The sequence below is a fragment of the Arvicola amphibius genome, chromosome 6, assembly GCF_903992535.2.
Source record: "Arvicola amphibius chromosome 6, mArvAmp1.2, whole genome shotgun sequence".
NCBI lineage: Eukaryota > Metazoa > Chordata > Mammalia > Rodentia > Cricetidae > Arvicola > Arvicola amphibius.
In genome coordinates, this window is record NC_052052.2 from 150,475,102 (window position 1) to 150,546,462 (window position 71,361).

At 49.5% G+C, this 71,361-nt stretch overlaps 1 protein-coding gene across 4 annotated transcripts; it reads left to right on the forward strand.

Annotated features, from left to right (window-relative positions):
• Positions 1 to 5,208: 5,208 nt before the first annotated feature.
• On the forward strand, positions 5,209 to 48,794 carry Hrh2 (histamine receptor H2). Of its 4 annotated transcripts, XR_005285951.1 has the most exons (4): positions 5,209 to 5,280; positions 27,978 to 29,495; positions 38,380 to 38,524; positions 45,832 to 45,962. XR_005285951.1 is itself a non-coding variant. In XM_038335271.1 (3 exons), exons 2-3 carry the CDS (start codon positions 28,423 to 28,425, stop codon positions 46,022 to 46,024), a joined length of 1,266 nt encoding a protein of 421 aa, XP_038191199.1. In that variant the 5' UTR covers positions 5,209 to 5,280; positions 27,978 to 28,422; the 3' UTR covers positions 46,025 to 48,794. The 4 variants fall into 4 exon arrangements, 3 of the variants coding, with proteins under 3 accessions (XP_038191199.1, XP_038191201.1, XP_038191200.1); XM_038335271.1 differs by lacking the exon at positions 38,380 to 38,524 and having other exon boundaries at positions 45,832 to 48,794; XM_038335272.1 differs by lacking the exon at positions 38,380 to 38,524 and having other exon boundaries at positions 5,216 to 5,285; positions 45,832 to 48,794.
• The last annotated feature ends 22,567 nt before the right edge of the window (positions 48,795 to 71,361 follow it).

Genomic DNA, 71,361 nt, shown 5'->3' on the forward strand with positions numbered 1-71,361 from the left:
TTCCTGGCAGGCTGTCAGCAGTCAGCATGCCACTTCCTTCCCTTGGTCTTGGGGCTTCAAGAGCCCCTTTCCTCAGCTTGCTTTGTCCTCGGAGCAGAATGGTTAAGAGACCAGAATTAAAATCATGTGGCTCTGACGCCCAAGCAGAGATGCCACGAGAGTGAAAATTCTGGAGGACCAGGGGCGAGCGGTCTTCTGAAGGAGGGGAGAAGACAGCTGGGCGATGCAGAAACGAGGTTCAGAAGTTGCCCAAAGATCACGATCCCATGATTCCCAAGATACTGGGCCCAGACAATCTCTTCTCTCACCCTCACTTCTCATGCTCGGCCCTGCATCCCTGGACCAGTTCAGGGCATTTTTGTTGCTTATGATCAGAAGATGCCTTAGGCTCTTCCTTCTCCCCTTTGGCATCTCTCAGTGGTGTCTTCTCTTTGGCCACCAGGACAAAGCACAGACTCTAGCATAATGTTCAAGTGCTGTTTTGGTCTTAGACCAATGAACCTTCTCAGCCTCGCTCAGAAATCCCACTGTTCCTGGATTCAACATCCATGTTCTAGCCAAACTCCTCCCTTCCCCTCCCTTCCCCCTTCCTTCCTCTCCCTTTCTCTCCTTCTCCTTCCCTTCTCCCTCCTTCCTCGCTCCCTCCTCCCTCTCCCTGTATGTGTATGTAGTTCTCTCTCTCTCTCTCTCTCTCTCTCTCTCTCTCTCTCTCTCTCTCTCTCTCTCTCTCTCTCTCTCTCATGCACTTGAATGCTAGGGTTTGAACTCTGGGGCTCTCTGCTCTCCCACAGGGCTGTTAGAGACAAGCGACTTAGCTCACAGTTCTCCATGTGCCTGGCTTTGGGGAAGACCTCAAGGCAGACTAAACAGGGGCATGCACCAGAGATAGAGACTGCATTACCAACAAGAAGCAGGGTGAGACTCAGATCCCAGAACCCCTTCAGAAGGCTGCTCCCAACTAGTCTAAGGACCTTGTACTATGTCTTAGTTAGCTCTTAAAGGTTCCAGCATCTCCCACATCACACAATGGGGATCAACACTTGGAGGACAAACAACACTGAAAGCAGAGTATCTGAAGCTGTTTCTTGGAATATCTCTCCCACCCAGTCCATGAGCTGCCCTACTCTAGAAATTCACCTCCTGGCTTCCTCTCCACTCCGTACCCTGAGTTTTCACAAACAGTCTGTTTCACCAAGGGAGCATATGACTAAAAAAAGGGGCGTGTTCGTATGAATCCCTAGTTGTAGAAATGAGAAGTGGGAAGTCCTCTGTGGCTTCCGTTTCCTCCTCTGCAGCCTGGAGGAAATAGCAATGCTTACCTTACAGGGCTCTGAGGAGAATCATTGAGATGCTGTAAGCAAAGAACTCAACACAATATGCAAACACTTGACACATAGCACGCCTTCCTGTCTCGCGAGACCGAACTGGGCGCTGGGCGCCTTCCTGTCTCGCGAGACCGAACTTAGCACTGTGAAAATTTAGAGATGCTGGGATTGGCTAGGTCTGGGCCCCGCAGCAGCTTTCAGGGTTAGGAACTGGCTCTACTCCTCAAGGACACCCAGAACTGAAACCCTCACCACATCTCAGGACTCTGGGTGCACAACGGCCAGCAAATCGTGCCCACTCCCAACCACACTCTTGGTCCTGCACAAACCCTAAGCCACCATAGGAAATAACCGGTGACAAAACCCAGCTGGTTCTCAGTGGAATTTTCCACAGGCTTCTCCTATTAAATGCTATCACCATACTGTGTCATTCATTATTTTAATTGTTGCATTTGTTTGTTTGTTTCCCCCCCTTTTCTCTCTCTTCCTTTCCCCTTTTCCCCACCCCCCAATTTCTAGCTGTCAGACTCGGCAGAGATTATGCATTCCAAAGGAAAAACCTTTTTTTTTTTTTCCCTTTCTATTTTTGTCAACAGCAGTTTGGGTTTCCTTAGCATGAGAGACTTCTTCCAGTGCCCTTTGCCGGAAGAAGATGGTGTTCACACACTCAGAGGAGGGAAACTTGGGGATGGCAGCCTCCATAGCCCCTGTAAGGTGGGACTGTGGTTTTGTTAGCACTGATGCCTCTGTCAGGGCTTAGCCACTTCCAACGGTCTCTCCATGGGATGGAGCTGGGAAGCTTCAGAACTGGAAAAGTTTGCAGTTGGGAGGCTAGTTGCAGCGTTTTTCCCAGCACAGGCAGTTTGACCATCCCACCATCTTGTGGTGGCTCTGCTCCCTTGGGGTATAACTCCTTTCACCCAGCTTATTAACCACATTTCTGATCAGCACCCTGTCCTCCATACCAGTCTTCTTCCCATCCTCTTAACAAGGCCATACCTCCTACCTCAAAGGAACTTGCTGCTCTTCCCATGTAGACGCTGCCCTGCCCTCTCTCATTGCGCCAGCTCAGTTCCAATGCCAATCACACTAGGCATGGTAAACACAGTTGTTCCAGGTATCCCCAGACCTATTACCTGCTTTAATTCCCTTTAGCAGAACGACCTGGTGTGTTTGTCTCTGTGTGGTGGTAGTAGGCCCTTGTCTATCTCGCCTAGCTCTGGATCCTTGCACAAAATTAGAGCCCAACAGTCTTCCATAGACTTTTGCTGAGTAAATAAGTGAGTTTAATACTTCCTTATTTAGTTTTTGTTTGTTTGTTTATTTGTTTTTGAGGCAGGGTTTTATGCCATTTAGGATACTCTGGAGCCAAGGACAACCTTGAATTCTCGATCTTCTGGTCTCCCAAGTATTGGGATTACAGGTCTGCAAACCACATCTGATTTTCTCTTCCCTTTCATCTCTTGATTTGGGCCGTGCCCAGCTCTTTGCATCAGGCATTGACTATGACACTGCCTTTACAGACTAGGAAAGGGCCTCCGAGTTGGGAACGGATCCGCTCTGGCTGCCTGTCCTTGCTGTGTGACAAAGCACAGCTCAGCACACTTGCCTAGAACAAGGAAATGTTCTTTCTGTGGGTCGGCGTGGTTCTTATGCTGCTCTTGCCTGAGCTCGTGCTGCACTCACCTGACAGTTCTAGGCCAGCTGAGCTCACTCTCCAGCCGCTCTGCCATCTGAAGCGTCTGCACAGTGCCATGACTGGAGCGCCACAGGGATCGTGGAGAGAGAGCTCAAGCTGCAAAGCTCCTTGATCCAGATCCCCAGAGCAGGGTATATGCTCCATCCCCCTTCGCACAGGAGCCTGGACCAAACTGTCAGGATGGATTTTGAAACATCCATCCTTCCAAGCCACCAAGGGTTCAAACCTGCCTGACCGTGCCGACGACTCAGAAAGAACTGAAGGGACCATGACCATCAACAAGATCAGATGACTTGGGTCTAAAGAGTGGACTCAGCAGTTAAGAGCACTGGCTGGTCTTCCTGAAGACCTGAGGTTGAGTCCTACCACCCACACAGTGGCCCACATTTGTAACTCCAGTTCCAGGCTGTCCAATGCTGTCTTCTGGTCTCCACGGACACAAGGCACACACATGATGTAAAGACATACATCCAGGTAGAACATTCGTACATATAAAAATGAGAACTAAAAACTTTTTTTAAAAAAAAAATCATATGACCTCAGAAATTATAAAGGCTTTCAGTAGGCTGAGCTCTTGTTAATAGGGCTTATTCCCTGGGGACTCAGGTAACGAAGCAGCATCTTCCAGAAGATTCCTCTAATGGCATCCTACAGAAGACAGAAAAGAGACACTGCAAGTTCCAGTCAAAGCCATTTCCATCAACACATTAGTATCTATACAAGTTACAGCCCATCATGGTCTAGCTGAGAAGAGCGCTATGTGGGTGTGGCCAGTGGCCTCACTCGTCTTGAGGAGGCCACTGGGGATGGGAGGAGCCTGGATTTGAATGTAACTCCAAGGAGAAGTGTGGGCTTGCACTTTTGTTTTTTGTTTTTTTTTTTTTGGTTTTTTTTTGCTGTTTTTTTTTTTTTTTTGTTTTTCGAAACAGGGTTTCTTTGTATGTAACAGCCCTGGCTGCCCTGGAACTCACTCTGTAGACCAGGTTGGCTCCGAACTAACAGAGATCTCCCTGCTTCTGCCGCCCGAATGCTGGAATTAAAGGCATACACCACCACACCCAGCTCACACTGATGACCTGGGCTGCTTGTCAATGGCGAGCAAACAAGAGAAGCATCCAGAATGTTACCTTGGACTGGTTTGGCACATATATCCCTAGTGAGCAGAGGATATATAAAGCTCCTATTTCCCTCCCACTGCCCTGGCCAAGGCTTTCTCCTTTGCTGTCCAAGCCTCTCTGAGGTGAGTAGGACCCCTTAGGGCTACAAATGGAGACACCTGTCTAGTGCTTACCACAGGGTTTCCATAGAGGGGCGGGATGGCCACTGTGCTGTGCCAGGCACTGGGGCAGCAGCCAGGCAGAGGGAGGCAGGTAGGTGAGTGGAGCGGCCCCTGGGTCTTTGGGGATCTGCTGTGTGAGGGAGTTCTCTGCAGAAGTTTGGCAAAGGGACATGAGAGGTTCAGATCCCCGTGGATTTCAGGCACATACTACTGCCAGGTGCCACCTCAGGCTGCCTTGGCTCCACATCTGGGGGACAGGACTTCCTGCCTGGACAGACTTTATTTGTCCTACCCTCAAAACCCCAGCCCCTCCCTATTATCACCAGAACCCCCATTCTGACTGAGCTCTACCTATTCTCAGTTCTCAGACCTCTGCCTTTTCCAGGTCCCCAAACTGGTTCTTCTCTCACATTTTGCAAGCTTGGAGTGGTCAGGTCCCGGGAATTTGGGTGAAGGATTCTGCCGATTTGGGGTTTAGAATTCTCAAGCCGGAGTGGGTCATAGCTAGGCATCCCCTCTCACGCCATCAGGGTGCACACAGGTGGGCAGGGTCTCAGGCCAGGGAGGTGCCCAGGGTAAGGGGGAAGCCATCGGGTGTGTGTGCGCAGAAGGGTTGATAAGTGACCCTGTGAAAAGAACAGAGACAAGGGAGAAAGTGTCCAGAGAAGGAAAGGAGGGAGAGAAAGAGAGGGAAAGAGAGAGGGAGGAGGAGGGAGAAGAGAGAGCAAAAGAGGGAGGGAAGGAGGAAAGAGAGGAGGAGGAGGGAGAGAGGAGGACAAATAGGGGAGAGGAGGGGATGAATATGTGAGAAAAATGCTAAGGGAAGGAGCGGCTTTCAGAATAAGGAGGAGCGAGCTGGGGGCGGGGACGAGGAAGTGGGTGTTAGGCGCACGCCACCAGCTCCATCCTTGCCCCAGCCAGTGCAGGCGCGCGGACCTAAGCGACCCGGTGCTGGCAGCACACAGCAGCAGCACCAGGTAAGGTAAGGTGGCCGCCGCCTCCCGGGAGACGTCTCCTCGGGAAGGGAACGCGGGTGGGTGACGCGATGACCAGGCTGTGGCGTGGACGCTTTGGCTGCCTGCTCCAGGATCCTCGGGGTGCATTGTGACCCCGTGTCCAGTTCGACCTCGGGCTGCGCTGCAAACAGCAGGCACCTGACCTTGAGCTAGCGCCTCTACCTCGGTTTCCTCCCTGTAACTCTCTAGGGTCATACCCACCACAAAGTGGGATTAAGAGCTAGGTTTGCAACCCCATCCCGCCAAGCGAGGGATTGTGGGGCAGCCTCAGACGCCCCCTACCCGCTAGGGTGGATTTGAAAGTCTACCTTCACCTTAAGGCTTGCTTTATCCCTCAGTCTGGGCGGTGGCGGTGGCGTTGCTCCCCTGATGTATGTGTGGGAGCTTGGAGAGACTTTTGGATTGCTGAGCACCAGTGAGGAGCCTGGGGCTGACGGGAAGGAGGCTCTCTAGTTTCTCAAGAACAGGTCGCCCTGCCTACATCCTCCTGAGATGCTGCCCCATAATGGGGAACCAAGGACCCCCCTGAGCTCAACTGGGAGGGAGGGACTCCTCCATCAGGGACTTGTGGTAGCTGTTGTCTGGTAGAGGAAGTGGCCTTGACTCCGGCTTTAGCCTCTGGAGCAACCCAGTGACCTTGAGCCTGGAAGCCTCGGTTTCCCCATCTGACACTCATTCTGACAACAGGTTGATGCTGCTGGTCCTATGCTGGCCCTGAACATGAAATATGACCGTGAAATGCATAGCTCAGGGCCCGGCACCCAGCATGTACCCCTGATCAGCTATGATTCCCTGCTTGTTCCCTGTGTAGGGGGCAGAGTAGCTCCACGCTAACTGGAGGTGGCTGATGACTGGAGGTGGCTGATGACTGTCAGATACCCTTACCAAGTATTGCCTCTAAGGGTCAGGAAGGAAGGTCACTTCTCAGTGTCCCACAGAAAGCTGATACCAGGCCGAGTTGCCTGTGCAGCTGACTCCTCTCCATGCTGTATCACCCTGTCTGGGTCAACCTCCTCCCATTTAATCTCAGCCTAGATGCTTTCCCCAGGTTCCGAAGCTGGCGCATTCCCTCTGTGCTGGACTAATTGCTAATTTTCACTAACTGCCTTGACTCAGATGTGTATTATCCAACTCTCATGAAATGAAGGATTCATCAGATTTGAAGGGACAAGGCAGAAGGCAAAAATCTGGTGACAGATTCCATCTGGCAAACACTCCTTTTAGAGACACTATCTCCCGAAGATCTGGAGACCCTCCCAGCTGTCATGTCCATGGGGAAAACAAACCCAGCTGTGGTCCCACTCCACCAACGCCCCAAAGAAGTAAAAGCAGGATTAAGCTGCAATCTGAAGGATTTAGCTCATCCCTGGGAGGGAAAACATCCCTGATACTGGGGTAAGGGTCTTGGCAGGCCAAAAATGTTCTTTGCCAAAAGTGTTTTAAGACAAGAGTACATTCACACAAAATGACTGGGAAGAGGAAAAAGACTCTATCAATCCTCAAGATAAGCACCCAAACCCAAGGGTGTCTCCATGTCCGATGAGAGGGGTTGGCATGTCTTTACTGGAAACAGAGAGCTGGGAATAGATGGGAACCCCCTAATCCATTGCAGATACAGATGTGGCCCCAGGCTTGAGACAAAAGCTTGGGGGGAGGGGGAGGGGAATCAAAAGGCGGTTAACAATGTTTGCCCAGGGTGACAGGGTTGTTCCTCAGGCTTTCCCCCATTTTATGCAAGGAGCACAGACTTCAGTCATCAGCACACAGGCTTCCGTGGCTTCCAGGGCTGTGGTCATGCGGAGAAAGGGAGAGAGTGAACAGAGAGGCATTTCCAGTGCGGTTCTGTGAATGGACACCCTGCCTCTGAGGTTTCCAGGTCCCCCGGAGCAGGTGTCCTTAGAAGCAGTTTGCCCGATTAAGTTTGTCACCATCTTTTTGTTCCCTATCTTTCATCTGACCCCCACCCGTTCCCAGTTCTCATATTTATCTCATTATGAGTTGCATAATACAGATCTGAGAATTCATTCCCCTGCTCAAAAATAGGTCCAAAGTCCTTAGACTGGAATGCATGGCTCTTCTGTGCTTCATTCTTACGGGTACGCACCTCCCCAGGGACTCCTGAAGGTAGAGGTTCTAGAACCTTTTCTCACCAGTCCCTGCACAAAGCTAGCATGAGTGTTCTTGTCAGTGGCAGAAGGACACAGGCACACCTGTGTGGAAACCTGTCAATGTCACAGGCGGAGAAGGAATCATAATCACTAATGTCAACAGCACCTGACACTTTGTGTGCTCCCCAACACGTGAGTAACCATCCCACAGCCCTGCGAGAAGCGATGCCCTGGCCCATGTAGGTTATAAAATGGCTCCCGAGTGACCACAAAGTGATAAGCTCTGCGCTGGAGTCCAGGGACCCAACACAAGGCACCTTCTCTACAGGGAATGCAGAGGGAGGATGGAAACAGGTACCCAAAATTGGAGAGCGTAGGAAACTGGAGACCTCAGGGGGAGATGCTCAAAAGATTCTGCAATAGTTGCCAGCAAGGAAGGCGGTACTGGCCAACAACCATGCTGCACTTTGGGGGACCTTGTTGACAACTGCAAGGTTTTGAATGTCATGATGCCAGGGGCGATGCTCTGGCATCTAGCTGTAGAGACTAGGGACACTCTTGAGCAGTCCACAGCCCTGTATACTGCTGTATACTCCCAGCCCTGCCGCAAAGAATGACATTGCCCTAAATGTGGGTGGTGCTGGGGTTCACAAACCCTAGGGTGGAAGAGATCCCTCCTAAACGAGATCAGCATGTCCAAGATGTCTGCAGGTAGACACTACGTGTTCTTGTGTGCTGGCCACTGCCATCCAGAATCTGCTCTGCTGGCTGCCAGGCTCCCAGGCTCCCCCTTCATGCCTCCAGAAACCAGGGTGGCCTTTTATTTAACTATAAAATTTTATACTAGAAAATCCACCCATTTAAACTGTACCAGTCAAGGGTTTAATAGAGCCGCTGGCTTTCGAAAGCACTCTAAACCTGACCCACACCCATCGTATAGGTTACTCGTAGTGGTGGGTCCACAGTCACCAAATTTTAAAAGCACTTTCACCATCACTGAAACAGACCTGTGCACCTTAGCCGCTCACCCTCCCCTCCACCCTCCAGCAGGGCTCACCTCAACCCAGCTGCTCATCTACTTTCTATCTCTGTAGACCTTTCTGTTCTGGACATCTCAGATAAATACTCTCACAGCGTGGGACCTTTCATGACTGGCTTCTTCTACCTTGGGAAATGTTTTCATGGTCCATCCTGTTGGAGCATGTTGATACAAGCCTGCATGCCTTTTTAGAGTTGACTAATATTCCATTGTATGGGAGCCACCTTCTGTTTACCAGTTGATGGAAAGTTGGGTTGCTTCCACTCTAAGGCTGTTTTGATCGGTGTTTCTGTGAGCTCTTGGGTACAGGCCTTTTGGAAAGACACATACTTTTCGTGGGGTGTGTATGTGGGAGCAGATGTACCCATTGACTTGAGTTCCCCCCAATCCGTTTGTGCCTTTTGTTCAGGATCTGTCCAAACACTCAGGTAAAGCTTCTCACCTCACTTCCTTACTTGGACCACACTGCGAACTCCACAAATGTCTGTCTGCCCAGCAGCCCGTGACCTTGGCTGTTTCTCCTCTCTCTGCTGGCCTCAAAACAAGCTCTCTCCTTCTCCAACCTTGGCATGTTTCCTCTGTCCATGTTGCCCCTTGTCCATGTTCCTGTACCCATGCTGCCCCAGGCTTAGCCCCATAGAGACCCTCCCTGGCGCCTCCACCTCCAGGCCCAGACTCCCTAGAACATCTCAAATTTTTCTTTAATCATTCTTTCCTACCTGATAAAATCTTGACAAACTCAAAAACTCAGGTGTGACTCCACATTTCCTCCCTCTCTGGGATCCTGGGCAAGCAGATCGTCCTCTCTGGACCTCCGGTGATCAATCTGAAGAAACCACAGGGGCCTATCATTGACTGATCTCAGAGGGGTTTTCCCAACTCAACCCTAATTTGACAGTGTGGTGAGAAGGGTGTGGGCCTGGCCACAAGGAGAGAAGGCTAGCTAGGCCCACGATGATCTTGGTCTTGGATCGGAGCAAGCAGAATGGCAAACTCATGAGACCTTTCTCCTGGAGTATATGGGAACTTTGCCTGGTTTCTGGACTCAAAAAAACAGCAGAGGTGATCTAGCTCCAGAAAAAAAAAAAAGAATACCATGGTCACTGCCAACTCTAAAATCACTCCTGATAGAATGTCCTCCAAATATCCAACCAGCACCTCTGAGCATCAGGGCTATCCATTCTTTCACTGAGATATTCAGGAAACACTCGTTAAGCCTGCCATGTGTCCAACCCTGAGCCGTCCACAGAAGACAGAGGTGGGTGAATGTGGCACCTACCCAAGGATGCCTATTCAGCAGGGAAGACAGTGCTGAGGAGGCCAAGGGACAGCATAGCCCTTCAACCATGTGCAGCACCCACACTTGGAGAATCCAGCGCTCACTCTTTAGAGGAAGTTGCCTCCAAAAATTTCCAAGACTGCCTTGGAGGTGATGGGAGTGCAAGGAGTGGCTGGGTCTTCCAGGTAGAGACAGAGACTGTCCAGAGGCATGGGGCTGTAGCGCTTCTGGGTGTTCTTAGGGCAGTTAGAACAGCTAGGCTCTATTTGATGTCCACAAGGGGGTGGGGTGGGAAGGGGTCATACAGAAGTCCACAGGACGCAGATCCTTTGCTGCCGAGTGGGTTGTGGGAGCCACGTGGGAGTCTAGGCTTCCGGTGATCAGGTTTGCTATCCCTTCAGGAAGCGTAGAGGAACGTGGGCTAGAGGAGGGTATAGACCTGGAGCCCACTGAGGATGCTCTGGCCCTCGACCTCTACAGCCAGAGAAGGGAATGGATTCAGAAGGAATGGGAGGTCAAATCACCACGGCACCTCACACCAGGTGTGAGGGAAAGGGAAGGGAGGGATGCAAGGGTAGAGAAACGGCAGCGGGAATGGGCCAGGCTCCTGGGGTCTCGGCTGCCACGAAGGAGGCCCAGGCTGATGGGAGCTGGCATCTGAACCCAGAGTTCCCAGTGTCTGGAGATGGAGGATGAGGGAAGCCAAACAGGGTAGTTCCGACCCAGGCATCTGGGTGGCAGAGAAACAGGAATGAGAATGCAGAGAACAAAAGATGAATGAAGCCTTCTGGGAACCTGAAGAACAGACAGTATGCTGGGAAGGTGGGCGGGGAAGGGGGGGGTACACAGACAGACAGACAGATGGATGGACGACTGAGGCCTCATCACAGCCAAGAGCAGGAGGCCCAGCTGCAGGGCTACTATGTGTTATTTCCAGAAGCAAAAATACTCATTACTCAGGAGAAAGCCTACGGTTAGAGTCGGGCATCTCTCGCCTCAGCTCCCACGCCCAGAGTGGAGCATATGCTATCTCGCTACTCTAGCAGAGGAGGATGTTAGTCCTCCCCAAACTACTGCCAATGAATCTGTCCAGATCGGGAGCAAAACTCTCAAGCAATAATGACCTCTGAAAAGGCATTTAGAAAAGGGAGGTGTAAGACAGGGAGCCTTCTAGACTCTACAGGACACAGGAGGACATGCAGTGACCACATGTCCAGGGGACTTCCACAGAGTACACAAGATGTTTGTTTGTTTAAATGAGCCAAATGTTTCATGTTTTCCCAGCAGATATTAATTATGCAGAGCGATGGGTTTTGTTAGAACTTTTCCATGCATGTACATATGTATTTCAGTTATAGTCACACACCCATTACCCTCTCTCTGGTCCCTTCCTACTCTCACTAATCCCCTTGCTCTTTCCAACCAGGCTTTCTTCTGCTGTCACACGCGCGCACGAGCGTGTGTGCAGGCGCATGTACACACATGCATGTGCATTTGCACACGTGTGTATCAGTTGTTTTCACTGGAGTTTTTTAGAGGAGCATGGGCAAAGGTTTGTTTATGTGGGGAGTTTGCCAGTGGCTATACCACTGAAGAAACTTTTCCTTCCTACCAAGCAACATTCACTGTGTGTAAGTTCTAGGAGATGTGGAGCCTCGAGACCCTTCCGTGATTGACTGTCAGTTAGGCTCAGTCCTGCATCCATAAGTATCTTGGCTGTGAGTTCAAGAGTGCAGTGGCCATATCATGCCTGGCTCAGTGCTCCACACCTCCCCCGCTCTTTCCACCCCCTTCCTTGGGCTCTTGCGTTCTTTCTGCCCTTTCTTCCAAGATGCGCCCTGAGCGTTGGGGTGCTGTAAACGTCTCCTTTGTGGTTAGGTATTTATCAGTTTTTTATTTAATAGCAGCTATTTATTAGCATTTTGATGTTATGAGTCTCTGCAGTCACGGTTAGCGGCCGCAGAAAGAAATCTTTCTGACCGAAGCTGACAGCAGCACTGGTAAACGGGCATGGACACAGCCGTGTAGAGGCATTTGGATGGGCACATCAAGTCCATTCAGCAAGATAAAGCAATTGCTTCTTCACTGGGGCCTGTGCCTTCCCCAGCCACAGGCTTTTGGTGGGTTTTTAGTAATAGAAGTGAATTGCCTCCTGTAGAGTAGGCATCTAATCCAATCAAAAGTCTGCTAGTTCCCCTCATAGCTGTCTTGCCTCTGTTGCGCCCTGGGACTCCTCTTGCCTGGCTGGTTATATTGTTAGATGCAGGGTACAGAGTTGAAAGGCAGTTGATGACAGCTCTCCTCCTGCAGCCTGCACGGCACCTTCCAACACTGAGGGCTAACACAGTAGGGAGGAAGCTTCCAGACTAATTCCAGGTCAGTTTCTCTGTGTCCTGCAACCCAGGCGTATGCGAGTCACCATTTTTTAAAGGAGAGTTCACTGGAAATGAAGGCATCCTGTTTTAGAGCCAAAAGGTTTGAATTCACATCCAGCATTCTAGCTTCTTTTGAAAAATGTAACGAGGTATCTCTGGGCCCATAGCGGTTCAGTGGCCACCTCCCTGCACATGGCTCTACCTGTCCCCAACACACACAGTGGATGTTAAGGTACACAGCCCACGCACAGCCTCTGTGGACCCCATGGACAAAAGGATTTATTCGATCCTGGGCAGGGCTGATGAGGTTTCATCATGCAACCGGGAACATCATGTCCCTTTTCTGTTGTTTGTTTTGAGACAGGCTATCTAATCCAGTGTGGCCTCAAATTTGCAATTCTCCTGCCCAAGGCCTCCAAATATGGGAATTACAGGTGTACACCACCATCCCTGAATTGACAGGCAACTAAAAGCCTAAGACTTGTTTACGTCTTGAATTTTCCATTAGTATCTTCAGGCTGTGGATGATCGCAGAGAAGAAAACACAACAGATAAAAGGATTCACTGCATTTTATTTAAATTTTTATTATATTCATATTATATATGTATTCATATTTTTACCCCAAAGGGGAACATGTATATGCTATCCTATATTGCATGCATTGGTTTTTATTTGCTAGTATTAACTCTCAATAGAGAAAGAATGTAATAATTGGTATCAATAACACACACACCAAAAACAGTTATTACAATCAAATCTCTCTAGGCATTAGTATTTTGCGGTGTTCTCCCCTGCTTCACGTGGATAGGATAGAAGTTCATAGAATCATTACATATTATTTGAATCCCGGTGAGTTTTTAAAATCTAATTACAAGTATTCCCCCCTTATTATTTGTAGTTTCCAGTGTGTGGCAGTAGTAGGTGTAGCATCTCTGATGCTTGACTCAACTACTCTTAAGTTCTGAGCATCAAAAATCGCTTTCACCATTCAAGCCACTGTCAAGAGCACAGACCCTTCTGTGGCTAAGTGGGCATGTCCGGGAAGTCAGGTGTCTAGGCCAGAAGCATGCTTTCTGGCCCTTGGGTTCGGTAGGGCAAGAATGGGAGGGATAAGAGAGCTGCTAAGTGAGAGGGCAGGATGGGGTTCCAGGGGAGGAGCAGCAGAACAGAGCAAATGCAGGGGAGAAGCTAGAGAAAGGCAGGCACACATGTGGGCCAGGGATTGGCCTGTCTGTCAGCAGCCCACAACATTGATGCACTGGTATGAGCTCAGAGATACTGGGGTTTAAGATGCAGTTGCCCCCTGATCCCTTACAAGTCAGATGATGTGGTGGTTTGAATAGGAATGGACCCCATAGGCTCATATATTTCAATGCTTAGTCATCAGGGAATGGCACTATTTGATAAAGATTAGGAGGTGTGGTCTTGCTAGAGGAGGAAGTGTGTCACTAGAGGTGGGTTTTGAGGTTTCAAAAGTCCTAGCCAGGCCCAGTGGCTCTCTCTTCCTGCTGCCTGCAGATCCAAATGTGAACCACTCAGCTACTTCTCCAGCACCATGTCTGCCTGCATGCTGCCATGGTCCATGCTATGCTCCCCACCAAGCTCCCCATCATGATGATAATGAACTAAACCTCTGAAGCTGTAAGCCAGCCCCAGTTAAATGCTTCCTCTTGTAAGAGTTGCCTTGGTTATAATATCTCTTCACAGCAATAGAACACTGGCTAGGGCAGATAATATTGTACAGGGACAGCTGGTACTTCTAGGTGACAGGTGAGAGCCGCTGCAGCCAGAGAGAAGGTGCTGGTCTAGGGGAGCCTTGCTCTTGACCCTTAACCAAAAAGCCTTCTAGCATCCTCTGAGGTCAGGGTTATCTCACCACTTTTCAGGAGGGGAAATGGAAGCAGGAAACAAAGCCACTGTCCCCAAATTGCCCAGCCCTGGTCTACTCAGATCCTGCCCAAGAGGCCCAAAGGCCATGCTTCTGGCCTGGACACCTGACTTCATGGGCATTCCCAGCTCCCCCAGCTCTGTGATGGGAGCAACTGCCAAAAAAAAAAAAAAGATGTTTTTTTTTGCATCTGGTATCTGAGGCTCAATGAGAATGAGATGGAGTGGGAACAAGGCTGTGACCCAGTCAGTCAAAGCCATGAGGCTGATGAAGCAGCGTTCACATGCAATGTATCCGGGGTGGGTTAGGAAGGAGGCTACAAGGCCAGGGGCAGAACTGCCTACATCAGAGAGGGAATGGTGAAGGAGAGGAGGAAATGAGACTTCTCCAGTGAGGAAAACCGAGGCTGGATTCTCCACTGGGTGTCTGTGTAGACATCTTCAGGGAGGCTGCACCTTGTCTGCAGTCTTATTACACACCCTTGAAAGGCACACTGTGGCGCAGAGGCACAGAGAGCCCTGTCCCCCCTCAGATGCCACATTGTTCACGTCACCAATGTCCATTATCCACGTGACACCCAGGTCATGAGCCTCGTTTGCTCACTTGAGTATTTTAAAATAAACTTGTATCTATTTTAAATTCGAGTATTTTAAAATAAAACAAACCAGGGGCCAGTGTGGAGATGCTCAAAGGAAGAGCTCTTGTCAAGGATTCCTGCGGGCTTAGGTTCCATCCTGGCACCATTGTTAGCAGAACAATTTCCCACTAGTGAATTCAGGCTTCGTTTTTATTCTACGAGCACATGATACCTTTCCATTGCTACAGTCAATAGAATTACAGAAGGAACTTAGTTCCTTGTTATAATAACCAATCTACCTCCAAGTTTTCCTGATCAACTCCCCTGCTTCAGGGCCACGGCTGTGTTCAAACCTATGCATCCCCAACAGGGCCCTCTCAATATTCTCAAAAGCCTCAGCGTTCCCCCGGGGAATTGGCCTCTTCTGCTCTTGGCCTGAACCGCAGAACCTCAAAGATGTCATGATTATCTAATTGGATACAGAGTTTCTAAGCAGCTTTATTTTAACAAACTAAGGGAACTGCTACCTCAAACGGCAAGCTCCAGTCTCTCAGAGACCAGAAAGCTGGCATCCTTGTCTGGTAAATCTGCTCCAAGTGACCCCCAGCGTAAGGACAGACCCAAAGCTGACCACTGGAGATGTGGCCCTGGAATGTCTTCCAAAGTACCAGCCAAGTGCAGTTAGCACTTCCGACTTAGAGAATACCACAGAAGAGTCCAGCCTCCCGTAGACATGCTCAGGACGCTTTCCTCATCTTTCAGCTGGGCAGACAGCATCCAGACCAAAGCCTGTCTTAACAAGTGAGGCCTGCCTCATGAGATTTCTTGAGGTCTATTCTAGAAGTGTGTGGTTTTGCTCCTTGTAAACTAAAAATATTATGAAGCCAAGCCATAACAGTCGGAAACTGACCCTTACTAGAAATCTAGACGTTTCCATTATATCTCCCAATTATAAAAATGGGCATTTAAAAAAATTATGATTGTTTACACCCAATAACACTCTTCAGCAGACTGAAATGTGTGTAAGCACTGGCTTACTTCTTTACACGAACATTAGCAAACTGAGGGAAATGCATGTCACTGAAGGGGCTGGGGTCAATCAAGGAAAGCTAGCCTGTCCATCCATGTGGAATACTGGACAGAGATTCCTGCACACCCAATGACCACTGGACTGTTTCCCGTCTTCAGTCTGGCAATAGATGATGCATAGGTCCCATGACCCTTGCCCTTACCGCTGGCTTCCCTTCTTCTCCCTCACCCCATGGCCTCCCTGAGACCGCAAGGACCCTTTGACTGTTCACAGTAGAGGTCAGTCCCCCGGGGAGCCACTGGCCAAAGACCTGCCATGAGAAAACAACAAAAATCTTGTCCTGGCTAGCTTTGCCAAACCCTGTCTGGGCACAGGCCTGTTACAGTGTTTCTTATTCCACCCATGACTGAAAGGTGGTTTGACCAGAAGCCTCTGAGGATCATTATCAGAAGAGCCACCAAGGGCTTATTAGGTTTATGAGCCCTGTGTGGGTTTGGTCTCAGCAGATTGGAATCTTACAAATCTCCCTCGGCCCGATGTCTCAGGAAACTTCTCTCCATGTGTTATGTATTTAGAGTCTGACTATGCCTTGCCCCCAGGATAGACTCCTAGCTCCACAATGAGCCACCCCTTCCCACTTGGCCTCACCCCTCTCCCTCACTATTATTGCCACTGTTAGAGGGCTGTCACCAAAGTGACCCCTTCTAGCACCGGCTCCCCTTCCTCTCTGCTCTCTCTCCTTCATTCTCTACCTTCCAACCCAAACACAGCCCCATCTAGCCTGCCCTGGCCCCATTCCCAGTCCACAAGCTGCTTTAGATAGACTTGTTTTAGTCGCTCGCTGCCTCTCTCCATCTGGTGACCTTGGCTGCCTTCACTTCCAGACAAGGTGGGACTTCAAATAAGCTTCTGTGACAGAGAAGCAGACAGTCGCCATGAGGCATGCCATCTGTGGGGGAGCCTCCATGTTCCTTACACAGCCCCAACTTCCACTTTCGTTCTCTCAGCTGAGTGTTGTGATATACTACTCAGAGATGGAAGCACAGCCTCGGAGAGGTCAGCGATTTTCCCAGCAACACAATGACGGCATTGCTCAGCCAGTATCTGACACACATCAGGCAGCTGCCTTCCCACAACATGGTATTGGTTCCCTGGGTAAAGAGAGATGATCCCCCTGGTGCAGAGCAGGCAGCCCTAGGGACCACCCAAGATAGATTTGGGTCATCAGTGACATACATATAACTAATGCCCAGATGTCATGTAAACTTTCCTTTGACCGTGGAGAAGACACCTGTCACAGGCTACCATCCCCACTCTCCACCGCCTTCCGAAAGCAGACCAGTCATCCTCTGGTCTGCCCTCTGGAGCGTCAACGACATTGGCTGTGCATTTCTTGTTAGGGTGACCTATGTGTGGGAGAGTGATTCTATCCATGCAGATGATGATCAAAAAATTCCTTTTATAAAAATATTCAACCAATTCAAGGGGAAAATGTCAGATAAAGATATAGATGTGATGTTTTGTAAATTTGGCTAAGATTGTGATGGGGTAGAGGAGTGTAGGAGGCTTGAGAAACAGGGAGAAGGAGACAAGATGAATACAAGAAGGTGAATTCCAAGGTTGACTCTTGACAGACATAACCAACTGTGTGATCTCCATCAAGGTACCTGGTTCCTCTGTGTCATTTTGCAAAATGGGGTGACAGTGGTATTCCTATTCAGTTCTCCTACAGGGCTCACATTGAGGTAATGGGTGTGGAGAGACTGGGGGAAAAGGATGACCTAAGATAACCAACAGGGTGAATGTTCTTGGCAAGGGTTAGCTGTTTGCCTCTGATACCTCTAAAATGACCCAGCCGACTATAAAGCTTTTTCCTATACAACTAACCTGTACCCTGCCAGAAGGGCAAAACCTTCAATGAATGAGCTTGGGGCACAGAACAGAGAAGAAGGAAAGACCCGGTCCCTGGGGAGATGGTGACAGAGGTGACGGTAGCAATGACTGTGGTGATGGCTGAGGTAACGAGGGTGACAGCAGGGTGGGGGTGGCGTATCCATTTGGCAGACTTGAAGGCTGTGCGGAACAGAGATGCAAGGACCTGAAAGACACAGACTTCTGTAGCTCTGCCTGTAAGGAAGGACTTGGAGCCTCTCACGGGCCTACAAAAAATATTTGCAAACTCACATCCATGCATACAAAGTTACAGATCAAAAATACAGGAGAGAAAAACACTAACTGCCAGTGGCACCTTATAATCACACAGCCACATAGTGTTAGCCATCTGGTCCCAACCACGATGTCCTTTCTGTGGAATGTGCATAAACTGAAATGCTTTCCAGCCCTGCCCCCCGGGGAATATTGTTTTCAACAGAAAGTGTGCGAGGCCCTTGACAGATCTCTAAATGACTTATTGGAAAAAGTCTTGTAAGAAAGTTCTCTGTCATGAAAAGTATGTAGGGAGACCAAGATGGCTGTCTCTTGGGGGTAAAAGGGCCTTCGTGAATATCAGGGGGTGGCTGTGTTTGGATTCTACCCACTTCTCTTCTAGTTTGTTATTTGGTAGACACATAATTCCTTCTTGCTTTCTTTTGTTCTTTCCTTCCTTCCTTCCTTTCTCCCTCCCTTCCTTCCTTCTCTTCATGCATACAGAGTAGGGAGAAACTCAAGTCATTCTAAGCCTGCCTACTTATTTTTTTCTACCAAAGAAACTGAGGGTATGAAACTTGTTAGATATAACCCAGAAAATCAAAGTCACACCAGGACTTAGCCTGGGAATCCAAATTTTCACTCGGTTACCCTCCTCACCCCATTTCCTGCCCTGGGAGCTTTTGACCCCAAGGTGGTGGGGATTCGAGCTTCTCTGCCAAAGCAGGGAGTCCTCTGCTTTTTTTCCTTGAGAACCAAGGTAGAAGTTTGCCTTGGCTCAGTCTAGCCCCTGTCAATACACTCCTTCTCCAGGCCTTCCCCACACCCGCATGCCAACCCTTGCTCAGGGTACACTTTGACCAAGATACTCCAATTCCTAATCTATAAAATGATATGAGCAGTAGCTACAGAGCCGCAGTGGAGATTAAATGAGATCTCGTGTGTAAAAGGAGCTAGAATGTTCCCTGGCACTTCAAAGTGCCTGATAAATGGGGCATTACTATGCGATGGTCATTCAAATCATATTTGGCCACTCTCCAGCTAACAACCGTTGCTCTCCTATTGCCTGTCAGAGAGCAAGATAAAGGGGCTCTTAGATCTTACACTAACCAGAGCTCACACTCCTACAGGGAGTGGCAACAGCCAGGCGGGTGTAGGCAGGGTACTGAGGCAGGAGAATCAAGAATTCATGGTCATCCTCCCCTACCTAGTAAGTGCAAAGTCAGCTTGGCCATGAAATTCTGTCTCAAAAGAATTAAAAGATGCAAACTGTGCTATGTAAAAGGCTGGGTGGGGTGGTCGTGACAGTGGTGGGTGGCCGGGTGGATCCCCCTTCAGAACTGATACCCGTGCTGAGCTACTGAATCTGAGTATCACAGAGTTGGTGGCACCAATAAAGAAGGTGGCAGCGAGAGGAGAGAAGACCGATATGGATTTTGGAGGCAGGACACATGGGGCTGGCCGGTGGTTGGGTGCTGGTGATGAAGGAAGGGTAACACTAGAGCATTTCACGGAGCAATTCTCATCTCTGAACAATGAAGTAGTTGAAGGCCGAGCAAGAACAGAATAAAAAAAAAAAAAAAACTTAGGGACCTATTGTCTGAAGTTTCTGCCCCACCTGGTCCTGCGGCCATTAAATCCCAAAGAATCACACAGAGGTCTACATTAATTATAAAATGATTGGCCCATTAGCTCAGGCTTCTTATTAACTAATTCTTGTACCTTACATTAGCCCATAATTCTTGTCCGTGTTAGCTGTGTGGCTTGCTGCCTTTTTCAGCGAGGCAGTCACATCTTGCTTCCTCTGCAGCTGGGTGATGACTGCAGACTGAAACTTCCCTCTTCCCAGAGTTCTCATTGCCCCGCCTCTACTTCCTGCCTGGACACCCCACCTCTACTTCCTGCCTGGCTACTGGCCAATCAGCATTTATTTAAAATACAAGTGACAGGGTACAGACTCCCCCCTCCCTTTTTTAAAACAAGAACTCTGAATCGAATCTCCTTTGTTTAGCTTTTCTATTGACCACTATCCATAACAACTTGTAACCCAATTCTAAACAAAGACAAACATCCATAACCCATTTTTGGGGAATGTGGGCGTAGTTTTCCAGGCTACCTCCTGCTGATTGGGGGTGCTGATAATCTTATGGGGACCTGAAGAAAATTTAGAATTATAATCAGGTCCTGACTGGAGTATCCTGTGAGGCTTGATCATCTCAGGCAGCAGTCTTTGAACTGTTCTGGATGTAGAACTCAGACATCCGGGCCATTCCTCCTATTGGAGATTTCTCAGGAGGTCTTCCTTGGTCAAACCTGACTTTTCTTAAGGCAGAATGAATCCACAGGGACCCACTTCCTGGTTTCTGAGTGGTGATACACAGAGCAGACAAGTCTACAGACAGAAACTAAGCCACTGGCCACCAGGGGTTGGAGGAGGGGACCGACAAGGAGAGGGTCTGCTTATGGACTGCTGTGTTTTGGAAGCCAGCTGAGGGGATAGTCATACAGTGTGACCGAGATACTGGAAACTGCTGGACTCTGCACCGCCATAACAGCGACTTATGCAAATTCCAGCTCAGGTAGGGAAAAAAGATGACACAAGAATAATGACTTTCTCAGACAAACCCAAAACTAAGGGACCATGTCCCCAGGAGGGACTTGGCCACCTCCAGGCACTGCTGTCAGACGCTAAGCAGATGTCCCTGAAAGGGAGACGTGACAGCCAAGCTGCCCAGATTCTAGATACACATGGGAAAGCCGTGAACACTCCCAGACTCTGACCCGAACCTTGTTCAAAGTTCTGCCAGTCGCCTCACCAGCTGTGCATCTTCAGACAAGTGGCTTGCTCTCTCTGAGCCTCAGTTTTACTAATTATCAGGTGGCAACAATGCTCACCCCTGCGATCGACGTGTTACCCCCTGTATGTGCCTGGTCTGTGGAGGGTGACTGGCGCATGGCAATGGTCACCGTCTAGGCTTCCATCCACCATACTAGAGAGGCCTCTGTGCCTTCAACATCCTGCTCTGAGCTGATGGGAATCTGGCTGGGAGGCAGCAAGGCTCTTACCAACCTGGGCCAAGAGCAGCAGCTACAGACCTTTGCCCCAAATTCCAGATGACATTCAGATACACTCACCTTTCAGCCTGTTTGTGTAGGGGGGTGGAGGACGGTGTTTGTAACAAGGTGACATGAGGAGAAACAAAAGCCGGCTCTCATTTTAGGTTCATGTGGCCAGAAGACACAAAGTGTGGAATGAAAGCCCCTGTACGGCTAGGCCTTCCTACAGCTAGGCCTTCCCACTAAGCAACAGCCCCGGCACATGTCTTCCTTCGGTGACGGTTACCATCAAATGTCCCACCCACTATGGATGAGGAAGCAGCTGCCGATCTCACTATCCAAAAGAATTGAAAGGCTGCTGTGGCCATGCTTTTCAGGAAGGAAGAAGCCTGAGCTGCAAACGCAGGCAGTCAGGCCAAGCAGCCTTTGTCTGTTGAAAAGCTAAATGCAGAGTGGCTAAAAATAGGGCCTGTGGAGGCAGGCGGATCTGGGCTCAAATCCTGACTTGCCTTCTTCCCGGTTTTGAGACTCTGGGCAAGTGCCACAACTCCTAAACTTTGCTTTCTGCCTTTGTCAAGTGGGGAGAATAAAAACCCCTCCCCTGACAAAATTGTGCAAAGATTAAATAAAACAGCGCACAGCCTCAGGCCAGCCATGAGCTAAACCCTGTGGTCTAAGCTAGTTCCCCAGGGAACCAGCCTCACTGACTGCTCAGGGAGACCCGGCATTCTGTGTGTCATCCGCTTCCCAGATGGTCTTGAACTTGTTCCATGAACTGTCACTAGCACCCTGTTGCTGTCAGAAGACTAAACATCTAAATGTTCTATCCCTAGCTGCATTTTCCTCCCGATGATCAGCTGGGAAGCCAGGCAGGCTCTGGACCTCGCAAGCAAGGCAGACACTGCCATTTCTACTCTAAGGGACTCTCTGGAGGACATGGTACAGTCACACACATGACCATCCAGCTGTGAACCTCACGGAGGGAAAGAGAATGGCCCTGGGGCTTAGGAGCCTGGAGGCAGTGGACTTCTTACAAGGCAGCCCTCTCCCTAACCTAGAGCCCTTAACAACTCTGCCTCCACCCCTTTTATTCTGACACACACACCCTCACACATTCACTTACTCTGATACACACACTAAACATACACACTCGCACACACTCACACATACACACTCAGAGCTGCCCCCACCCCAGGGCTGGTTCCTCTGAGTCTCTTTACCTCTCTCAGCCTTTATTGTCCATCCCTTGCTGTGCTGAGTTCCTGGCGAGCTGGGACCTGCCATGTCATTTCCATTTGTGTTCCTGGTCCTTGCCTCGTTCTTTTGCATATGACACTAAGTCCCAAATCTCAGCTCAAGACAGACCTCCATGTCAGCATTTCCTGGCAGCCCCAAGAGGGCAGAGAGCACTCCTGAGAAGGCCTGACCTCATTTTAGCCATGACTCTCAAAGCCCAAGTCACCTTGCTAGTCACCATATGAGGTGGCTGCTCTGAGGCCTAGGTGACTTTGTTCTTCCACAAAGAATGAAAGTCATGGTGCTCCAGTAGCTACCTGCTTGCTGCATCCTTTTAGGGCTGCTTCTTAGGAGTTGGTTCTGAGGCGCTTCTAACCTTCTCCACCCAGGGTCCATGGGACACTGAAGTAAATGGGCTGCCCTCTGGAGACCCAGTGACATCAGCGTCTGATCACCTATGGTGATGGCTAGGGGCATCATCAGTGCCTGCTCGTACAAACCCATTGGGGACCTCTGATGGGTGCAGGAAAATGAGGTCCAGGAGTCCTGCTCCTGCTTTCCCAGTTGGAGCATCCTCTACCACTCTCCGTCTCCTGCTAGAAGCTTCCCACGCATCCTAGGTTAAAGAACACCATCTCCTACCTCAAGCTCTTCGGGGGTCTGCTCCCATGTGGGATCTGTTTGCTCCCCATTTTCACTGCCACCTCCTTTCTGTCTTCTATGGCTCTCTCCACTCTCCCCTGTAGGGTACTTGGTACAATAGCTATTAAATAAGCAAGTCTAGCACAGCTTCCACGGTTCATCCCTACGCCATACCCCGGTCTTCATGTCTGTTGTGCTTGCTGCTCTGTCCCAAGAGCCCAGCACAGGGTCTGCACCTGGAAGGCTTTCAGGAAATGGATGGCGCACGTGTGCTGTTGATGCAAGTGCCGTTTGGTGTGGTGTGCACCCTGGTGCAAGTGCCGTTTGACGTGGGGTGTGCTCAGGGTTTCAGTTCCCTTATGCTCACCGTTTTGGTACCCACCAACTGAAGAAGGAAGTAGTCATTCTGTGACACCTTTGTCCCTCTGAAGAGAGCACATCAGAAGCAGAACTCACAACCATCAGGGTCAGAGTCCTTGACTTCGGCACGCCTCTATTTCCCAGAATGCTTTTCTAGAATGAGAATCATCAGCCCACTTACGTCCCAGGAAGGATGCCCAGTGACCTCCATGTCCCTTACCTACTGTAAGTTGATGCTGGAGATACACACCATTAAGCCTTAACTGACCCCTACCCTCCTCCCCCCCACTCTCTGGCTGCCTGTAGCCACTCTCTGGCTGCCTGTAGCCAAGCTTGGCTTCACACAAGGTCATGCTGGTGGTGAAAGCACAAGTTTCACAGAAGGGAAAACTCTACTTACCACAGAGGACATAGCACCGAGCCCAACTTCATCCAGGGGGACTGGTCCAGCCTGTCCCCCAGCCCATCTGTTTTCTTAGTCATTTTTTCTAGATTAGTAGTAATGAGGTAGAAGCTGGGGCATCAGACCAACCTAGATTTACCCCCCCCCCAGTTTCTAGACATAGTGAAATGGTGTTCCGGACATCACCCCAATCCAGTTCCTGAGGAGACAGTACAGAAGGTGAATTACCCCAGACTGCCCCAGAAGGAAAATTTATTTCCATAAGGCCCTGAAAACTCAGAACTCTGAACAAAAAGCATTAGCTAGGGGCAGGTAAGGAAAAATGAGGGGTTTGGAGGATGGAAAAACTACCTCCAAGAACCAGGAGGTGACAGGGGGACAAGCCTTGGGAGAAGAGTAAGAACATCCAGGACAAGAAAGGGCTGGAGGGTGTTCCAGGTAGCAGGAACAACACCTGCAGTGGCACAGGGTCAGAGGGGCCCTCGCATGTTCCAGAAGCAGGAAAAAGTGAATCCTGCCACAGCTGTGTTCCTCAGAATGCTGGGAGGCACAACGGGCGTTCAACAGGCAGGAACTGACATTGATGGTACGAGATTGGACCAGATCACAGAGTGCCTTGAATTCCCAGCCAAAGGCAGGTCAGGGGAACCAGCCAGAGCAGACCTCCCCACACAGAGTCCAGCATGGCTGGGTGGGTGTAACAGGTACCCAAGAGATGCAATGGGACCCCAGCCTATGGTTGCTTCTGAGCGCTGCTTATGGGGGCCACCTGGGATGAGAGGCACACAATGAGTTTGTTAACAGGGTGGCAGTGGTTGGAGACACCTGTAGGTAAAATCGGAAGCTTTCCTCTGTGTGTGCTGGGGACGTGCTCTGCATGGGTACATTCAGGAAGCCCCTCTTTCAAATGTGTTAAGGCAATTATGAGGAACCTTTGAAAGGTGATATATAAATGCACAGCTGAAGTATTTGTGGGCAGCCCGCGAGATGGCAAAGGAAACGGCTGGTGAACAACAAACACATCTTTCTCTCACACACACAGAGGTAGCGTCAAACTGCTTGAATTTGTGTCAAAGATAAACAAGATGTCATGCATACTATTTTTTTCAGTTTTACATAACTGCTTTAGATATTCAATATAAAACAAACTTATTTTCAGCTGTCCATTCAGGCATAGTTACGAGGCCCAATGAGCCCCAATGATGAGCAATCAGGTGGGGAAACGACCTATAAACACTTAACGCTGTACAAACTTCTCTTCATATGAGCAGTGAGAAAAGATGTGGATGGGTGGATGGATGGATGGATGGATGGATGGATGGATGGATGGATGGGTGGGTGGATAAATGGATGGATAAATGGATGGATAAATGGATGGATGGTTGGATGGATGGTGAGATCCAATCGGCAAGGCCAGTTGAAATCTAATCAGAGAATGGGCACTAAGAGTGAACCAAAGGCACTTGAACTGTGGATATTAATCAGCTTTCCACATGTGACAAAAACCTGAGGTAAACAAGGAAATAAGGTTTATTGGAACTTGTAACTCTAGAGGTTTAAGTTCATGGTCTCGACCCCGTGGCTTTGGGCTTGTGGCAACAAAGCACATGGTGGCAGAAAGTGCATGGCAGAGGGGTCTGTTCACCTCACAGCAGCCAGGAAGCAAAGATGGAGACAGGAGGGGATCAAGGCCCCAATAACCCCTTCAGTCCTTCATTAGCTCATGCCCTGACTTCCTCCCTGCAGGCCCTGCCTTCTAAACCTTCTACCACCTCTAGCAGCACCACAGGCTGGTGACCAAGCCTTTGGAGGCCACTTATCCAAACTGTAGCACTGAATTTGAGTCTAGGCTCTGCCAGTCCTCAGAGGAACGACACCACTTGGTTCTTTGTCCACACACTCCTCAAGGTTGAATGGAGATGATCTCTCTCATTCCGGGGGCTGTCGTTAGGATTCGAGGACGTTTATCTGCTCTGAGCAACATCACACAGGCCAGGCCTGGTTCACAGTGCAGAGTCACCATGGTGTATGATCTACCACCCTCTTCACTGTGGAAGTTCATGTCCCCACATGTGTGCCACTCACAACCCTGCCAGCACAAATGTGCCACTCACAATCCCACCATTTTCCATGCGTCCGCGGTTACGTTGCTTCAGGCTGGGCAATGAGCAAAAGAATTGGTTAAATCTGAAGTGCTCTGAAGAGACACTTGTTATAAATTGCAAATTTTAAAAGAAATTAAAGAAAGGAGGTTATATATTGGGGTGTGTGTGTGTGTGTGTAACTGTGCCCTACCTATATATACACAGAGGGACAGGGGAACTGTGGAAGGACCCCCTCAAGCCAAATGTCACAGCAATTATCTCCTGGGTGAGCAGGCTAGGCTGCTTGGCAGCTCAGAGAGTTGACACCTCCGGAAGCCTCTGGGATGCTGGCTTACTGCTGTGAGCAGATGAGCCCTTGCATGGTTTGGAGGTTTAGGAGAGTTCCTTTTCCATCAGCAGCTGGGAGGCCATGAGGAGTCTGTGGACAAAGGACCCACTGGATGTTGGCCCACAAGTAGATGCTACAGTTCTTTACGGTGGATCATTCTACTCACGGGGCATGGGGTTGGATGGTGGATGGAATTAACCCCGCACAAACTCCCCCCCCCCCCCCGCGCCTTTAGAATGCACACTGAAAACTCTGGGAAGCCTCACACTGAACAGGAAGACAGTGAAGTGGATCCTGGGAAGGCTAACAAAGAAAGAATCCCAACTGGTCACCTGTCCTTCCCTGGCACCTGGAACATTTCAGCATGTCCAAAGTCCCCAGAGAAGAGATTGTTTGAAGAAAACTAGAGGGATGGAGAGAAGGAGGAAGGGAGGAAAGGAGAGAGGGAGGGAGGGAGATGGAGGGAAGGATGGGATTTCTAATTATATTGAGAGCTGTTTCACTCAGCTTTGAAGAGTCTCCCAAATATTAACTTGAAATCAGCCCAATGCCAAAATGCCTACAGCCAGCTGTCAAGGAATTGAAGAGAAAATTATTATCAGAAATAGGGAGTCTCAAAAAAAATGTCTATCCTTTTTGCTTCCCCTCCAAAGTTAATTAAGTGTGGTGGTAAGACCCGTGCTGTTTGGTCTCTTCATGTAATGAAGGGCTCCTCCAGAAATAATAGCCAGAGGCTCAGCTCACAGGGCTGAGAGGCTGAGGCAGCTGGAGCAGCAGAGGGTGTCGGGAACCCTGCTCCAGCACAGCCATTCTGACCAGAGGGGGCATTTGTATTCAGACTGTAGAGCAGCTCCAGGCAAGAGCCAGAGAGGAGAGGCAGGATTTATTATGTCCCTTGGTGATCAGCTTGCTTCCAAGAGGGTTCCGCTGGCTGTCATTTAGATTTCCACAGTCTCAATCCTTAGGAGAGCCTGCTGGCTGCTCTCACAAAACAAAACAAAAAAGAGGGGCTGTGTAAAAGGGGTCAGCCATGAAACAAGACCTGACATTGTTCTTATCAACTGGAAGGGATGTGTGGAGGTGACCTGGTATCTGGGTGCTGTGAGTACAGCTATTGATTGAGTAGTCTTTGGGTGGGGAGGGAGAGGGAGGAAGGGAGAGAGGGAGGGAGGGAGGGAGGGAGGGAGGGAGGGAGGGAGGGAGGGAGGGAGGGAGGGAGGGAGGGAGGAAAGCAAAATGGAGGGCAGAGAACACACTGAAATGCCTGACAAGGGGATGGAGTGGTAGGAAAACCACTTCCAGCCACACTGTGGACTGTTATAGCCTTTAGGGTCAAGTGATCTGTGTGCTGGCTGACCTGGAAGTGGAAGAGTGTACACTGCTCAATACAAACCAGTAAGACTTGGGCATGAGTGTCGAACACTGAGCAAGGATGGAGTGGACAGATCATGGAGACAGTAGACGACGTTAAGTCTAGCCCTCTGCCTGCTTTTGCACAGGAGACAAGGATGCTTTGAAATCACTTGGGGTGGGGAAATCAAGATGGCGCTGTTGCAGATGAAAACAGCATGAAATTCGCAGTTCCTTGTCCATCACAAAGCTTGACTGGAGCACAGTCCACGCCTTCTTAGGCACATGGTCCTCTGTGGCCGCTTTCATGCTACAGTGCCAGAGCAGACATCCTGCAGGCTGGTCCTCAGTTTAGAGTGCTCCCCACACTTAATAAGAGTAAGTTTAAGCCATGACTTTATCCACTCAATGTATCATTTCATCGACAGATAACAAATGCCTGCTGGTGGGGCCAAGCACCAGCTACCAGCTGGGAGCGAATGAAAGCATCCTATCCTAGAACCCCCCTTTCATTTATTTTCTCCCCAGGGTATTCTAGCCCTTACATCCTGGTACCCTTCACCACCCCATCACATGCCCTGACCAGCTTGGTCCTTCCTAAGGAAGGGTACCTGGAAGAGTCTCATGCCTCCTAGTTTCTCACCAGGTGATGAAGTCTGGAAAGACTTACCTTGGAACCGGTCATGCTGCCGGTCTAATGATGAAGGGCTAAACACTCAGTCTTTGCATTTTCAGCTCCTGTGACCCCAGAGCGGGCAGCTGATAGTCCTCAACCTTAGGCCATGGATGGAAGCGGGCCCCAGTCATGCAGAAGGACACGACAGCCTATGTGTATGAGCCAATGCACATAAAGCAAAAGCCACCTCAAGACACAGCCATCAGCGCCTCGGTCTCCATGAGGATCCTAGAAGATAGACACGTACTACAGACCTGGAAGGAAGGTGACGTGGAAGACCAGCTGAGGACTGGGCTTTGAGCCTTGAAGACCCTGTCTTATTTAATTCTTATGCCCTGTACTTCACAAGGAACATCTTGATCTATTCCCACAACAACATTAGGTTAGTCACTAGACCCTCCCCAATCTTCCTTTGGCTTGGCCCGGAACCCAAAGCCCAGTGGTTGGAGGTAGAAGAGAAGTAGCCAAGGCCCAGGGTGAGTGTAGAAGCTACAGGGCCCCAGAATGGAGCCCAATGGCACTATCCATTCCTGTTGCTTAGACTCTACTGTATGGAAAGTCACCATCAGTTTGATCCTCACCACCCTCATCCTCATCACCATTGCTGGCAATGTGGTCGTCTGCCTGGCTGTCAGCCTGAACCGTCGGCTCCGCAGTCTGACCAATTGCTTCATTGTGTCCTTGGCGGCTACTGACCTGCTGCTTGGCCTCCTGGTGCTGCCCTTCTCTGCCATTTACCAGCTCTCTTTCAAGTGGACCTTTGGCCGGGTCTTCTGCAGCATCTACACCAGCCTGGATGTGATGCTCTGCACAGCCTCCATCCTCAACCTCTTCATGATCAGCTTGGACCGCTACTGTGCTGTCACGGACCCACTGAGGTACCCCGTGCTGGTCACCCCAGTTCGTGTTGCTATTTCTTTGGTCTTCATTTGGGTCATTTCCATCACCCTATCCTTCCTGTCCATTCACCTGGGGTGGAACAGCAGAAACGAGACCAGGGGAGACAGTGACACCTCCAAGTGCAAAGTGCAGGTCAACGAGGTGTACGGGCTGGTGGACGGGCTGGTCACCTTCTACCTGCCTCTTCTCATCATGTGTGTCACCTACTACAGAATCTTTAAGATCGCCAGGGAGCAGGCCAAAAGGATCAATCACATCGGCTCCTGGAAGGCAGCCACCATCAGAGAGCACAAAGCCACTGTGACGCTGGCTGCGGTCATGGGAGCGTTCATTATTTGCTGGTTTCCCTACTTCACGACGTTTGTTTATCGTGGGCTGAGAGGGGATGATGCCATCAACGAGGTGGTTGAAGGCATTGTTCTGTGGCTAGGCTATGCCAATTCAGCCCTGAACCCTATCCTGTACGCTGCCTTCAATAGAGACTTCCGCATGGCTTACCAACAGCTCTTCTGCTGCAAGCTTGCTAGCCACAACCCCTACAAATCCTCCCTGAGGCTGAACAATTCTCTGCTGTCCAGGAACCAAAGCCGAGAAGTCAGATGGCAGGAGGAGAAGCCCCTGAAGCTCCAAGTGTGGAGTGGGAAAGAAATCACACCTCCCCAAGGGACCCCAGACAGGTAAACCTTTGTGTGAGTTGGAGGTGCCAGGAGACGCCCCTCCCTCTGCGTGGGTGGTGCTAAGACCATTCTGTGAGCATTTTACAGAAATCATCTCCCATCCTTCAATGGCTCTCGTAGGTAGAACATCTACCTTCAGTTTTAGAAGGCCACATTAAAGGTAACGGAGATCTTATCAAGAGCCACTGAGCTGGGACCTGGACAATGTGCTACTCACCCCAGAGCTCAGAGGCCCTTCTTTCTAACTAAGTGGCCTTTCCACTCAGGTGACCTAAGTAGAAGGCCCGACTCTGCCACTTAGGCTTTGTGAGTGGTCAGTTAAAAACCCTCAGAAAGTTGAAAACTCAAAAGCCATGCGCAAATCAGCTCTTCCTTGAGGAGTGTTCAAGTTAGTAGGGGATGAAAACAGCAGTGGTTGGAAGGTGTGTGGGCCTTGTGTGTGGAGTGGGAAAAGACAGACACAGGGACTAAGGAAGGCTTTGGAAAGACAGGTATCGTTAACAGAGCTGAGCCTTGGACAGACAGCCACGACAACCCCTTTGATGTGGGCAGGAGAGTGAGCCTGTAGATGTGTAAGAAGGAAGTTGCATTAACCCATGGATGGGGGGAGAGAGAACAGCAAAGTCTTGTAGGCTACTTAAAAAACAAAAAGCCTGTAGAACATTGGGTATCCAGAGTGCAAGTGATAGCCGGGACAGGGCGCGGGAACACAGCGACAAAATTCCACCTCTGAGAGGCTTCCGAGCTAGGAAGAGAAAAGAATCAAAATGAAATTTCAATAAATTCCCTGGGGACAAAGTCACGACAGGGTATTGAGGGAATCCATAGCGCTGTCCTGGGAGGCACAATAAGGTCTCTGTGTACAGAGCCCTGTGGCACCGTCCTGGGACACACCGAGAAAGCTCACCATGCACAGGCCCCATGGCACTGTCCTGGGACACACTGAGGACAGTTGCTGCATGCAAAGCCAGCTGCTCCGTGAGTCATGAACAGAGGATTAAAAAACATCTAACAGACAAGTTGCTACTCAATGTGGCTTTTCTCTCTCTTTCCCCAGACCATACCTCTGCCCCTACAGTGCTGGTCTGTGGAACAGACCCATTCATTCATTCATTCACTAGTTCATTCATTCATTCGCAAGCCCCTGTGATGGGTTCTGAGCTCTGATGAGCAACCACGAGGGCAGAACTGCCTCATTACGTTCCTGGCCTTCATCCCTTCTGTCCTCACAGGTGTCACCCCCTCCTAGGTGTGGAGGGTCCTCCCATAGATGTCACACCTGTCCCCCTCCCCTCCGTATCATTGAAAACCCCATTGCCCCTGCTTCTGAACTCTTGCTTCAGGGTCAATCCTGTCATCTGGGCCTCCAGACTCCCCCTCTCAAGTCCACCCTCCAAGCCAGCCCAAGGTCACCCTGCACATGGAGAGTTCCTTGTCCCAGCCTGATAGGTAAGATGCCCCCCTCAATCACATCATTCTCCCTCTTCCATCCAGGGGGTCACAGAGCTGATCTAGTTCGCGTGGAGGAAAAACAAAGATGGGGGGTGTAGAAGGGGTTACAGACTAGACAGAAGAAAATAGCCACTGTTTGGCTAGTGTATCACCTTGAATCCATCATCCCTGCTGGCTCCGTAGCTAATATTCACCTGGTGACCCTGTTCCTTAAACATTCTCTCAGTACATGCTTGGCAGGAATGGCTGGGTCACACCAGGCGCCCTCCACTTGCTCTCTACAGAGGCCAAAGGAGGGCATCCGATCCCCTGGAGCTAGCTATAGACTATTGTGGGCCGCCTGACATGGATGTTGGGAGTCAACCTAGGTTTCCTGCAAAGAGCAGCACACTCTCCAGACAGCTCTCTAGCTCCTAATCTCCACTTCACAGACAGGCAACCAAGGCTCAGAGTCCAGCAGCTTCCCCCAAGTAACACCAGCTGGGAGTTCCTAGCTGCTCCATTACTGAGTACTTTCTGGATGCTGGGCACCTGACAGGTCTGGATGTCCACATTTTCTTCTGTCCCCAGAGTCACCCTGGGGAAAGCCAAGGCCATTTAAGAGGCGGTGCTTGCCTGGCTCACTCATTGCTGTGACAGAGTGAGTCCAGGGCTCAGGTCCTAGAGAGCTCAACTGTTGTCTGTCTTCAGCCTCTAGGAATGCAGACAGGCTTGTCGGAGTGAGGCGGTGGGGGGTGGGCAGGCAGAGGAGCCCACACACTTTAGAACTGCAGCAGATTAAGAACAGACAGCCGTTGGTTTTCTCTGTGCTGCCTGGGCAGCTGTGACCTTGAGCATCCCTCAGTAAGGTCAGCTCCCTGCTTTCCTGCTGACTGGCAGTTTGTCCTTTCTGTCTGAGGGCAGGAACAGAACTTACCCAGAGCCTTTAACTCTACTCCTGAAGGGGACCAACCTAGACTATCCTCAGTGAAGCCAGTGGAGACCTCAGGAGAGAGGTTAGCCAAACCAGCTGCTCCTACTTTCTCTGTTCCCTGAGGGAAGCCAGCTCCCAGTTTGAGGCTCTGTCTGCCCCTTCCTCAGCCCTGCTGTGGGAGCACCTCGCCTGTCTGACTGCATCACTAGAAATGAGCCTTTTCCAAGTGTTTGCCAAGGTCTTTGTTAGATGCCTGGGCTGTCGGTACATAGCAGGGAACGGAACCCAGACCCCGTTCTCAGGTGAGCAGTACTTCTCACAGAGCGGTCCTGAACTGATGTGGGAGAGTCTTCTGTTTGAGTTGATTTCATTGGCTAATAAAGAAACTGCCTGGCCCATTTGATAGACCGCCCCTTAGGTGGGTGGAGTAGACAGAACAGGAAGAGGAAGTGAGGTAGAAGGATCAGTCAGATGCTACGCCTCTCCTAAGTTAGGCAGACCGCCATGCCTCTGCTCAGAGAGATGCCAGATGCGATGAAGCTCCAGCCCAAGATGGACGCATGCTAGAATCTACCTGGTAAGGCACCACTTTGTGGTGCTACACAGATTATTAGATATGGGTTAGTCAAGATGTGAGTAAGAGGCTGGAAGTAATGGGCCAGGCAGTATTTAAAAGAATACAATTTGTGAGTTGTGATTTCGGGGCATAAGCTAGCTGGTGGCTGGGAGCCTGGCGGCGGGAAGCCGGCCCGCAGCCCCTCCACTACAGAATGGCGCCCAACGTGGATAACTGAATCCACAGAAAGCCTGAGAAAGCTTGGGAAAGACTAGAGTAAAGCATGTTTTCTTGATAACAGCAATTTCTCGGGTCTGAGCAAGCGCTCTCATCTAAGAGAGGCTTCCTGACTCAGCTTCAGCTGCAAAACCGTGCAGCTCTTTTAAGAGGTCCTGCCACGAAACACTTAAATGGTGTTGATGAAAAGCTGAATGTGTGTTGTTATTTTGCATGTAAAGCTAAGCATGAGGGAGCAGGGCAGCCCACAGCTCATCACTACACTGAACCACTAGCAGCTGCCCAGAGACAAGCCGACCAGCGGCAGGCTACCGCTGCTTCAAATGTGGTAGAACTAAGATTCCCATTCATGCCTGTCTGTCCTCCAAGCCTGGTCTCTGGCCACCAACAAATGCCTGTACTTGAACCTGCCTTTGCTTTTGACAAATACCCCAGACACAGTCCTGTAGACACTGGAAGGGGAAGCCGAGGCATTGGAAGGCTTTGACCTATCTGTAGTGCAGAGCAGGTGGAGAGGCTGGACACTTTGGGTCTTATCCCCTCACTCACTGGCTCCCATAATCTCTGGGGAGATAAGACTCCCAGGTGGGCACCTAGCCTATCAGTACCTCTGAGTGTGCACTTCCTCATTCCAGCAGAGCCCCCGCGTTTCTGCTCCTGACTCGACAATGACCAGGTGCCTCAAGAGCTGGAGTACAAGCCAGGTACCTTCTCCTTCACCTTTCAACACTCCCCTTGCCAGGGAGCCAGAGTTTCCTCCAGTTCCTGAGTCTGCCTTCCTTACTTCCAAAGCCACACAGGACCTTTCTAAAAATGTCTTGATAATGGTCCAACCCTTCTGCTGGGAATGAAAGTCAAGGCTTACCCAGCCACCAAAACCCACAGTTGCACTGATCTCCTCTTGTGCGCACGGTTGACACCTCCCAGGCTACAAGACGTTGTGCCACCTTCAACTAGTGCTATATTTGCTCCCCTACACCGTAAGTTCCCTGGGACTAGGCCCTGCCCCTGTCACTCATTGCTGGATCCCCAACAGCCAGCCTTGTGCCTGGCATGCTGGCAGATGTCCAGATAAATTATTGTCCTAGGTCTATGCAAACCCTGAGAAGTGATGAACGTTAGTTACTCCACTGTAGACATCAGGAAACCAGCCTCAAAGAGGGTAGTGTGGGAGCCTAGGAAAACTCAAAGAGAGCTTGTTCTCTTTTCCTGTACATCAGGTCATAGGGGGCCCTCCCTCGAGCCTTGACACCAGGGCCATCTCTGAGTCATAAAGCCTCAGATGGGAAGCTTTTCCAGACCCTCCCACCCCCACAAGCCTCCATGGATGACCCTGGAAGAGAGAAAGCACATGACAGTAGCAGAAAATGTATCTCTAGACAGGATAGCCATCCATAGACCCAAGCAGAGCATGCCCTCACTATGGTGCTTGGTTTCCTGTAAATTCATTCTCTGGAGATGGGCTGCAAGATCTGTGGACACGTCAGAGCTTCATGTCTGACAGACACGCTTCCCCACAGGGGCTGTTACTAAGAGGAGTTTTGTGCCTCGCCCTAAACTTGTTGGCTGGTTCAAGAGCCCAAACATGTTTATTTCCATCTTCTGACTCTCCAACAAGGCTTAGATTTTTGGCATGTTGATTTCATCATTTCTTAACGGCTCCTCCGCAAATATTAAAAGAAAATGACTGCCCCCTGTCCCTGGGGTCCTGTTGGCTGCCTTGTATAGTTCAGGTCTCCCTCTCTGCCCTGATGTCAGCTGCTGGAGGTCAGGTAGACTCAGTATGAGTCGTGGTGCCTCTACTCGCCGATCAGTGACAGTCTGAGGTCCACTTTCCAGTCTATAAAGTGGTGTCAAGTCTCACTGTCTTTTAAAGGTGCAGGTCCTTAGCATCCCTGGCATATGGCATGCGTGTGAACAAAGGGGATTCTTTACTTCATCGTCCATGTCTTCCTCTTCCCTGTCTACATCTCATCATTTCATCTTTCTTTCACCTTTTCTCCCTCTCAGTTCAGAGACTGTCAACCCACCCATTTAAAGTGCACACACTAGTGTCTTCCAGAACCTTCACAGAAGAGTGTGGCCAATGTCATAGCCAATTTTGGAGCACTTATCTTCCCCCAAGGGAACCTTATTCCCTACTGTTGTCACCTCCCAGTTCCCACGTGGAGCCCATTCCTGCATTCTCTAACTCAAAGGAAGTCCCCTGTCTATGTATATTTCCTGATCCTGGATATTTTGTGCCTGGCTTCTTTCATTTAACAAGATACTTTCCAAAATCCACTTTTCCTGTGTCTGGTCTTCCTTTATCCAATTTTTTTGTCTTTGTTTTCCTCTCCTTCCTTCCTTCTAAGGCCCATTCATCTTTCACCAGGAACAGTGGTGGAGGCACAGGGAGGCTCTGTGGGTCTTTGGACACAGATAGTTCTCCATGGGCTCAGGTGTGAGGTTGTGTCTGGGACCTAACTGGCTCAGATCCTACCCTCCTCTTTCCACCCCCTCCAGGTGGCCTAAAATGCCTAGATACTACAAACCTGCTCCGTGAGCAGACAGCCACAGCCACAGATAAACCACGGCCACAGACAGCCACGGCCACAGGCAGCATGGCCACAGACAGCCTTAGCTTCATCTTCTTTCTCTGGAAAGATTGTGGGATATGGGACCCCCTTCTATCCTCAGTGGAAGTCAGGGGAAAGAGAATAAAAAGAGAAGTAGGGATCCCCGTCACAGCCTCAAAAGTTCAAAGGATAAATCAGAGCCCCAAAAGGGTCACTCGCTGGAAACAGCGCATCCAAGGATGGGTGCCTTTGGAGTCAGATGGAGGTTGAACCAGCTTTACCTTCTTCCCGGGACTATTCCTCTCCTCTGGTCTCTCTCCAAGGAAAGTCAGCAGGCGCTGCCTTCCTAGGTCCTTGGGGGAGAGGAAAGAGCCAAGGTATTGCTGCCCTTTCACCCTTAAGAGACTTCACCCGGCTGAGAAGACAGGAAAAACCCAAAGGCACTTTCCCTGTGGGACCCAGCTCCTGGCAGCAAGCAGCTTGGGAGCACAAAGGAAGCGCCCCTCCCCTTCCCCCCCCCCCAACCACCTGATGGCTAAACCAGGTTACAGACCTTCCCAGACCCACAGGAGACATCCCAGCAGGAAGCAGACGGGAAAAGCTTCTCTTCAGAGTGTCAAGCTCCGCATCTAAAATTGTAACAGGAAGAAAAGATCCTATTCCTTGTGCCTTTGAGGTACTACTGCGTCTAGTTCAGATGCACAAATTCTTACTGCCATCTGGGAATTTTCCGCCCCGTTCAGCGCAGTATCACCCTGCTCAGCTTCTCAACCTAGGAATGGCAGGCTGTGCCATACAGATGAGGTCCATGGGAGGCTGGGATAGCCCAGAGCGTGTAAGGACAGACCGTGACATCTGTGCGGTCTATCTCCTAACAGTGAGTGTCTCGGATTAGGTCAGTCGCTAAATAACACACATCTGTGCTCGGTCTGCCACCATAGCTGAAAGGCAGCCATGAACAACAAGTAAATGCATGAGGTGGCTGTGTCCCAGTAAAGAATTGTTTATGGGCACTAAAATGTCAGTTGCATAACATTTTCGTGGGTCATGAAGGGCTGCTTTACATTTTGATAGCCTTTTTTTTATTAGAACAAGCAGTAGGTAAGATTGGACCCATGGACTGTAATTCACCAATGCTGGTACAGGAGTAAGATCTGAATACTAATTCCCAGCTGCACTCTGTCTGGGACTTTATGTATATGCTTTGTCCTTTCTAAGCCCCAGTTTGCCCATCTGAAAAAAAAATATGGGAATTAAAATCATCTTCCTAAAAGGGTCAGGAGGAAGCTAATTACCAGCTCGCACACATAGCTGCCTGGCACAGCTATGCTCGAACCTGGAAAGCAGGGGATTTTATTCCCCAGTGGCAAAAGTTTGGGGCTTCAGTGGATTTGTCTTGGGTCAGTCCTGGGTTACTCAGATTGGCTCCTGAGCCTCTTGTCCTTCCTTCATCTGAAAGCTGGGAACTTGGATTAGTCACGGGGGACTCTTCCAACAATAACTACATAAAAATGCTTAACGAGGGAGTGAAATTATGCCCACAACCCCAACTGTGATGTGTCAAGAATCTCTGGCAGCAGCAATGAGGAATATGGTTTTCATACTAATGAGTCACTTAGCGTGTGGAAGAGAATGCAACAAAATTTGTTCTTGTCAGGATGAGCTACAGGATGCGCAGGGCCAGGTGAGGGCATTGGCAGGCACCAGCCAGCTCTGCAGCAAGCTCTCCAGCCTTCGGAAAAGGCAGCCTGGCTTCCTGGTGGCTCTGTCTTTACTGTAGGGGTGTCTGCTGGCTGTGACCCTGAAAAGCATGCATCCTTCTTTGAGACTCAATTTCCTCACCTGTAAAAGAGCTGGTCTGCCCCTGCAGAGACAGCAGGGAACCCCGGTTGAGGTGACACTGGTATTTATGTAATGCAGAAGCTGTTTACAGCAGAGTGTTGGGAGCCAGGGTGGGATAACGTTGGAGGGTGTCTACATCTGTGAATCCCCTGACGGGAGGATGATGCCTTCCCTGCCTAGAGATAAGGAGTGAATGGGGGCCCTGTAACAAGTGCTGAAGAGTGAGTGGCAGGTATTGATTGCCACATAAGCATCAGCAGGTCTTCTTGTCCTGTATGTGACCCACGCAAAGCTGCGGGAGACAGAGCGAACTGCCTTACAGCCCACGTAAGACAGTCCTGTGTTGGAGAACCACCCACGTCCCGTCACCACCCACTGACTGAAATTCAAGATAGGTGTCAGGGAAGTCCCTGACTCTATTACTTTCAATTCATCCCAGATGAAGGGCAAAAACAGGCCAGAGACAAGTCCACACAGGTCCAGCCAGGTAAGACGATAAATTTAACTGGGGTTGACAGGAGTGTGCACAATTCAGAGGGCCACAGCCTGGAAAGCCGACCCCAGCTTGAATGAGAGCTCTCAGACAGTACCCCACTGCAGCTCCCTGTGCAATCTGCAGGTGGCTGCACCACCCAAGGGTCTCCTTCTCCAAAGAGACTGTTCACTGCTGTATAAGATCAGGAGGAAAGTCGCTTGTGAGTCTTACGACCTCCTGAGCCACCTTCCCCCTCTTGCGGGAATGTTGATTTTTGTTTAAGTAGAATCTACAGTTGAAAGTCAGAGAATCGTCATCCTTCCTGCCACAGACTCCTGAAGTGACAACTCTGTGCCACCTTCCTCTCCCTGTCCAGGGGCACACGTGGTCCCCAGGTCACAGTGGAAAGATGCAAAGATGAGTCTTGTGCCCTGCCCCTCTCTCTCTCTTCTCTCTCTCTCTCTCTCTCTCTCTCTCTCTCTCTCTCTCTCTCTCTCTCTCTCTCTCTCTCTCTCTCCCTCTCCCTCTCCCTCTCCCTCTCCCTCTCCCTCTCCCTCTCCCTCTCCTGACTGCTGATGTTTGCTCTGATTCATCAAGTCTTTGATTCATCTACTCCCACTTTTGCAAGTTTCACACCTAATCCCCACCCACGAAGTTGACCATCCAAGGCCCAGCACCCAGTGGAAGCTGCCTCTCAGGGGCAGCCAGTTGACCTGGGCTTTACTTCCTTTCTCTAAAACTGCCCCAGTCTGTAAAGTGCGTTCGGCACCTCCCTCTGGGTGCAGGGCGAGGACTGTCAGCACAGGCCTGGGTACCCCCTGGGGTAAGAGTCTTCCTCTTGTTCCGCACAGGGAGCAGGCAGACCCTGAGTTCACAGATGAAGGAAAACCTTAAGTTTCCAGTGTCAGACACCTCTGTCCCGTCCATCTGTGACCCCAGTGACTCTGGACGCTGAAGGCGGTCACCACAGGACTCTCCCCACCTCCAGCCTCTGGGGTAAGTTTCCCAGGCTGTCTGGGCCCCTCTAGACCTGCCCTGTGCCACTTCTATGCAGGCACAAGTAGGATGTCTAGCCTGGATCACAGCTGGCCAGCTGTCAAGCTCTTCTGGGCACTGTCAAGAATCAGCCCTGTCCATAGGCCCTGGTGTCTGTTTGCTGTTGTAAGCAACTCAAAGACAAGCATCATCAAACAGAGAACACCCAGGTTTGTTTCAGTCTTTTCCTAGAAACTGAATTTCTAGAAACAGAGTTCTAGTCAGAGGGAAGGGATATTTTAGGCCTTTTGTTCCACTTTCTTGATCTTCGGGACAGGCTGTGTGGCCTTCCCTGACGCTAGCCACAACTGAGGGTATCACTTCCTCAAAGCCACGTCAGCAGCAGAATCCTGGAAGTGTTGCATGGATGTGTGATCAGCTGTCCAGAGCAGAGGGTAAAGCCCAAACAGGAAGAAAGATGGCTGGCCTATAGAGATGTCAGTGGGAACAGAGGAAGGAGAAATAATTCTCTGAGGGATCTGAAGAGGAACCATGTGAAGGAAACCCCTGTCCTAAACTCAAGGCTGACGCCATTGAGACACTAGAGAGCACAGTAGGGTCTCAGAACAAAGAGACCAGCATGGACATGCAGACGCTGGACCCAGGCTTTGTGGTCCCAGAGCTGGGTCAAACGACAGGCTTTGCCAAGCTCCGCGTTCCCTATTGATGAAGCAGGCATGCTACTTTGTCTGCCTCCTCAGGGTGAAGTGAAATGATACAAGGAAGTAAACTTCCAGAATTATATCAGATACCCAGGAGTATTTTTCATAAGCATGAGGAGGGAGGGGGTCCCGGATCTCCTTTATCTGAAACAAACAATCTTGGGGCTGGCAGGAAGGCTCACTGAGGAAGGTTATTCCACCAAGACAGATGACCTACATTTAATCCCCAGGAACCACATGGTACAGAGAGCTGACCATGGTGTACACATGGCCTTGCTCTCTCATACACATACACACACATACACACACACACACACACACATGCACACACACACCCACACACACAAGCATGTGCATGCATGCTACTTTTTTAAAATCCAATTCCAGGAGAGGATTAGTTTGAACAATTAGACTGGGTGGATAAAAGGCCAGGGCTAGGGACTGGGTGAGAGCCACGTTCCAGAGAGAATGGAACCATGCATAGCTCCCAACCCCCAGCTCTGCTTCACACACCGCGAGGAGAGCGTGGCAAGGAGTGTGGTGCAACTGGGCTCCCCAGAGGCTGCATCCTTTATCTGCTTCATTCCATGGGAAAGTGACCCAAGTACGTAGGCTCCAGGTCCTCATCTTCCAGAGACAATGTGATCGACGGATTCCCTTCCCCACATGGGAGCCGTGATGTGAAGGGAGGCCTTGGAGATTCTCACGGGCTTCTTTTGCTTAGCACTCCAACATCAGGGTGACAAAAGGGTGACAAAGAGACAGGAAGGGCTAAACCGGAAGCAGAGCTCTCCACACCATCATTTCTCCTGCAAGCGACATCTCAGGTGCAATAAGATAACCAGCCCTAGCCTGCTGGCTGTGTTACCTTAGGCAAGTGTCCCAACTTGCCTGGACCTTTATAGCCCCGCTATAAGGAACCTACAGAAATCCATGTCTGGCATTAACTGAGTGAGTCCACGAAATGCCTAGGGAAAAGGAAGCCTGGTGTGCATAACTGCTCAGCAAGCAGTGGCTTTTATGTAGTTCCCATCGGCTCGGTGCCCATAGTTCAGATCAAGCAGGTGTGTGGTGCCTCCATCCCTGTCCTCATCAACTCCCTGTCCTGGGCTAGACAACAGGCTGCTGAGAGGGCCCCAGCTCAGACACCCCAGCACAGGCTCAATAAGAGTGTGGTTTACCCCTTCACCTTTAGAGAGGACTCCTGTGGAAGCTGCCTAAACCCCCTCCCTGCCCCCTCCCACTGGAGGGGGACTATTTCTTGGCAGGGGTTGGATTAGTCAGCCTTCTCTCACTAACACAGACTAGCTGAGGTAACAATTTCAAAAGAGGTTCTTCTTGGCTTCACAAGTCTCAGTGTACGGCAAGCTGGCTGGGCTGCTTCAAGGCTGAGGCGCCAAGCGCATCAGAGAAGGTTGGGGAGCAAACAGATCACCTCTTCATGGCTGGGAGGCAGGGAAAGAGAAGGCAGCTGGGCTAAACCTCCCCTTCAAGAGCACACTACCAATGGCCAAATTTCCCTCCACTAAGCCCCCCCTTTCAAAGGCTCACACCCCACCCTGACACATACACCCCACTAGACACCTGGCTAACCACCAAGCCTTTAGCACATGGACCTTTGGGGGACAGTGAAGATGCAGACAACAGAAGGGCAAGCTCCCTTCCCCCATGCTCTCAGGTGCTCACAAACCCCACACAGAGTCCTGGGGAAGGGCCAGTCTAGGCCACAAGGAACTTGCCTGGGGTAATGTAGCCAGTGGGCTGTGCCAGGAAAGACAGTTCTCTACACCCCTCTGCTCCAGTGCTGTCAGCCGCCCTTGTGCCTGTAGGTCACACCTCAGTCAGAACCATCCTGCTGTGGCAAAGGATGCCTTTCTGTCCCCTCTGCATCTCCCGGTCCTCCTCCAGCCCCACGCAACATTTGGGGGTGCTGCTGCATTCCTTGTACCAGGAGAAAACACAATGCCACGCACTTCTCACACCTCAGAGCAAGTAAAGGCTTCTGTTTCACACAACTCATGCCCGACCTGCTTCTCACTCACAGGCTCTGGACACTCACGTTTGTGTCTGTGCATACCCAGCCACACACAAATGCACACTCTTAAGCTTGTGCCTTCTTCCTTTCTGCTCACTTGAAGGTCTATGTGTTGTTCTTGGTCTATACCTTAGCTGTCAATCAGTGTGTGCTGTCACTCAAAATCGCTGGTAGTTGTTTACCTAGCCCAGCCCGTCTTGTCTCTGAGGCAGTCTCTGGGGACCATCCTATCACATGCATGTAGTCTGCCTCCTAGGGAGCAACGCATCGTCATAGGAAAGGGGTGTGCTTTGGGGTCAGATGACATGGCTCACACTGGCCTCTGATGAGAGGACTTGGGATATCTCCGCCTACCTGGAGCCTCAGTTTCATGATCTGTGAAAACTCAACACCACCTTGAAGAGCCTGCCGCTGTGGTAGTGAGGCAGAAAAACAGCGCAGAGAGCAGCCACAGACTCGGGCCGTGCTGCTTCTTGTCAATTGCTTCTGTGGACTTTTTAAGTCACATTATCTTTATTTTATTTGTGTGTGTTTGTGTGCACGTGTGTGTGTGTATATCACAGCATACACGTGGAAGTCAGAGGACAACCTGTGGGACCTTGTTCTCTCCTTCTACCACGTGGGTTCCAGAGTACAAACTCAAGCATTGGTCAAGCAGAACACAGGAACCCTGCTTTTGGTTCTTCCATTGTCACCCAAGGACATAGCTGTCACTCAGATGTCTGCTGAAATGGCAGAATGAATGAGGCAAGAATAAAATGTCAGCTGCAGAGCAAAGCAATCATAAAACATGATAACATCTACATAAAAACTGTAGGCAGAAAAAACAGAAATACTTGCTGAAGTGAATCAGGTACTGGTGAAGTTAGACTTCTTAATTTAAACATTCTTTAAATCATAGAGATGTACTTTAAGTTGAACCCATTTGGAGGTTGATTATTTCATTCAAAAATATATAATAACTGAATTCTGTAGCAGCAAGATTTTCTGGAGAAGGGTGCAAGAGCAGCACTCCACAACACACATATACACGCACACACACATGCACATAGGCACCCATGCACACACATGTGCATACACACATCTCAGCTGCCACTGTCTGCTGGGGTTCCTGTTGACAAGGCTCTTGCAGAAAGGTGGGAGAGGTGAAGTAGACAGCATGCAGGTGAGGACTGCCAGAGTTACCCAGATGGGGCTCTCCCACACCGCCTGTCTAAGACTGACTGAAACAGTCATGTGTCATTTCACATACATGAACACCCACACTGACACTAGACAATGAATAGAAGATGAACAGTCAGGATGGCTCAGAGAGTCGAGGTGCTCACTGCCAAGCCTGACAATCCCGAGTTCGATCCCTGGGCGCCACACTGTAGAAGGAGCAACCAACTGTTGCACATTGTCCCCTGACTTCCACGTAAGCAGCATGGCACGTGCAACAATACACACACACACATAAAAAACATGCGATTGTTTGTTCAAACGTAAAAGGAAAATCTGGCACATGCTGTTATGACACTCTTAGCTTAGTGTGGGAGACAGGGAAGCAATGCAGTGGCTAGCTCAGGGGAACAAGTGCAGAAACAAGAAGTCAGTAATTCCGGGAGACCGAGACAGACATACAAAGGGGACAACTGGACAGCCTTGAGACAGGAGTAGAAGAAACGATGGGCTGGGGACAGTACTCACCGGCCCTGGGTTCCGGCCCCATCGCCATGAAGGTGGAGAAGAGATGAAGGACATGTCAAGTGTTAGGAAGGCATGTGCCAAGTTACAGACTCAAGACAAGTAGTCCGTGGTTCTGTCTGGCCATCTGGCCTGCAGACAGCAGAGGGTAATGGAGGATGGCCCTCTGCTGGGGTCCTGGGATGTTGCTGTTGCTCTTATCACAGAGGGAACTCCAGGGTCTGAAGTGGAAGCGGGGGGGGGGGGGGGGGGGGGGCATCTCATGAGGGAGTGTAGAAGCTGGGTTCTGACCCCTGGTGGCTGAATATATCCTAACGCCTTCAGTGTGAAAGTTTCTGATTCAAATAACATTTTTTCGGGGGGGGGGGGATAGTCTCAGTCTGGACACTGGCATGCACCAATAGCAGAAGTTCAGTGTAAAGGGATGGATTTTGGGTGGCAAATGACTCACAGACCGTGAGGTCAAGGGTAGCTTGAGCACGGCTAGAACCAATGTTGAAGGTCGCTGCCGACAGGCTTCATTCTCACCCTCTCCCCCCACATGACCTGCAGCGGGCCCAAGCTCCTGCCCCACTGTCTGTTCAGACCCAACAGAAAAGTGGCTCCCACCCTACTGTTCCAACGAAAACCTTCAGGATTAAGTTTCGTTGTTGTTGAATTAGGTCTTAGTTCTAGTACCTTGAATCCCATCATTGTGAACCCAGTGAAGAAGCCAAAGCAATGGGGAGGAGGTCAGTTCACCTCGTCCACGTGGGTAGGAGGAAGGATCTCAGGGAAGAGCTAAAGTGTGGTTTCCAGGATGAGACGATGAAAAGGTAGAAGGGCGGGCTCCACAGTGACACCCATTCCCCTGCTCTCTCCTAGAGCCAGTTAGCATTCTTTTGCTCCATGTGTTGGGGGCTCAAAACAGAAATGTGCCACGGGGCTATGAAAGGGGATGTAAAGCCTTCTAGTGAGTGTCTCTACAAACACAGGATGGCGTCTGCACGCACCAAGGACAACATATAAACTTACAGAAGAAAAACATGGGGTAACTTTGATGATGTTGAGATGTCAAGGATTTCATAAGCAAACCCAAAAGGGGAAATAGATCAATGTAGCTATTAAAATTAAGAACGCTTGCTGCACAAGCATGCAGACCTGAGTTTGAATCCTCAGAACCCACATTAAGAAGCCAGGCATGGTCACATGTGCTTGCAATCCCAGCACTGAGGGGTGGAGACAAGCGGACCTCCAGAGCTTGCCAGCCAGCCTCCCCAAAAGGCTGCACTTCAGATTCAGTGAGAGCCCTCTCTCCGGGTAATGAGGCAAGAATAAAATGTCAGCTGCAGAGCGAAGCAATCATAAAACATGATAACATCTACATAAAAAATGTAGGCAGAACAAAACAGAAATACTTGCTGAAGCAAATCAGGTGCTGGTGAAGATAGACTTCTTAATTTAAACATTCTTTAAACCATTATAGATGTACTTTAAGTGGATTCCGTTTGGATGGTTGATGTATTTCATTCAAAAATATATAATAACTTAATTCTGTAGTAGCAAGATTTGCTGGAGGAGGGATTTATTTGAGCTGTTTATTTGTCTTTGGTTACCTCTACCTTTGACATTTTACTGTGAATATGTAATGTCTCCCGAGCTTCGTTACCTGGGTAATTAATTACCAGACTCCATAGAGGACAAAGGCTAGTTACCCTCAGTTTGAGGGAGCTTCTCAAGTAATTTCAGCAATAAGTGCTTCCTCAGAGCCACCAGAATATTCTTCCAAGGGCAGTTACCTCCTGGCTAGCTTGACCAAATATGTACATTGCTCACATGGTAGCAATACCCTCTAGAATGCCACGGGCGTGACCTGGCAGTCTGGTTAGAGGTACAGTGTGCTAGGAGGGAGTCAGGGTCACCTGGAGGTTCCTAGCAGTGGCTCAGACAGAGTGTGCCATGCATCAAAGGAGGCTGGGAACCAGCTGTGTCTTTATTCCCAGAGCCTTGCAGGCGGCTACAGCCTCCACCACCATTGAGTGACAGGCAGAAGTGTGTAGGGAGGCGCAATGTTCTTCCCCCTCCTCTGTATGGAAGGAGGCGTAGAGAGCTTGATTACCCTCACTGGATGGCAGCGAAACTTTGAGAGCCCTGGGCTCCATTCCCAGCACTGCAAGAATTTTGAAAAAGACACAAACACAGCTAGCACACATTACATGGGCCCCTACTCATAATACATTCATTCAGGTGTTTTTTTAATAACACTGGGTTCTTGCCAGAGTTGGGGAATGTAGCGATGAGGAACTCCATATGAGATTCAGAGAATCAGAACTGACCTTGTGAACACACATGCAGAAGCAGAGCCAGGATTTGAAGGCAAAGCTCCTGAAAGCTCCTTCTTGTTGCTGCCCATGAATGGCTCTATTTATTCCAGGTCCAGGCTTAGTGGACACAGAGCAGAGAGGCTCATTCCTGGTCCCATGGACTTGTCTCATTTACTACCTGCTCTAGACTGCTTTCTGATGCTTTGGAAGAAAACTCTAAAGCTAAAAGCAACTTGGGGAGAAGAGGGTTCATTTTGGCTCACAGGTGACAGTCTTGAGCTTATAACTCAAGACAGGAGTTTCAAGCAGAAACCAACAAAGGACAGCTGCTAAATGGCTTGCTCATTCTGGCTTGTTCTGCTAGCTTTCTAACAAAGCCCATGCCCTCCCACCTAGGGATGATACCACCCACAGAGGGCTGTATCTTCTTACAGCAATTAGTAATCAAGAAAAATCCCCCACAGACTTGCTCACAGGCCAATCTGATGGAGGCATTTTCTCAATGAGGGTTTCCCCTCCCGTGTGTGCCACATTGGTAACCAAGATGACCACCCCAGCTCTAACCCATGCTTGTGTCTGCAGGAGACCAGCGCTGTCCTGCACCACCTGCTCCAATAACCTTCTAAGCTGCGGTAAGAGCCTGTGGGGGCTTCGTTTTCTCCAGCAACACCCAGAAGGTGCCTCAGAGGAACAGTCGGGAGAGCTACAATCTGAGAAGGCAGAAAGGATACCAGCACAGGAAGAAATGAGGGCAGTTCCCTGTGAGGTTGTCTAGACTCTGCCCGGGACACCAAGATCCTGGCCCTATCACCTGGACCTCCCTTCTGGAGCCCCTATGAACCAAGCCCTCAAACCACTGGGGACAAACTTCAGCCAGAGCCTGGGGCTTCACAGAACATACAGACCAGTTTCCCTGTGAGCAGATTCCAGACAGGTGCTTTGGCTCTTCTAGGCTGAATTCCTTGGGTTCAAAGCTCACATTGGTGCTGGCCCTAGGAGACATGACCCAACAGCTGGACAGATGTACACACATGCATGTATGGATGCGTTTCTGTAGAAAACACGCACATCTGCTGAGCAGAGCAAAGGATGTTGCTATAGAGCACTGGCCTCACTCCCTTGTGGAATCCCATCATGAGCAGAAAGAAGAGAAGGGAATGGGAGGGAAGGAAGAGGAGAGAAGCTGAACATGAACACCTACCTAAGTGCTAAGTACTTTGCCTACATGGATTCTCATCATTTCTATCTATGTTATTAGGACCAGCAACACTGGCCAGACTTTACAGAGCTAGAAACCAAGAGTCAGAGAAGTATGGAACGTACCTCAGGCCACTCAGCTAGAAAACGCGCCTGGGATAGAGGTACTCAGAAAGTACTTGGTGAGTGGGTAGATGTGTGGAAAAATGGATGGATGGATGGATGGATGGAAAGAATGGATCGATGAAGAATGGATGGATGAAGGGTGGATGATGAAGGATGGATGGATGGATGGATGGATGGATAACGGATGAGAGGTGATGGATAGATGGATGAATGATGGGTGGATGGATGATGTTCTTGAAACAACACTACACTGCCACTCAAAAGAGAAGTTAAGATAGTCCCTCAACTCAGCTAACCCTCCTCTAGCAAATCTTAGGCCTCCAGGAAGCCCTCCATGCTGAAATACAGCCATTGATGGTGCTTGTTATGAACAAGAAGTGGTGTGCAGTGGACTTGCAGGGCAAAGTGTGTCTATTACGTCCGGAAGGACAGGTGAAAGTCAGGAAAATACAAAGGGTACAAATGTGTAAGCTGACCCAGTGCTGCCTTCTACTGGCCACAAGACCTGGACGTACTGTCCACCACTCTGGGCTGCTCTTTACTCCTCTGTACAAATGGAAAAGCTAACCTCTCTGTAGTTAGATATCTACTGAAGAGACTCAAGAAGGCGGAGTTGGTAAGCATTCCAAAGAGATGAGGATGTTTATGGGTTTCTTTCCCCTAGGGCTTCTCAGTGGTATCACCCTTCCTTGATTTCAACCTCTCCTGATACCCATGCTTCCTTGGGTTTCCAAGACTTTTTCCTGGCCCCCAACATCCCGTTAACTTTTCAGCCCTCTTTGTGATTCATTGACCTCCACACAACCATTAGATGTGACTGTTCCCTGGGGCTCCGGGCTGAGACTGCTCACTCTGGTCCTCCCTTTGTAACCTCATCTACCTTCAGGACTCCAGTCACAAAACAGAAGGAGATAATTCACTGACCTATAGCTGTAGGCAAGGCATCGGGCCATGCTTCTCCTCCGCCCGGATGCTTGGAAGGTACCTTACCTTTAACATGCCCACAACCACACTCTCCAATTTCTCCCTCACCTGCTTCTCTAAAGTCCTCCTTCTCAAGCAAAGGTCACATCCTGAGCTTCAAAACCAGAGGGCAGCCTCGGCCCCTCCTTTTGCCTTGCTTCCCATGGTGGACACTTAGTCTTAGCCCCCACACGGGTCCACCCAACTGGTAACCACCGACCCTGTTTCAACTGACTCAGCTGCTGAAGTCTAACAAAACAACTGGAGAAGCTGCTTAGGTCTCTTTCCTACACTCCCCACCTGCCCAGCCCCTTCCTCCAGTCAGCTCTCCTCACAACAGCCTTGACGGACAGGGAAAGCGCATGCCCTATTGTGTCAATTACAGGATAGGACCTCTCTAGATCGACCCATTGGCCTGGCTTTGTCAGCTTCCATGTCCCTCCAGCTTGCCCCTGCACCGTCCTCCACCTCCTCTTAATTCCCCTATTTGCCTTGTCGTTTTGCTTAGAGCTACGATTACTAGCAACCAAAGCACACAGAGTGCTATTTCCATGACCTTAAATGCTCTTTTGTCCTCTGGACAAAGTCAGCATCATGAGATCTCAGCTAAAATACCATTTCCTTGTCCCTTGGGACCCATCCTACACCAGGTCCTTGCCACACTGCAGGACTTTCTTTAGAGGCTATTGGCTTGGTTGTAATGCAGCAGTTGACTGTGGTTTCTTAGACACTGTCTTACTCACCTACACATGAGTTCTTTCGGGTGACTTTCTCCTGCTGACCCCCTGGAGGAGTGTTCACACATAGCAGAAGTTAAGAAAGACTCGCTGGGTGAGTGTGCAAAGAATGCTCCACACTATTGTAAGCTAACCTGCAAATAAACTTCAAGGCATCACCGATTCTGATGACCACCAGAGACGACCATTGAATCTCGTGGTCAAATTTTTTCTGAAAGCCCAAGAAACCCATCTAGGTGTCTCCTCAGGACTCTATGGCATGTGAGTCTCTTAAATCACAGCGCAACTGGAGACGGGAGACCTCCAGTGCAAATGGACCTGCCCAACCACAGAAACAATCAGGGCTCAAGACCATGGTGCCCAGGGACAATGTGCCACTTCACAGGATTCCTGCAAATGTGAGCTCTCTGGAGCTTCTCAGGGAAGCAGAAATGGGTGCATGATGTCTAGAGGGGATCAGCTGCAGTGGGACTTCAAATCCATGCTCTGTGTTACCATGTTCCAATAAAGCTGTCAAAGCAAGCACTGCCTTGGTATCTCCCTCCCTCCCCCTTCCTGCTCTCCCTCCCTGACAAGGGAATACTCCCAAACTTTATCATGTGGTATCTTGATTTAGAAAGGGGAAGTACATGACTGGTGTTGGGGAACTGCTGAGGAGCCCAGACACAGGGAATCAGTTTAGAGCCCTCCCTCAGCTGAGCTGGCAAAGAATGCGAACCTTTCAGAACACCCAGAGGCCGGTTTCCACTCAGCCTGCTGGCTGTGGTCCTCAGGACCAGCATGGGAGACAGTTAATCAGCATACAGATAAGGAGCAAGAGTTTATCATGCTTGGGCTGTTTGCTCTGGGTCATTCAAGCAAGAAATGACAGCCACAGACACACATCTCCCATGAGAATTTCAAGTATTCCAGTAAGAATTCATCAGCCCTCAACTGGTCGCTTCTTGGTGGCTGGAATGAATTCCCTTCACCTCATTATTTAGAGGTCATTGCCGGTGTCAGCACCACATCCCCAATCTCCCTGTTCAAGGCCATGGGACACAGTGGGCTTCTCACACCCTGTCATGTGACTGCCCTCAGAAGCTGGTCTGACTGCACCAGTGCCTCGCTCCCCGGGGCCTTGCTAAAATCTCACGTGCACGATAAGCCTGGCTTGATTCCCAGAGAAACAGTGACCCCCCCAAAGGACTTGCCTTCTGGGTTCTGTGGCTTCCAGATGAACCTAAACATCGTTTACAACTGACATCTTGGAGTCCTTTTCCACACCCGGGCTCGTTCTTCCAGTGACGCCAGCCTCCATGAGTTAGCACCCACAAAATGGGGCCGGAAGAATGGGGCACAGTTGAGCTCACAGCTCGGGCCTGCTCGTCAGCAGGCTGTCTTTTCTGATTTATAATTTGAAGTTGTTTTTAAGGTCATAAGTGATTCTAGAGATAGTCTCTTAAAAACAGAAGTGGCTATGTAAACAGCGGAGGACATGGCCAATGAACAGATCCACATGGGGAGGGGGAAGTTCAGAGCCCCACCCCATAGCAAACTTGCACAGAGTCCTCCTCCTGGGCAAAGAACTATAGGAAATTAATGGCTCCTGGGAAAAGAAGAATTAGCCTCTCCTGAGGATGAGCCCCTTGTTGGTTGTCTAATGTAGGCTTGTCATTCTTGAAACCACATGTACACCACCAGCAAAAGCAGACTCAGCAGGTTGCATTTATCTATATTTGTGCATGCACATATATACATTTATCTCTATATTAGGTAACAATAATAATCAAAGTGAAAGAGGCTGTTTGCTTGCAAGTGGGGGAAGACTTAGGGTGGGAGGGGGGAAAGGGAGGGGAAGTGATGTTCTATTTCAATTAAAAACATAAGAAATAAAGGGATGTGTAAACTAAAATATTATAGTATTATAAAGAAAAATGAGGCTCATTTAGCAAACCCCCACCCTCATCTTTTTCCCTAATAAATTTTTGATGAAGCGATAGCCTCAGCACAGTATTTAATTAAATTTGATTTTTTTTCTGTTTTAATCACCAAAGTTGCAGCATATGTAAGGACGTGAATTCAACACTACATCTTCGTAATTCAACCAGAACAGCAACACTAAGGTCTCCCTCATTATTCTTAGCCACAGGAGCTTGTCCCCTGGCTTATGCATCCGTCTGCCTACTCATGGACATTGAGTCACTGGTAATGATTTTTATGTGTAAGCAATGGGATGCTGATAATCTGTCAGTGTTTCCTTGTCGGGGCTGCGGTGCACACTTACCGCAGGACACGGACAGCCCCTGGCTTACCCTGGCTCTACTTAGTTTTCTCCCTTCATGGTGAGGGTGACACACATGTTGTAGTCATAACTGCCATCTTGCCCCAGGTTAGACAGATAGAATGGGGTCCCTTCTGGTGGTCCTGGGTGGCAGTCATGGGATGCAGCTCCTCCTCGGCCATCGGATCACCAGGGTGAGCGGTCAGCACTCTGCGGTACACTGCCTTGCTTGGTGAGGGTATGACTGCATTTGCAGTATATGACAGTAAACACTAAATTAGCTCCTGAGTCTGAAGGCTTGACTAACCGAGAAAGGGTAGTCCGACTTCCCTCCATGTGTCTCTTAGCCTCTTCTAGGACCTACGGGTCCATCCAAGCATATTGTCTTGAAAATGACAGGGCACAAAAGAACAGCCCGAGAAGCAGGTGCTCATTTCAAGGTTCTGAGCAAATACATTACTAACAAAAGCAAGTCCATGGTCAGTCCACAGACTGAGCAAATAAATCCGTTCTCCATGTGGAACTGAGACAGAGAGATGAACAATCAAATCAAGACAGCTCATTATTTCCCATCCTTCTGCATCCCTCCTTCACAAGGACAAATCAGTCATGGCCCTGGAAGAGTCGCACACCCACAGCGACTGCCCACATTCACTGGCATAGACTAAGAAGAAGCAATTATGATCAAGGTCCCTGTTATTCATGCATGTCCCTGCCCTGCCCTCCACAATACACTAGCAACACTGCCACTGCAGCCGGAGATACTGCAGAAACTGCTGGACAGTGGAACAAGGCTGCTATGTGGAATGGTGGATCTATAATTTTTTTCAGAAGGATATACAAATCTGGATTTTTATCAACAGCACTAAATCGAGTTCATATTTGTAAAACTATCAGCATAGTATCAGGTATAGAGTAAATGTTGTACAATTGGGTGAAGACAGGAGGGACAAAGGAAGTGAAGGTGGAGGGGGCAGATGAAGGCTGGCTGAGAAAGAAGAATGACAAGGGAGAGAGAAAGAAGAGAGCTCAGAGATCGACAATGTGGAAATAAAACTATACAGCAACACTGACTTTCTCCACGCCACATCTCCTGGCTCTTAGCTTCTAATTCATTGCTGTTGTTGCTGTCCTGGGAGCACCTCTAGCAGGAAATGGGGGGTGGGTGTTCACAGAGGAGCCCCCATGCTTCTCTGCACTGGGGATATGCCTGATACCCTCTGTGTGCACTGGGGAAGGAGTGAGAGCACAGGATGTGAGCAATTCCATCCTGAGAAGGCTTTCTCTGGAGGTCAAATGCAAGCCACAGAGCTTCCTGACCCTCTGACCTCTGGGGCCAGGGCCCTAGGTTGGGTTTGATCACGTGTCTTGTCACTTCTACTCCTGTGATAAAACATCATGACGAAGACAACTTAGAGAAAAAGAGCTGATTTGGGCCCACAGTTTCAGAGGTCAGGGTCCGTAATGGTGGGAACAACACAGCAGCAGGTGCAGACCTGTGGCTAAGCTGGGAGCCAAGAGCTGAGACCTCACATCTCTAACTGCAAGTGTAAAGCAGAGAGAACAAACTGGAAATGGCACAAGGTTTTGAAACTTCAAAGCCAACCGCAGTAGCATACTTCCTCCAACAAAGCCACACCTCTTAAACTTACCCAAACAGAACCACCAACTGGGTCCAAGAATTCAAATGTCAGGCTGGAGAGATGGCTCAGAGGTTAAGAGCACTGGCTGTTCTTCCAGAGGTCCTGAGTTTCATCCCCAGCAACCACATGGTTGTTCACAACCATCTATAATGGGATCTGGTGCCCTCTTCTGGCAGACCACTGTTTATGGAAGGAAGGGAGGGAGGGAGGGAGGGAGGGAGGGTGGGAGGGAGGGAGGGAGGAACGAAGGAAGGAAGGAAGGAAGAATTCAAACATCCATGGCTATGGGGGCATCTCATTCAAGCCACTCACAAAGGCATCCACAGACCCCCAACTACCTAGCTCCCAATCCCCATCTTCTCCTCACTGTGTCTCCCAAACATCCCAAAGTTGATGGGTTGTAGTGCCTGGCTGGCATCGAATTCCAGATCCTCAACCGCTCAGCATATCACGTCCCAGTGTAAAATATAGATGACTACAATCTGTCAGGGAATCCTCAGAACTGAAATGAGACTGTGTCCGCTTAGAACAGCAACCCAACAGAAGGGCGTACGTGGTTATTTGTTAGGGTTTGAATCTAAAAATGTCCCTTAAGGGCATGTTTGGTCACGAGCCGATGGAGTTTTGAAAAGTGATTTGATCATGAGAATGCTAACTCCATCAGGAGATGAAGCCACAGATGAATGTACTGTCCAGTGAGCAGCTCTGCCTCTGCACCCTTCCCAGGAAGACACTCTGCCCCATCTCATGCCCGAAACAATAGACAAAACCCTCTAAATCCATGAGTCTAAATAAACATGGCTTCGCCTTCACAGCTTCACACAATGGCCTCTCTAGAGGTGTCCTATGCGCAAGCCACGCCCCGTGAGACAAACCACTTCCTGTTGCCTGCAAGATGTACGACTCTTGGCCACCTCTCCAGCACCATGTCTGCCTGCATGGTGCCAGCCTATTATGTCAGATAACAGGCTGAACCTCTGAAACTGTAGCTGCTATCTCAATTTAATGTTTTCTTTATAAGAGTTGCTGTGGTCGTGGTGTCTCTTCACAGCAATAGAAACCCTAAGATGGTTTCCCTCAGGGGCAAGAAAGATGACCAGTTATCTGTTCAGGGAGAAGGATAACACGCAATGTGATAGTCTGTTGTCTATGCAACAATAGCAAGTCAGTATCTAACTCAGCAAACAGGATCTCTAAACAGTATTTTGTCCAGCCCTACTGTGAACTAACCTGCTCTTGACTGTCCCCAGCAGAACAAGCTAGAAGTGTTATGTATAGACTTTACATTTGTATGAGTTACAGGTTAGATTTTGGACAGCAATCTTGGGTTCTAGGAAGAGCTGGTGGGTGGGGCGCCACCTGGTGGCCAGGCCATTTATTCATTAGACACCATAAGTCCACAAAAATTTGGGGCATAGGAGCTTCCAAAGAATGAAAAAAAAAATCCTAAGAACCAAAAGATGCTTCTTTAGAACTCCCTAAAGTACATGATTTAATATCTACAAAACATAACTTGTCAAACATGGCTTAATCCAGTTACATAAAAATCACGTTTACCTTTTAAAATGTGTAGGGGAGGATTCTACCGAGCTCCAGCAGAGACCAGAAGGCAGTTTGCAGACATTGGTTCTCTCCTACCATGTGGATCCCAGAAACTAAACTCATGTTGTCAGACTGGGTGGTAAGTGCCTTGGCCTGCTGAGCCACCTCACCAACCTGCAAAAGTGTTTTTAATACGAGATATTTTCAGTAGACACCTTTGCTATTGTTATGGTAGTGTGGATTGAACCCAGCACCTCACATATACTAGACACAGGTTTAATACTGAATCTTACCCCCACTGCCGCACTTCTGATATACAGAATCTCTCAGGTAGCAGGGGAGGCATGGTCTGTGCGCCATTCTTAGGGGATGTAAAATGGACACAAAGGTAGCCACGTACCATTCTCTAGCACTGCTTCTAAGATGTGGTCAAACCCTGGCCCTGCAGCAACCCCATCTTGATATCCTAAAATCTTAAGGATGAAAATGAGTGTGATCCCTGCCTCCCCAAATCTGTCACCACAGTCTGTGGCCTCCCCCGTGACCCCTTTCCTGTGCCTGTGGGCCAGGGCATCTGATAATCCCCTTCTACTATCCTGGTGACAACAGGCTCTGAGGACCTAACAAGGAAATACTTAGGAGTTGAAGGTCCTAGTTTGTGTTGGGTTTTGTCTGTGCCCTGAGAAATTCCTTCACCAGTCAGTACCTGGGGTCATTCCAAGGTGCAAGGAATAGGTCCTGAGGCAAAAATTTTCATCTCCACATCTACAAGGCCATGACTTCTTAAAACCCCTACTTTTCCTTACATTCTAATTTTCATTTTGATCATTTAGAAATGCCAATTTAGTCAGCAGATGTAGGACAAGAAAGTATAACCAGCTTGTTGTCCTTGGCCAGAACCACCCCAAAGCACTCTCGGAGCCACGGGGGCAACAGTTGAGAACACCCTCCTGACTGGGCAGCTGCCGTCAGGCTCAGAACATCACGGTTTACAGAGTCGACTTCCACGTTAGCTCAAGATAAAATATGCAAGCCCCAGGACTGGAGTCACGGCCAAAGAGAATCCCACACCTCGCTACACCTCAAAACCCAGAGAAATGTGTTCTGACTCCAGCCGAGGTTCTAAGAAAGCCTTGGAGACCTGTCGCTTGTCCGTATGTATTTCAATTTCCCCATCTGGAAAGTAGGAGTGACCATTATTATTACCAAGATCAAAGACAGGCTAAAACAGGCAAGGCATCCAACGTCTACCTGGTAAAGCTTTGCTAGTAAATATTTACTTTAAAAGTCACATCACATTAAAGTCAATGATAGTTCACATGTCACTAAACATAGTACAATTTCCAGGGTTAAAAACTCCTGGGGTTGGACAGTTGGAAAGAATTCTGTCTTCAGAGACTTGGCGGCTTGGGAGCGCTCACTTATTAACACAGGATAATGCCTCCTAACCCGTCTGAAGTGACCTCCTCAGTTTTGAGGTCAGTTGAACATCACCAGCTGGTAAAATATTGGTGTTTGCAGAGCACGTTTGAATATAAACATTGATTGAGTTTGATTTTGCAATTTTGTGGCCCTTTAAAAAAAATTCTCTATCAGCATCTTGTGTTCTCTCTTGAAAAACTAAAATTAAGATCCAGAGGGGAAGAGTAGCAGGAGGAAGAGCTGAGCTGGAGACTCGGAAAAGCAAAACCAAAGCATTCAATCTCAAGGTTGTCTAAATGTTTACCCCGATTTAAACAGAATGTGAACCTGCCCCCCGATGGGAGGAACTGAAAATCCTGGATTTCTCAAGATTCAGCCCACCCATCCTTCTTCCTCCAGGCCAGCATTGTCAGAAAACAAAGCTGGCATGTTGTTAGCAGAGAAGGCAATGTTCATGTTGTGTTGAAACTGCAGGTGTACAATTGTTCTGTTCATTTCCTGATCTGGTGGCTAGTTTTCAGTCTATCCAACTAGGGCGCTCCCGCTCACGTTTTAACCCTATCCTCTCCTGTGAAGCCCTCCTGCTCAAATCAGATGCAAATATCAAACACCTGCACCCTCCCAGTTTCGGGGCCCTCCAGGTCTCCTGTGGCCTGAGCTGCAGCCACTGGCTTAGCATTGCTCCACCTGAGGCTCAGAACAACTGTACTTTCTATGCCAAAGGTGGAGGCTTAGATAGCAGTACGACTCTTTCTGGTTCAAGGTCATAGCCAGGCATGGGCCTTTAAGGGCAGCCACAGCTTCCAGCCAGCCCAGCTCTGCAGACCATTCTGTAAACTTTTAACGATCCCTGTATTAACTGTCCCTCTCGGCTGAAACCCCATACCTAACGGATGAAGTATTGGATGGTGTCCCATAGAATGAACATGCTATTAGGGAAAGATGGGCTCTCCTTTGAGGCTCATCTTCCTCACCAACTGAGAAGTCAAGAGCTGTGTCCTTGGACCTCCACAGGCAGCTGTCCCCTGTACTTCGACCGGATGGGCGCCTCTGTGTTAATCACAGTCCACTGTACAGAGAAGGCTTCTCTGATGGAGTCTGAGAGCTGCACTAATCTATGAGGGCCGAGATATGTATTAAGAAGGCAGTTTCATGCTATGTCCATTTGGCAAAATAGTAATAATAGGTTCACCCCTAGGGTGTATTAGCTCCCTAACCAGGGTTCTTGGCCAGATTTACAGTACCAGGCATGAGTTTCACCCGACAGAGATATCCTTAAATGCAAACAGAAGACAATTGGTTACTCACATAACATTCAAGCCGCTGTCGCACTCGTGGGTGTATCTTGTCCTTGTTGTTACGGTAGCTTGAAGGGTTCACATCTGGATGAGGCATCTGACTTTTCTCTTCCAGCAGTCAGCAAAGCACATTCAGTGCTATAAAAGCAACGCATCAGGGAGGAAGCTTCTAGATCATTTCCAGCTTGATTTCTTCAAGTCTTGTGACCAAAGTGTGTGGCATCTCCAGCAACAGGCTCCTACCGTGAAGTTCTTGTGGGCAACCTAGAGAAAATGGCAATAACCTGTATTATTTTAGGAGTCTCTAGGACCTCCTCCATCAACAAAAACTGGAGGGAGGTGTCCCACATCTGGAAGGGAGGTGTCCCACACCTGGAGGGGAGGTGTTCCACATCTGGAAGGGAGGTGTCCCACATCTGGAGGGGAAGTGTCCCATACCTAACACTGGGCTTTTTATTTGGCACCTAAAGCTTCTGTGAGGAGTGTTATCCTCCATGTAAAATATGGATACATATGTATATATGAAATATACACAATAGTATGCTTTCTTATGACTTTTCTAAATATCTTTAATGTTAATTATCTCTCTTCACACTTCCTCCTTTTCTCTCCCCTCCCATTTCCCTCTCCACTTAATCCCCCCTCCTATTCCTCTTTCCCCTTCAGTCTTCCAGACGTGACAGGACCATTGTACTCACTAACTTAGCCGCAGTTAAGGTTGCCAGCACAAGATCAAGACTGTCAACATTTCAGATAGGATGGTGGAGGAGCACAAGAGACCCTTGAGTAGCTATCGACGGTTTATGGGCGCTAGAAGGAGGAGGGCTACTTGTCTGTGGAGTGTGGATGCTCGTCGACTGCTCTAGTGGATGGCCCCATACCCATGACTGTATGGACGCTAATGGGACTCAGTGGGTTACAGAGGAAGAAAAGGAAGTTGGGAGAAGAGGTACGAGGGTGGTCCAGGAAGAACTGGAGGGGCGAGAGGTGAATGTGATCGAGTGTGATCACCCCCTCTGATCCCTGGCTGCCATGAAGTCAACAGCATCTTCCCACTCACTCCATTGCCGTGATCCTCTTCCCTGACTCCTGACCCAAAGCCATGAATCTAGCTGACTTTAGTCTGAAAACCATGAGTCAAAATTAACCCTTTATCCTTAAGACTATGTCTCTTGGGTATCTGTCACAATACCAACAGTCTCTCTGAGGCTATTTTGTAAGGTATGTTTTTGTCTGGTATGTCACTGGGGGTACCTTATTCCTGACTCTAATGGTTAGAACAAGGGCCCTCCATGGCCATCCTCAGACCCAAGTAAGAAGGATCCTGCTTTTCATCCTGCCTCCAACTGCTCCTCATTGGTCAAATGTCCTTGGAATTCAGAGGATGTGTTTGCTTTACGCCTTTGTAAACCACACTTGTAGGAAATGGGGCGTAAGATTTCCTAAACCAAATGTTATTTACTAGTTGCCATGCTATTCTGATAACAAAATATCTGAGATAATCAATTCACTAAGAGAAGGGTTTGTTTAGGCTCACAGTTTTGGAGACCCCAGTTCATGGTCGGTTGGCCCCATTGCCAAGTTCATGACAAAGCAAAACCAATCACTTCATGTCCAGGAAGCAAAAGAGAACAGTCAATGCCCCCATCTTTCCTTCACCGATTGCTCCCAATGACTTGACATTTTCTAACCAAACTCTATCTCTGTAAGTTCTCATTACTTTGCAGTGACATCACCTAGGAACCACTTGTCATCACTTCCTAGTGACATTACCTGAGAACCCAGCTTCCAAAACTAGAGCTTTTGAATTCAAGAACAGTGCTGAAACCCAAGTCTGGCGCTGTCCAGGCCTTTCTCCAGACCCAGCTCAAGGGTGAGCCATACCGATGATGTGCACGTGGTTAGACCCAAGGGACATGTGAAAGAAGTTTTCACTCTTAGACGTGTGTAAGACCTGAGATACATTGGATGGAGCCAAGAGAGAAAGAGACGGAAGATGGCCTCATGCTGTGGTCCAGCTCCCCTCATCCTCTCTGTTCTGGTGCAGAACCTCAGAAGCCCAATGATATTAAACATAAACCTGAATTTCCAGGTTAGTTTTGACAGTGCAATGGGGACCCCACATCTTGAGATCCTGCATCCATGGATTCAACCAACCCATGATCAAAAACATATCTGAAAAAAAGTATAATTTGTCTACTGAAAACATACAAACATTTTTATCATCACTGTTCCCTAAGCAAGACAGTGTGACAGTTATTTGCATACACCTACATGGGATAGCAAATTATAAATTACGTAAAGGCTACTTGAAGTGTATGGAAGGATTAAAGAGATTATATGCAAACACGACACCATTTTATATAGGTAATTTGCATTTTTGTTTAGGGAGATTCTAGAACTAAACATCTATGAAGTACAGCTGTACATTTGTGAGGTCGGAGAAAAGAGCACATTCAATCACTTGTTTGCCAGTTCTACAGTGCTGTCTGATCAACAGATTAGTCGCTGAAAGTATAGATAAAAAAAAAACCACACGTGGCAATAGTCTTGCACCTGCTCAGGTGGCTTTTGTGCCTCAATTTCTCAGAGGGGGGGCTATAGTCAATCTCACCTCTGGGGCTACAGTCCCATCTCCCAGCTTGGTGAGGGCAGGGTTGCTTGGCTACCAAGCTCAGTCAATGGTTGTTGGTCGCCTTCTCAAAGGCTATGGCTGAGGGATTCTGCATCTCAGTGACTCTCACTCAGGGACCGTTCTTGTTTCCTTGGCAAAGATTCCTCCACATGGCATCTTGCTTTATCAGAGGGGGAAGCAAAGTGATCATGAAGAGATGGCTAGAAAGGATGAAGGCTCCAAACTTAGAAACCGTGATGGTGACTGTTGGCTGTCGCCTGACAGGATCTAGAACCACTATGAGTCAGTCCTCTGAGCACCCCTGTGAGGGAGCCTTGACTAGGTTTGTTGACATCATTGAAATGGGAAGACCTACTTTAAATGTGATTTTTTAAAAAGATGTTGTCTTTGCCTGCCTATCTTTGTGTCTTGCTAGTTGAGTTCATACACTCTCTGTTGCTACTGTCGCTGCCACCGCAGCTGCTGCAGCTGCTATTGTCCTTTGCTGACTTCAGATTTGAATTTCTTTGGGCTTCCAATACAACTTGAAATGCCAGTAGGTCTCCAGGATCCTCCAGGCCTTTGGTACCAGATTGGCAATGCTGAGGCATCCAGCCTTGTGGAGTGAGCTCCTGTTGTGTTCTCAGCTTCTACAGGGTATAGACAGCCTTTGTGGACCTGTTCCGGCTGTATTGTGGGAGTCAATCAACTGAGCCCCCTTCAAACTGCATTTTCATCCTACGGGTCCTGCTCCACTGTAAGCTACCAAGAAATAAGACCGTGACATGGTGAAGTGTGAGTTTAACTTTTATCTGTTTCCTGACACAGAACACCTAAAACCCATGGCTTTGGGGGATTAATAAGGATAGCTTTTGTATGCCAATAAATGACTGGTATCTAGAGGCCATGGCATGACTTCAGGATGGGTACTAGTCACTAAAAAGACTGAGCCCTGACTTTCAGTCCCTTTTCCCAATCTCTGGCGAGGAAGGGAAAGAGACTGAAGGTTAAATTCTTTTCATTGATGCTTCATGATGCATGCAATCATGCCTGAGTAATAAAATCTCTAAAAAAAAAAAAAAGACATGGTTGTGGGGTTTTCAGATCCCTGAGTCTGTATAGATGCCGTGGAGGGGACACCTGAAGCCCCCAGTCCCTCCCTTCATGCCTTGTCCTGCCCATCGATCTGTCTGCTGCTCATGAGCAGGTAACAAGCTAGCAAACATGTCTTCCTGAATTATGCAAGCCCCATTAACAAAGTCATCAAACACAGAGGTGTGACCATGAAAATCCAGCCTGCAGCCAGTCTCTCAGGGGCTCAGGCCACAATCTGTGCTCAAGACTGGCGTCTGAAGTGGGGGTTGGTCTCGGTGCTGAGAGCTCAGGCTGCAGTAGCTACCACTCCCTCGGAAAAAGACCGTGTCAGTCCTGAATTAAAGGCAGCTGCTCATGATCTGCAGGACTGCTTGCTGGGAAGGGGGAAATCCCCACATTTCTATTGACCAGCGTCACAGAAGTTTTCGGTGTTTCTAAAAGTGGAATGAAATGGTGGGGAGCTCTTTTCTTCTCTAAACCTTTATCTTAGTCATGCACTGCTGCACAGATAGGCAATTCATGAAGAGAAGTGTGTTTGGTCATGCACAAAAGACTGGGAAGTCTAAGAAGCAGGACACTAGCCAACAGTGAGGACCCTGGCTGCATCCTAACATGACATCACTCAGTATCACATGGCAAGAGCAAGCGAGCTTCCTAGGTCAGCCTCCCTCTCCTTAGAAAGCTGCAATAGGACCATGGAGGCCCATCCTCCTACCCACCCTCCTACCCACCCTCCTGCCCACCTTCCTACTACACTCAACCCTTATTGCCTCCCAAATGCCCTGCCTCCAAAGACCATTGACACGTGAACTTGGACATTAAGTTTCTAACACATAGACCCTGGGGACAAATATCACAACAACTTTGTCATGTTTTAATGATTCAAAGCAAGTCACTACACCACCCTACACTCAGAGAGAAGATTATACCAGGACACAAATACTGGAAGTATAGGCTATTGTAGAAGCTGCCTTCCTACACTGGCCTGGTTCATGACTTCTGGTTATTGAGGTGGTTGGAATGTTGCTTTTCCAAAGCTCAAGAGTAGACTTGCCCTCTGCTGAGAAGCTCATGAAGCTACTGCTCACCATGACCTAGGCCCCAGTTTGGGGACTCAGGAGAATCTTCGTACTTCCGACTGTGCCAAGGCCAAGGCTGTGCTCTCAGAGCTGCTCCCGAGAGTGGAGTGCTCCCTAGAGCACTACCCAGCATCCTCAACATATAAGTAAAGCCCAATTCAGAGGGAGCTTCCGTGAAGGACAGAAATTACCACCTCCCTGTTCCAATTACCAGCTGAGCTAATTGCAAAAGTAATTGCAATTGAAGGGTCTAATTACAAGGCTGGGCCAGAGAAGCATTTCCTTCCTCCTATCTCTTAGTACCCAGTCTGCTGCCTCCTGGGGCCTGAGACAGGGTGGGAACCCCATCCTGAGAGAATGGAAGACCTGACCTGTATCCCAGGGGCCAGACTGATAAAGTGAAGCCCGATTTCTTTCTACCTGCATGGGGGGGGGGGGACTCTCCCTTTGGCTTCCTGTCCAAACCCGGCACCAGCTAGGCCACTCCCAGGCCACTGAGATCCAGGAGCTATGAGCACCAGGGTCTTCAGGTCCAACGCCCAACACTTGCCCAATTCTTGCTCTGTCCTTCCCTATGAACACTGAGTGCTGTCTCTGCTGGGGTCCTACTCTCAGATGCTCCTCCATGCTGTGTGGACTCCCCAACTGTCCTGATACCCATGGCCCACCTGGCCCTGAGTGAGCTCAGCTCACACAGTGTTCATGAATAACTGGGGAGCATGAGGGTTAGCTAAGGATGGCCTAGAATCAGTAGACTTACCTACCTGCTGGCAGCTCTACCTGCTCACTCCTCCCAGGAGGTCCCACCCTCTAAACTAGCTCTCCTTGGGTGCCACCCTGGTCACCTTATAGAGACCATAGCCAGGGAAAGACCTGGGTGCACCTGATGTCAGGATTAGTACTGATTGGTCAATAGTGCCCTGAACTGGGGACCAAGCCTTTCCACATGGATCTTTGGGGACATTCTACCTCCAAACTACAGCACCACTCCTGCTCCAGGATTGGCTAGTGGTGTCCAATCTCTTTATGTAGTGGCCATCTATCTATGGGTCTAATGCTCCTATGAGGCTAGAGCAAGGACTGTGTCCATTCTTCATCATTTCAGCCAGGAAAATGTCTCTGTAGATAGTAGTAAGTGAATTAATAATGAGCACATGTCCCACGAGTGAGCAAGAACGACAGCAGATAAAGTGTGTCTCAGCAGGCTAAAATGGCCATTCCTCCCAAACCCAGAGGCCAGGCTACCAGAATAGTCTCCAACATGCCCACAGCTAACCATCCTGGAAGCACCCATCTATCTGCCAGCACCCTGTGCGTCAGAGCATAGGTGTCCACCAGGGGGCAGTGCTGGACCATAGTACCCATCTGGCAAGTTCCTGCACCACCTAAACCAGGCAAAAACCCACCCCATGTGAGGGTAATACACTCTTAGCTACTAGGTTAAATTGAAGGCTGAGGAGCCAGGTGGACATAGCATCACACCTCATCTCTACCAATTCCATCCACACTGTAGGAGTGTAGGGAAATTCTTTCACCGTCAACCCTTGGCTTCCCCCATGTAAGTAAGATTGTTTGTACGCCCTTTGGAATCTCCAGCGGCCATTCATCTGCCAAATACAAGTTTGTCACTGGCTAATTTTCGGTTTGATTTCTAAAAGATGCCACGTTAACCCAACTTAAGCTGAAAGGAGGGGAGTTGAAAATGCCAAGCCCAAAATCCTGTTAAGAAAAGCTCTGATTTATTGCCTTTTAACAATGGGCTGAGCTTCAGTCAGAAAAGACGGCCTGGGCCATTTCTCAATTTGATACGGAAGGAAAATGAGAAGATACTAGAGCAAGGCATTTTGGGAGTCAATTGAATTAGCAGTTAGGAGTTTCTCACACAAGAACAAAGAGCATGGACTGGCTGAGGGTAGGTTTCTGTCTCTCCCCTGCTCCCAGCAGCCCCAGGATTCCCCCACACATACATGAGGACCAGCATAGGCAGTGCTTAGAAAGTGTGTCCTGCACCATGGTGCTTGGAAGAAGGCTTTGAGAAATATCGTCCCACTGTCTACCTGAGCTTCTGTCTGCATCACCAGGAAACGCGGGCTGCAAGTCCTAAACGCTGCCTCGAGTTAAGTTCATCTATGAGAAAGGTGTCCAGCAGCTGAGAAAAACAAGGGGAGCCTGGAAGGTGAACACAGTACATGCTGAAGCAGCCTGGGGCCAGGTGCTTCCTCTATCAGCTGGGTAACCACTTAGTAATGAATGATCTGTGGTAGGCTGTGAACCGAAAGCCCTGACGTCAGGTCACACCTAACCACAGCTGGCTAGCTGGAAGAACACGGGCAGCCCTGGTGAGCAACCCCAGGACAATGGAACACGTAATGAAGAAAGGCTAAGTTCTGGGCACGGGGCCTGGGTAGCACAAGGCCAGTCAAGCTTCATGTCACAAGCCAATACAACCCGCCTGGGTTGAGAATCAAGCCACACACCCTCTGATCACTGGGTCTGACTCTGTCACAAAGCATGGAGAGGTGGTGGGCTTGGGGAAGAAACAGGCAACATTCTTCCTTGGGAGCGTGCAGAGCTTGGCTGAGCAAATGGGAGCATGCAAAGCTTGGCTGAGCAAATGGGAGTGTGCAGAGCTGACTGAGGCAAGGCTTGTGGAAAACCGAGTAGAGTGAGCAAATGCATGAGTGGAAGAGAGAGAGCCCTCTGCACAAACACAGTCTCAGCAGCTGCTATTCCCATAGCTTGACAGCTGTTTGCTGTGTGAACACTGGCAGGCCCTTGGCTCCTCTGAGTCCAGCTGTGTCACCAGTGAAAATTGTCCTGAACAAGCTCGCATGCCCTCAGCCAGCTCTCTGTCCAGTGGAGCTTCCCTTACATGGAACAAGAATGGAGACCAGTCGTCACAACACCACCATGCAGCAATCATGAGTACTGTCACACATGTGCAGGAAAGAAAGACCGAAAGAAGGACGAATTTGCGCGAGAGACCGACTCCGAGACAGATACAGCGACCAGAAAGAGAAAGAGCAAAGAGGAAACAAGAGAGAAAAAGATCTAGAGGGCGAAATATAAAGAGACGCCCTCTCTATATATCCACTCCCTCTCTCTCCCTCCCTCCTTTCCCTCTCTCTTTCTCTCCCTCCCTCCTTCCTCTCTCTCCCCCTCCATCGCTCCCCCCTCTCTCTCTTCCTCTCCTCTCTCTTCCCCTCTCTCTCCCCCTCTCTCTCCCCCCTCTCTCTCATAAGGCTCTGGTGGAACAGGGGCCCTATGCACCACTAGGGTCATTAAATGATAAGTTTTTAGAAACCAGTGGGGGGGCTGGCTTCTCAGGAGCTGACTCCTCCATTCATTAGCTGTGTGGTCCTGGGCAAGATGCAAATGTTAAAACTCACAGGAACCTGCTTCCCTCAAACCCAGCTCTCCACCTGCAGGTCCAGGCCATGGACTCCAGGATGAGAAATTTAGGGAGAAGGTAACTCAGTGCAGCCCATTCCTGCCGCTGGAGACTCAGCCAACGTGTGGGTCCAGAGTCCTATTTATATCCAAAGGTGGTATTTACCAAAATCATATGTTAGCACAGAGAGAACTGCTGTGAAATTAAACCCAGGGATACATGGGTATTCAAGCCCTATAGAAATCTCTGATTTGCACACATAAGCATCCAAGGAGAAAAATTGCCCCAGAGAGGACTCATTTTTGATGATGTTCTTCCGTTTCTGCTCATATCCTGGACAGTTCTCTGGGCTCAAGGTGATTTTAGAATCTTCTAGAATCATGCACTGTGGAAAGCACAGCACAGATAGACAGCTATACATGAGATTTTAGGCTTCTCGCCGCCCCAGGGCCAATAGCCCTTGATCTTCCAAATTATTTGACGAGACAGATCATTAAATATTCTGCAACCATACAGTGAGCCCCAGCTTCCCTACCTGAGATCTCGACCCTTCCCTCCTACTGTCCATGCCCTGGGCCAGTCCCACGTGATTTAGGTTTGTTGTTATGGCAACATTCTTACTCCCCGATGCTGTTTGCATTAATTATAGTAATGCAAGATGCTGAGAGAAGTGAATCCAAAGTGCTCAAAACATCGGAACTTGGTTCCTCCTTCACACGGCAGTCTGCGTGCCCTGCGGTCCTGATAATGAAAGTTCTTAGGATGATCCTGATCAGGCTTTCATCATGGCGGTCAGCTCCCCTTGAAGACAAGGGCCGTCTCTTTCTGGCTGTGGGAAAGAGAAAACGAGCAGGGATTCGTATTACCGTCTCAGTGCCTACTGCTTCCATCCACCAGGGCAGAGCTCAGAACACAGCTGTGGCCACATTAATGCCAAGGAAGGCAGGGACTTGGAGAAAAGCAATCTGGGGAGAAGCCAGCCATCAAGAGAGATTCCCAGTAGCTGTCATTAGGAGATTCTCCCTGACCCCCACTTTCTAGTGGTGGATCTGTTGCCACCCGTGCATTCATCTGGCAAGAGTTTGCTTGCTGTGTGCGCGTGCTTCATGCAGGCTTCACACCAAATGGACACAGTCCTTGTGCCTTTGGCTTCCAGTCACCACAGACCCCAAAGGAGCACCTACTTACACCCCAGTGTGATCCATACCAGTAGGAAGTGTGCAGAAAAGGAGCTGATAAAGTATCAAAGGGGAGTGTGTCAGACTTCTCCGGGGAGATGGCCCTGAAGCTGAGTCCTATGAGAAGTGAGGAAGCATCTTGACAGAGGAGGTCAAAGGTAGATCCCAGGCAGTCACAGATGTCAGCTCATAGCCAGCCTGCCCAGTTGGGTGGGGCTGATGGTGGGAAAGGAGACCATTAGTGGGGACCCCTTGGGAGACGGTTCTATCTTTGGCTGATGAAGTCAGAGGTCATTATGGAGCACGGCATCAGCCACAGCAATGTTCATTCCATTTCTTCTGCTGCTCTAACAAACGACCACAGACCTGAGGGCTTTAAACAACACGATGCCGGTTCAGTCAGGAGGCCGAGTGGGAACCCAAAGAGCTAAATTATGGTGCAGGCAGGGATGTGCCCCTTGAGGGCCTGGCCTTTCCTCGCATCTAGAGACTGCCCTTGCTTCCAGACAGAATAACAGCATCCCTCCAACCTCTTCTGCCTGCCCCCATGTCTTCCTCCCCTACATCACCGTGTCACCCTCGCAGTGAGGACACCCCTCTCAGAACAACGTTAGAACGGCCCGGCACGACAGTGTGAACGCTGTAGAGTGGTAAAGTCAAACAAACGTTTGCAGTAAATTCTACTTTTTCGTAAGTATACAGAGTATACCCTAAATAGCAATCAATGTTATAGTATAGCAATATATAAACTGGGCCCCCTGGCTACTTCTGGTTACTATAAAGTTCTTAGCCCCGCCCATAGTCACGTATGCTGCACTTAGCAATGGCTAGCAATGCAATGGTTTATCTGTGTCAGCCTCACCATGAGTAAAGCATTATGCTATGCTGTTAGGATAGCTAAGGAGACACAAAGTGATGGGCTTTGTAGCTTGCTTTTATCCTGTGATTAGTCATTGACCAAAACACCGCCATTGTGTAGCACATGCCTGGTTTACACGGATAAGCCAGGGTAGCCCCTACTTCAGGCTCCTAATTTACCCTTGCTGGTCCCCGTCGCCATGGAAGGCCATGTGCTCACAGTGCCCAGAGATGAGGAGATGAACATCTCCAGTGGTCGTCACTCAGCCTCCTGAAACTCTTCATCTCTGCAGGCAGCCACCAAGGGCGCTCAGACAGGAACAGGGGCATCTGTGCAGATGGCCACACTCAAGGACAGGGGAGCCCTCGGTTCTCAGTCAGAAGGAAAAACATCAGCATGGAGCCTGGCAGCAAGTCCTGGCCCCTGCCGAGGACAGCTGTGCATCTTGTCCTAAATCCTTGTCACCTTTCTGGTAATTGCATCCCAATTTCCCTGAGGAGCCCAGGCCTCCTAAGACAGCCGCATCCTCTGTGGTACTGCCCTCGGTCCCCTAGATTTGTGTATTCTATGATCTCTGCCACCCTAGTCTTTTCTTTGGTCCCTCAGTTCCAGAGAGAAGCACAGCCTTCCCTAAGTCTGTCAGGATCGGATCTGAAACTGCAGGAAGGCCAGCAGCTGCTGTCTGAGAGCAGGGGAAAAGAAGTGCCATTGGCTCCTTGCCAGAGGTTGTTATGACCTGTTCTTCACAGAACACAGAAAGCCAGGCAGGGCTTCTCATTCTGAAACCTCTGCAAGGTCATGGCCATCCCCCAGAGAAGAAGCTGGGTCCCTGAGGTTTGTCCCTAAGCACAGGAAATCAGGAAGCATCCTTGAGGGTCCCCTTACCATCTCTGCCTCATACTCACGTCAACCTCCCATCTGGCCAATCACGCTCCTGATGATGGTGGGACCCAGTCTACCACCGAAACTTGCCTTTTCCCCATTCCCCAGAAAGCCTGGCTGGATACTGCCCCTCCCAGGCATTCCTGGGTCCCCAGCCTATTGCCCCCACCTACATTTCTATGGAGCACATAACTCTTGAGTATACTGATTTCTGAGGAACCCTCAACAAGAACTCTGCATTGTGCAGGCAAAGCCAGGATTCCAGGGCCTCCGGAGCTCTCGCTGATGGGGGTGGGTGGAACTAACAGGAGGTAGGGTGCACATGACGCAGTGGTCAGGCCAGGTGTCCATTTCTCTCCCATTGGGCCACCTATGCTAAGACCTCTGCTTATAGGAGGCTGGACAAGACACTCCTCACTGTAAGGGCAGGTAGGTATACCTAGCCAGGGACACTGACCCTGGGGTAAGTAACTTATTGGAGTCAGCGTCAGTCCTTGCTTCGTTTTGAATCCTCCAGTTCCTCAGGGCCTCAGGAGATCCTTGAGAGTCTGCAAAAGAAGGAAATGAACTTCTGAACACCTCCCGGGTACCAGGCCCTTTCCTGAGATGCCTTGGAAAGGGTCTAACAGCCACGGGTACCAGAGCAGGGATCGCAGCCCAGGCCACTCATGTTTTATATCTCTCAGGCCTTTTATCTCAACACCGTCAGGCTCCTGAGGAGGACAGACCCGGTGACCACAGCCTCTTCCACAGGAAAGGCGGGCTCCCACAAAGAGGGGTGTGAGCAGGAAACTCAGAGTGGAAGGCGGAGTCCGTTCCTTTCTCCAGTCTCTCTGAGCCTGCCGCTTCTTAGAACCAGCAGGGCAAGGCTCCTGCCCTACTCTGTTTCAGAAGCTACACCCAGCCTGGGTGTCCAGGGCCCTTCATGGTCACTCATGTCTCAGTAACCTATGGGACCATTGCCCTTCTGAGCTTGCCAAACAATCAAGGGCGGTGTCGACACCGGCAGCCGGGGCTGTGCTGAGACCAGGTGACCCTTCCACACAGCTGTTGATGTTGCCATCGCCGCTTACAGATTCCCACTGTGCACGCTGTGTTCCGGCAGTACAGCGTCTGGCAACCAGGAGTCTCAGTTTCATAAACGGATGGTTCTAGTATTGGCTTAAAAGACAGCTGCCAATGAGTAGGCTCTCATTTGTCAAATAGTGTTGTTGTTAACTGACTGCTAATCCCCCAGCAACACGTGGGAGACGGTACCGCTCAACTCATTTCGCAGAATTCGAAACTGAGGCTAAGGAATTTCAGGACCACACCCAAGGTCCAGGGGGAAAACTTGGTAAGAGCAAAGGCGTCCTCAGCACTCCAGCATCAGGGAGCATCATCTTCACTCCCTAGTACAACAGGACCAAGGACAAGGAGCCACATCAGCCTGAGTCCCCTCCGGTGAGGGAAGACAGGCCCAGGCCCAGACTGTGACTCCAGGTGCTGAGAGGACTGGGGATGAACAGGTGGGGCTTTGCTGTGGTTTGCATGTGCACCTCCCAAAATTCAATGTTGGAAACTTAATCCCCAAATTCAGACGTTCGGTGTGTTTGGAGATGAGGCATTTGGGAAGTAATTAGGGGGAAGTAAGACCATGAGGTGGGGCCCCCAAGATGGCATCAATGGCTTGTTTTTGTTTCTGCTTTTCATTGTTTTGGAGGTTTTGTTTTGTTTGAGACAGGGTTTCTCTGTGTAGCCCCGGCTGTCCTGGAAATCACTCTTTAGATCATGTGAGTCTTGAACTCAGCCTGTTCTGCCTCCTGAGTGCTGGGATTAAAGGCGTGTACCACCACCACCAGCCAGCTCCTTTAGTAGTTCTAGAGGGAAAGAGACACCTTCCCTGTCTCACCATACTCAAACCTCCATACTATTAGGCAGCACAAAATCCCCAGGACCCAGGACACTGTGCCAAATAAACTTCTGTTTTCTATGGATAACCCAGATCCAGATATTTTGTTACAGCCACATAAAACAAACTAAAACAACTTTGACTCCGCCAAGCGTTCCAGGAAGACACTGTGAAAGCCAGCTTTCTAGCCACGCCGGAGTGCCCCTGCATGCCCCACCATGGGTGACCATTGCATGCCTCGTCATGGGTGCAGAGTTGGTATCTCAATGCATACCAAGATTCCTGGTTCCAAAGAACAGACGGAACTTTAACAAGACCATACAGAGCTCCACTAAGCGCTTTCTTCGTGTCCGTCATCCCGTCCAACTCTCCAAACATGCCCATGGCATCACTTACCTCACCTTGCCCGTAAAGAAGAGAAAGCCCCACCATTCTGACCCACGTGCTACTGTCAGTCTTGGTGTGTGGCTGGACAGGTCCAGAGGTCAACACGACACCTTGTTCCAAAGGACTCCCTGGTAAATGTAATGCCTAGGCTCCACCGTTCAAAGGAAACGCTTGTGAGAAAGGGTCATGTTGTCTGCTAACTGAAGAGCAGGGGACACAGGTGGTTTGGTCACCCGTATGACAAACACCTCACATCCTCTTTCTGGTCCTCTTATGTGAATAGCACAGCTTCCTGTTGACCCACTCTAGAATCTTCCTCACACCCAAGGGGTTTCGAGGTAGGAGTGGGAGTGAAGCCCCCATCTCCAGGCACAGAGCTCAGTGGGTGGTGAGGATGTCACATTCTGCCCATATGGGATTGGGGGCCGAATCCCAAACTCCCAGTGTCTCCTTTAGTGGGACTATGGAGAGGAGGAGACTGAAGCAAAAGTCAGCTGTGCCCTCCCCCTGCCTCCAAGTGAAGACAGCAGAGGAGGAAAGGATGGGAATCAGAAGCCCTATGGCGTCTTTTGGTTCTCTGGAGCAACCTTGACTCAGGCTAGGGCAACCCTGTAGAACACTTTGAGAAATAAGCAAGTACCCTCTTTTCCTTGAGCCAGTTTGAATTAGAGCTCTGATACTTGCTACAGCCTTGATAAATGCAGTATGTAACCCAAAATGGAGCCAAACTATCACGTGCCACAAAAGACTTGGAGACAGTTATTAGCATTTTAATGGTAGTAATTAACCAAACAGGAAAACAGTCAAATTAAATAAGAACATTTTCCTTATCTAGAAGGCAGTACTTAAGGAGAAAATTATTTACTTAAGTTAAAATAGTGAAACTCAAATGCAAAGACTAGAATGATGGCCACCAGGGGCTGGAGGGGAGAGATGCGGAGTTACTAATCAACATAAAGGCAAGAGGACCGGAGCTGGGGGTGATTCTGTGGTAGAGCCCTTGTCTGCTATGCTTGAGAGCCAGCCTTCTATATCCAGCACCATGACTGTTCAAACAGAAGAACGGGTTCTAGGGATCTGTTGTGTACCACGGAGACCATAGGTAACCCCATGGTAATCCCACACTGACAATTTGGTTTACTCAGTAAGCTTCATGCTGTGCTCCTACCACAAAAAGTTTAAAATCTTTAAAGGAACTAGAAAATAATGGATGAACTATGTCAGAGGAGAAGGAAGACGATGGTGGAGTCTTCTGTAGTAGCTGAGTCCCAAGAGGTAGCACCCACTCTGGGTTGAAGGCTGACTATGTGCAGGGAGCAACCCCTGTGGATTGAGTGCTGACTATGTGTGTGATGCCTCCTACTATATTTATGTTTAACCCTCAAACACCCCACGCATGCAGGGGCATGAGGGAATTGTTTAGAGGGAACAGACACTTAGCCATGCACACACACAGTTCACACCACTCACGCCAAATGCGAGATTGTTGTTTAGAGGAATAGACACTTAGCCAAGCACACACGCAGTTCACACCACTCACACCAC

Excerpts from the sequence above, each read along its gene's own strand:
- Hrh2 (XM_038335271.1), top strand. The coding sequence starts at position 28,423 with ATGGAGCCCAATGGCACTATCCATTCCTGTTGCTTAGACTCTACTGTA. Across the intron at positions 29,496-45,831 it reads CCCCAAGGGACCCCAGACAG|GAGACCAGCGCTGTCCTGCA; the intron begins GTAAACCTTTGT and ends TTGTGTCTGCAG.